The 72,089-nt window shown below is 36.0% G+C and overlaps 6 protein-coding genes and 1 long non-coding RNA gene across 7 annotated transcripts; 3 read left to right on the top strand and 4 right to left on the bottom strand.

Annotated features, from left to right (window-relative positions):
- Window positions 1–27,379: 27,379 nt before the first annotated feature.
- LOC138903396 (uncharacterized mitochondrial protein AtMg00810-like) lies at window positions 27,380–28,030 on the bottom strand. The gene is made up of 2 exons (XM_070191368.1): window positions 27,868–28,030; window positions 27,380–27,735 (listed from the first exon to the last, which is right to left on the bottom strand). Exons 1-2 carry the CDS (start codon window positions 28,028–28,030, stop codon window positions 27,380–27,382), a joined length of 519 nt encoding a protein of 172 aa, XP_070047469.1.
- A 1,668-nt stretch (window positions 28,031–29,698) lies between these two features.
- On the bottom strand, window positions 29,699–32,338 carry LOC138903395 (uncharacterized). Its single transcript, XM_070191367.1, has 2 exons — window positions 31,318–32,338; window positions 29,699–30,291 (listed from the first exon to the last, which is right to left on the bottom strand). Exons 1-2 carry the CDS (start codon window positions 32,336–32,338, stop codon window positions 29,699–29,701), a joined length of 1,614 nt encoding a protein of 537 aa, XP_070047468.1.
- A 1,676-nt stretch (window positions 32,339–34,014) lies between these two features.
- Window positions 34,015–38,157, bottom strand: LOC104116197 (probable pectinesterase 29). The gene is made up of 5 exons (XM_009627009.4): window positions 37,400–38,157; window positions 36,716–36,875; window positions 36,026–36,238; window positions 34,990–35,234; window positions 34,015–34,273 (listed from the first exon to the last, which is right to left on the bottom strand). The coding sequence occupies exons 1-5, from the start codon at window positions 37,630–37,632 to the stop codon at window positions 34,102–34,104; spliced, it is 1,023 nt and encodes a 340-aa protein (XP_009625304.2). The 5' UTR covers window positions 37,633–38,157; the 3' UTR covers window positions 34,015–34,101.
- Window positions 38,158–38,881: 724 nt separating this feature from the next.
- On the bottom strand, window positions 38,882–43,239 carry LOC104116196 (large ribosomal subunit protein uL13w-like). Its single transcript, XM_009627008.4, has 4 exons — window positions 42,880–43,239; window positions 39,808–39,924; window positions 39,635–39,722; window positions 38,882–39,221 (listed from the first exon to the last, which is right to left on the bottom strand). The coding sequence occupies exons 1-4, from the start codon at window positions 43,149–43,151 to the stop codon at window positions 39,078–39,080; spliced, it is 621 nt and encodes a 206-aa protein (XP_009625303.1). The 5' UTR covers window positions 43,152–43,239; the 3' UTR covers window positions 38,882–39,077.
- A 1,377-nt stretch (window positions 43,240–44,616) lies between these two features.
- On the top strand, window positions 44,617–50,642 carry LOC104116195 (cytochrome b5, seed isoform-like). The gene is made up of 3 exons (XM_070192123.1): window positions 44,617–44,774; window positions 49,215–49,281; window positions 50,332–50,642. Exons 1-3 carry the CDS (start codon window positions 44,685–44,687, stop codon window positions 50,496–50,498), a joined length of 324 nt encoding a protein of 107 aa, XP_070048224.1. The 5' UTR covers window positions 44,617–44,684; the 3' UTR covers window positions 50,499–50,642.
- Window positions 50,643–52,037: 1,395 nt separating this feature from the next.
- LOC104116194 (uncharacterized) lies at window positions 52,038–54,714 on the top strand. The gene is made up of 2 exons (XR_690804.4): window positions 52,038–52,867; window positions 54,193–54,714. It is a non-coding gene; the product is annotated as an uncharacterized lncRNA (long non-coding RNA).
- A 14,524-nt stretch (window positions 54,715–69,238) lies between these two features.
- Window positions 69,239–69,712, top strand: LOC104117528 (uncharacterized). The gene has a single exon (XM_009628590.2). It carries the CDS (start codon window positions 69,239–69,241, stop codon window positions 69,710–69,712), a length of 474 nt encoding a protein of 157 aa, XP_009626885.2.
- Window positions 69,713–72,089: the final 2,377 nt, after the last annotated feature.

Raw genomic sequence — 72,089 nt, 5'->3', positions numbered from 1 at the left:
GAGCTAGTTAACATGCTCACTAAAACATTTTAGAGTTCAATTTTCTGAGAGAGGCTTTGCTAAGTTGAATAACACAAGAAGCAGAATAAAGCAATACCTCAAATATTGCTATTTTCCCCAAATATAAATAAATTGCTGTCAAATATATGACAAACTGTCACTGTGTTGTAAATTGTTCATGGCAATTAAGCCACCGGCCAAGAGTACAGAAAAGAATAATTTATTATCATGCATTGCTTAAATTTTAATGATCACTAGCTCTTTATATTAAATATTTACGTACATAGTAACTTTTAGTGAATTATAAGGCAATATAATTAGAAGAAAAAGATTTTTCGGGATATCGGCCTAAGATCGTGTAAGTAAGTAATCTCATATTCTTATATATATTTGCATGACTCATCACATGGAATAATTACTTCACACTTGTTCCTAATTATATGCTCAGAATAAGGATGTTATTGTTAGTTGTCCGGTGGTAAAATGGTTAAAAGAAAATAATCAACCACTTATATTATCCACTAAAAAATGAGTTGGATAATGAATTTTTTAAAAACGGGTCAAATATCGATAAAAATCATATTATCAATTTAGAAAATGGATAACTAACGTGTTTAACTTTTACATTTGTAAAACCTCAAATTGGGGTTCTTTAAAATTCTCCCAAAATGATCAAATTCAAGAAACCATGGATACCATATTATCCGCCGATTAACCCGTTTTTTATCCGTATTAAATATGGGTCAGGTCGATAATTTATCCATTTTCGACCCGTCCCGTATCCAATCCGACCAGTCCGTTTGCCATCCCAGCTAGTCGACTAGTGCAAGAAAATGGTCACTTTATTAACACTATATATAGCTAGCCCAGAGAAGTGCATTCTCCCATATTCTTCACCTGCTTCTTTAATTAACTAACTATTTTCTTACTTCCTCTTCTTCATAATTAGTATTCTTTACTATCGTATAATGGGTACTATCTCAGCTCGTTTTCTTGGAGTTGTTGTGTTGGTTGTTCTTGTCATAAGTGGGGCTATGGCTTTTGCTGACATTGAGCATCCGTCTGGTATGTTGGCCGGTAGGCGGTTGCTCGCTGACGGTGGCTCCGCCGGTGACGGTGTTGTTGGGGGAGGACTGCTGGGTTCGATAGCAGATGCTTTCGGTCTTACTGGAAATTTGTTGGGAGATCTTATTGGAAAGGATGGTGGAAACTAATTTAATTTACATATATAATCCTTGCAAAAGATTTCTTTAATTAGGTTGCTGCTATGCATGCAGTAATTAATAACGTGTGTTTCTTTTTCTTTTGAATAATTGGCTCTTGAGCTTCTTGCTCTTTTCATTTATACTATGTATTTGTGTGGTTTCTTTCTTCTCTCTAAACTTTCGCCGTTTCAATATTGTATCCAAAGTTTATTTAATGACAATAATAGAGAAAGAATTACTACTTTACATTCGTTTTGTTTTCAAGTGTACTCTACCTTTCATCTCCAAATATTACAAGTATGAGCAGCAAAAGGTGAGGAATTCTTTTGCATCAAATTAAAGAACTCAAAAAGAGGTCTTCAATAGTGGATATATAATATTCTCTTGTGTATACAAGCTTGTCACTAAAGTAAAATGAGAAATCTAAAGTTTATTGTTTACTTACAAATATAAAAATGGATATTTTTTTAGGGTAAACCAATAAGAAAATAGTGTTAAACAAATTGCACTAACAGTGTATAATAATTTAGGCTACTTTGGAGAAAATAATGCACGAGCGAGAGTTGCAACTTATGTTTTATACTTCAATGTCACACAAGACGGAGGGTGATTTGTGTGGTATCCAATTTTCGCGTGCATTGATTATAGAAGGACCTGGTTCTTCTACGTGTTCCTTACACTATAGTAGCGGAATAATAAATACAGAAAGTAAAGAACACAAGTATTTTTATGTGAAAAACACTCGGCTCAAAAGGTGAAAAAACCACGACCTACTACCCAATAGGATTTTCTCCAAATACTTTACTACAACTCTGAGCTAACAACAAAGTTTACAAACTCTTGCAAACCTAAGGATTAACCCTAACCCTTATAGAAACCAGCCACATGCTGTTGCGATTGCTTCAAGTTAACTCTAACTTGAACAATGCAACTCGAGTTTACAACCTCTTGCAAACCTAAGGATTAACTGTAACCCTTATAGCAATACGCCACAGGCTGTTGCGACTACTTCAAGTTAACTCTAACTTGAATGATACGACTCAGGTACCTAGTACAGTTGCTTCTAAGAAAACTGAAAGGTACACCTCAAAACGCCTACTACACTTTGAACTAGAAATAAAGAAAGACACATAAAACTCTTTATGGAGCTGGTTCTTCAATCTGGTTCATGTAGCTTCAGGATCTTACTCTTAAATCTCACAGGAATTGCTCACAAAATGCCTTGCTATTTTGCTCTCAATTTGTGATTAACTTCAGTATGTGTGCATCACCTATAAAAGAGAACAACACTGATATTTATAAAATTAGTAAATAAAGATTAACTAGAGTTCTAATGTTTTACTCTTCCTTGGTGGAAGAGTTCTAGTCAACTTCAACTTCTAACTCTTCCCTTATCTTGGATAGAGTTCTCTTCAAGTAAGGAGTCCTACTCCTTTTCAAATATTCAACCTTTTTGTTCAGGGAATATCATATATAACCACTTATACTTATCCCTTTCACGTGCAAGCCTTTTGCTTAATTTTGTCTGTTACCTATGTACACTGTCCATGGATCTGGTTCATGCATGTGTTCCTTTGTCAATCATCAAAACAAACTTACTCAGGCCAACAAATTCCCCCTTTTTGATGATGATAAACTTTGTGCTTTTCATAAGCATGAAACCTGTTTCAACTCAGCTTAACATCAACATACTGTTAGAACATTTTCCATTTTAAAGACACAAATCATCAAGGACCAGGTTCATTAGGTTATAAATATCACAGTCCAAAGCAAAAGTACACCTTATCTTCCCTATTTTGGCAACATCGAAAAGTTGCATAATTAGGTTAAGTAACCAGATTTTAGCAGATATCACTCATGGCCACTAGGGCTACTTGAAATGCAATCATGGATTCAAGTATCATTTATCAACTTAATGATAGTAGCCATCTAAGAAGCATCAACAAATAGTTAGAGCACAAAAACAGTCGATTATCATTGATACTTAGTCATCCACAAGCATAAAGAGAAATAAAAACACTAGATCATGAGCAAAAGAAACAAAAAACAAAAAACAAATCTCATCTGGGTCACTGGTTGATCTAACTATGCTAGGAAGGTCTTAAGACTGGGAAGGACCAGATTCTTGGTTCTTGGCTTGAAACGGTTTCAGCATATCATGAAGAACACCATCATTATTTTCTTTCTCCTTTGCTAGCTCAGCTCTGAGAGCATCTCTCTCAGTTTCCACTTCTGCCAACCTCTTCTTCAGCCTTTCAATTTCAGTATCCTTAGCCCCACTTTCTTGCACCAAGGCTCGCACTTTGATGTTCACAGGTACCTTTTTTGGATAAACCAGGTTCTTTGGGAGTGATGTGGACTTCATAGTCACAAGCAGTCAAGTATTTACCCCAAAGTGATCCTTGCTTGTACCAACTTCTCATTTCTTGATGGGTACCTTGAAGTGTGCAAGTACAACCGTGAGAATAAAACCATAGGGTATGGCATGAGTTTTGGTGCCAGTTAGAACCCTATCAAGAAGATGAATAATAAATCCAGGCCAATTGATTTGCCTCCCACTGTCCAAATATTCCATAAGGACCAGGTCCATAAATGTGGAAATGTGCCTCCTTTCATGTCTAGGTAGGACAACTTTGTTAACAAATTCAAATAACACTTTGTGGGGTGGCTTCATCTCACTTTAATACACATCCTTGGGCTCAAGCTCTTCATCATTGTCACCAAGCTTTCTTGCAATGGCAAGGGCAGTAGGGAGATTCTCTAGACTTGGCCATTTGAGCTTCTTATAATTATTGTACCCTTCAGCAGGTACACCTAAGATCTCTCCCAGTTCTTTATCATCAAAATTCACTGTCACCCCCTTTACCACACTGTTGACCCCACCATATTTGATCTCACAATTTGCCATGAACTCCACAATCTCAGTTCTGGCCAACTTTCCATCCATCTGAAGGACTATGTCCTTCCATCCTTGCAATTGTAACTTCTCCAGCAGCATTACCATACCTTCCTCCTCCAAGTCCCCGAGGAGTCTACCTTTCAAGATGGTTCTCTTCCCAAACTTAACCACCATCTTGTCCTTCTCAGCATCAAATTCTTCTTCTCCTTCTTCTCCACTCCATTCCTTTTCCTCCACTATTTTTACTTTTCTTGGTTTCAATGCAGACCTGGTTCTGGCTCCGTAGTCTTAGTTTTTGAAACAGACTTCTTTGTGGAAGTCTTGTCTTTCTTTGTCTTTGGAGTCACAACTTCCATTTCTTCTGTATCCTCTTCATCCCGAAGGACCAGGTCCATCTCATCAATTTCAACATTCTCAACCACCTTCTTTTTTTCCTTTAGCAGTAACTTTTCTCTTACTTTCTTCTAATGCATTTTTCAGTTCATCCTCACTGTGCCTTTTCTGACTCCTTGTCGATCTTCATCTTTTAGGAGGAATTTCTACAGGGATAGAAGAGGCAACCTTTCTTTTCTTATTTGCCCTAGCAATGCCAGGAACTATGACTCCGGAACTCCTTTTATTTTTGGGATTGTAACTGTTAGTCACCATTTTCAGTAGGTCTGCGAGGGTTTCCTGGTCAAATGGAATAGGTTCTTGAACATCCTTCCCTAATAGAACCAACCCCTCAACAGCTTCTCCAAACCCACTTCCTTTTTTTTTTCTTTTACACTTTCTCCAGCAGATTCCTCACTCCACACTACCATTGCTCTTGTTTCTTTAATCAGACAAGTGGGAGTGGGTAAACCTTCAGCCACTCCTTTTCCCATACCCCTCACAATACCTTGAACACCCTCACTCTATTTTTTTTCCCTTTTTTATCTTTACCTCCTATTCTCCCAGACTTAGTAGTCTCAACCCCAGCCACAATTCCTACCAGAATGAACTTATTCTCCAAATTAGAAGCAACCTCAGAGATGATTTCAGTAGTAGTATTTGGGCCAGATGTTACCTGTTTGTTGTCAGACAAAACAGTTTCTTCCCCCTCAGTAGCAGATTTGAATGATTCGTCAGATTTCTGGGGTTTTTCCTCTCGACTTGCTTTCAAATTTTCATTAATTTTATTGAGTTGTTCTTTACCCGCAACAACCTTACGAGTAAGCATCTTAACTCTGCTTTTCTTAGAGGTGGGCGTGGTTGAAGGCATGATAGATGGTGTGAGTGTGATTTCTTTGGGTGGTGATAGGGATTCTTAGAAGGGTTTGCCATTTTTGTGTTTGGGAATTTGGGAAAAATGGGTTTTTGTGTGTTTGGAAGATGAGAGAAGAGAGAAATTCTTGACGACTTGAGAATTGAGTAGTGAGGAAGCATCTGAGGGCTAATAAATTTAAAGTGGAAGTGTTTGATTGGGTAACGATAGCCTTTTTAGAAGTCTAATCAAACTGGAATTCAGTTTGAAAACGTCGTTGAAGAGTGCCCCTAGAATCTAGGCACTTAATGTGGTTTGGACTCTATTGAATGAAACCGGTCCATTTTGTAACTGATAAGATCGAGTGGTTTAGGATTGAATGGGACTCTCATCTTGATCATAATCCAAATTATTTCAAAATATGCAGAGTGGAGAGTACGTACCAAGTAATCTTGACGAACCAGGTTCTTCACTGAGAAATCTCTTGTGTAAGTCTGAATTTTTCAAGAAAATAGAGATACTATCATTAGAGATTAATGAGTCATTTTAGCACACGGCACAAGAGTATACTGATGAAAGTATGAGATTGAGAAAAACCTAATCCGGTTATTTATATAAATTCACAAGTTTTTTCTAACCAATTTTGAGTTAGAGCTGGTTCCTTTTAGGTGATATTAATCATCCCTAATTCTAACATGTTCCTTTCAAAGTGATCTCTACTTAGATATTTTGTGAAGATGTCGGCTATTTGCTTTTCAGTAGCATGGAATTCCATAGTGATCAAACCTTTTTCATAGCCGTCCCTTAAAAAGTGATGCCTAACATCTATGTGCTTCGTTCTCTTGTGATGAACCGAGTTCTTAGTCATACTAATTGCGCTGGTGTTATCACAAAAGATGGGGATACAACCTATATCAATTCTAAAGTCCATTAATTGTTGTTTGATCCACAACAATTTAGCACATCATGAGGCAACAACAACATACTCAGCTTCAGCAGTAGATAAGACCACATAATTTTGCTTTTTGGTGGCCCAAGATACAAGACATGAGCCAAGAAAGTGTTCCATACCTGAGGTGCTCTTTCTATCCACAAAAAAACCTGCATAATCAGCATCAACATATCCCACTAGATTGAAATTACTACCTTTTGGATACCATAGACAGAGGCCAATGGTGCCTTTTAGGTATCTGAAGATCCTCTTAACAACAGTCAAGTGAGACTCTTTTGGATTTGCCTGAAATCTAGCACAAAGGCATACACTAAAAACAATGCCAGGTCTGCTAGCAGTGAGATACAATAAAGAGCCAATCATTCCCCTATACAACTTCTAATCAACGGATGAACCAGGTTCATCTATATCTAATTTTGTGGCAGTTGCTATAGGAGTGTCAATTTCTTTGGAATCTTTCATTTTCATCCTTTTAAGCAACTCTTTTACATATTTCTACTGATGGATCATAGTTCCATTTGAATTTTGTTTAATTTGTAAGCCTAAAAAAAAATTAAGCTCACCCATCATACTTATTTCAAATTCACTCCCCATTAGTTTAGCAAATTCTTTACTTAACTTATCAGTAGTTACTCCAAAGATTATATCATCAACATATATCTGAACTACCAAGAGATCTTTACCTTTTTCTTTCAAGAATAAAGTATTATTAATTTTTCCTCTCTTGTAGCCATGATCAAGAAAGAATTTTGATAATCTTTCATACCATGCTCTTGGAGCCTGCTTGAGCCCATAAAGTGCCTTGTCAAGCTTGTAAATATGATCAGGACATTCCTGGCTTTCAAAGCCTGGAGGTTTCTTGATTAATACTTCTTCCTTTAGATAGCCATTGAGGAAGGCACTCTTGAAATCCATCTGATAGAGAGTGAATTCTATATAAGCAGCAAAATCTATAAGGAGTCTAATTGCATCCAATCTTGCAACTGGAGCAAAAGTCTTATCATAGTCTATGCCTTCCTCTTGACTATATCCTTGAACCACCAATCTTGCCTTTTTCCTTGTAACTGTTCTATCTTTATCAAGTTTGTTTCTGAAGACCCACTTTGTAAAAATTACTAATATGTCCTTGGGTCTTGGTACCAGATGCCAAACTTGACTTCTCTTAAATTAGTTGAGTTCATCTTGTATTGCATTCACCCAGTCTGCATCCTGCAAAGCCTCAACAACATTTTTAGGTTCAATCAGAGATAAAAAAACATCAAAAGCACAAAGATTCTTCAAAGAAGATCTGATTTTGATTCCAGAGTTTGGATTCGTGATTACGTTCTCAATGGGATGAGAACTTTGATACTTGTAAGGTTTCACAACCAGCTGGTTTCCCTTAGATGTTCCTTCAATGTTTTGTTACTGAGGAACAAGTTCATGGACATGTTCCCTTGAGGTTTGGGGATCACTTCCTCTTTGTTCAGTTCCCCCTATCAAGTTGCCCTGGGTGGAAGGACCTGTTCTATCACCTGTTCCTACTTCTGGTGCAACTTCAGTCTGCGTTGTGGTTTCATTTGAATTTCTCACTAGCCCAATTGCTTCATCATCATGTTCTTGCCTCTCAGAAAGAATATTAATTTCATTAAAAACCACATGTACACTTTCTTCTACACACATAGTTATTTTGTTATAAATCTTATAAGCTTTACTATGTGAAGAATATCCCAAAAATACTCTCTCATCACTTCTGGGATCAAACTTACCTAGGGAGTCTTTATCATTATTGTTCACAAAGCACTTGCATCCAAATTCCCTAAGATGAGATATGTTTGGCTTTCTCCCTTTAAGTAACTCATAGGGAGTCTTCTCAATAAGAGGTCTAGTCATGCACCTATTTATGATGTAGCAAGTAGTGTTCACAGCTTCTGCCTAGAAGCTATGAGGCAGTTTACTAGAAAGAAGCATAGTCCTAGCCATTTCTTCCAATGTCCTATACTTTCTTTCAACTACTCCATTTTGCTGTGGAGTCCTAGGAGCAGAAAATTTATGATTTATGCCATGCTCATCACAAAATTCAGCAAATTTTGCATTCTCAAATTTAGTACCATGATCAGACCTAAGTGATGCAAGTTGAACACCTAGTTATTTCTGAGTTTTTCTAACAAAAGAAGTGAACATGTCAAATGCTTCATCTTTAGATGTTAAAAATAATTTTCAAGTAAACCTAGAGTAATCATCAACAAGCACCATCACATATCTCTTACCACCTCTGCTCAATGTTCTCATTGGTCCACAAAGATTCATATGGACCAGTTCCATTGTCCTGGTGGTGCTTACCACTTTCTTGATTTTGAAAGAGGATCTTAGCTGCTTTCCCCTTGCATAAGCCTCACAAACTTTATCTTCCTTGAACTTAATGTTAGGCAGCCCTATCACCAAGTCCTTGGAGACTAGTTTGTTGAGTTGACTTAGACTGGTATGTCCAAGTCTCTTGTGCCAAAGGACGGGATCATTATCCAACACACTTAAGCAAGTGAGTTCATTATCTGAAAGTGTGGACAGATCTACAACATATATGTTGTTCACTCTTTTTTCCTGCAAACTATCTTGTCAGTGGTAAGATTAATCACAAAGCATTTTGTAGAGGTGAATGCTACCATGTTACCTCTATCATACAATTGCGATACACTTATTAGACTGTAATTCAGTCCATCTATCAAGTAGACGTTCTCAATAGAGTGAGAATCAGTCTTACCTACCTTTCCAACCCCAATTATCTCACCTTTCTTCCCATTTCTAAAAGAGACATTACCTCCTTTAAGGTCCTCAAGTGAAAGGAACTAATTTTTGCTTCCTGTCATATGCTTTGAGCAGCCACTATCCATGTACCATATTTGGCTGCTCCCCTTCACTTAGACCTGCAAAAGGAAATCAAGTGTTAGTCTTAGGAACCCAAACTAGTTTGGGTCTCTTTATATAGGAAAAAAGGATGAATCAAATTCTTTTTAGCCCAACTTGGAAACCTATATTTCCCTAGAACAAATTTTTTGTTCTTTTGATCTGCCTTTTCTTTTGCAGTGCAATCACTTTTGTAGTGACCAGTGTTTTCACAGTGTGTGCAAATCTTATTCTCAGGGAGTGTTAGGTACTTATTTTTGGGATCCCATTTAGGTGCAGAGTTCCCAAAGCTAAGTCACTTTCTGTTGCTACTATGGTGTTCTTGTAGCTATGAAGGTGCATTGGAGGACCTGTTCCATTTACATGTTCTATTATGCCCATATTTAACCTTTGTTAAGTACTCTTTCAAAACTCTTACATTTTCTTCCTTTTTGTATAGCTCATCTTTAATCTTGCTTAAGTCATCCTCTAGGTTGAGTTGTATATCACTTGCTATCTCTTTTCCTATCCCTAGCTTTAACTTTATATTTTCAGATCTAAGTTCTAAGACAGTTGTATCAACTGCATGAACCTGGTTCTTCAAAGCAGTATTTTCCTTTTCGGTTTTACAAACGTTTATTTCAAGGTTTTTGCATTCTAATTTTAAAAAGTTACACTCTTTTGACAACTATTCTTTTTTAAAACTTATATTCTTAGATTCATCAATTAAAGTTAACAACAATTCTGATAATCTATCTTTAGAAAGGAGTTTAATTTTATCTTTAAGGTCCAGAAAACTTATCTCAGATTCTTCATCAGGTTCATTTTCAGATTCTTGAATTTCTATGAGAGCTCGTTTATCATTATCATCAGTGTCCTCATCTGAACTATCTTTCCAAGTAGAAAACATTGCTTTGGATGACCTTTAGTTGTAGTTCTTCTTGTCATGAACCTGTTCCTTCTTTCTGTTCCTTCTTTCAGATTTCTCCTTTTTCAACTCGACTTCCCACGTAGGACGGTTCTTGATCATATGGTTCTTTTTACCACATTTGAAGCACCCATCAGTCATCTGCAAGTGATCTCTTCTCCTCTCCTTCCACAATGAATAGTAGTGATCATTGAATAGTGGTGGCCTAGTGGTGGATTGCTCTTTACAGTTTCCATGTAGTACACTCATCTTGATCTTTTCCTAAGGTATTAGCCTCTTCAAGGATAACCTGCTCTGATATCATTTGATGTTTTATACTTCAATGTCATGCAAGAGGGGGGTGATTTGTGTGGTGTCCAATTTTTGCGCGCACTGATTACAGAAGGGCCTGATTCTTCTACGTGTTCCTTACACTATAGTTGCGGAATAATAAATGCAGAAAGTAAAGTACAGAAGTATTTTTACGTGGAAAACACCCGGCTCAAAAGGTGAAAAAACCATGACCTACTACTAGTAGGATTTTCTCCAAACACTTCACTATAACTCTGAGCTAACAACAAAGTTTACAAACTCTTGAAAACCTAAGGATTAACCCTAACCCTTATAGAAACCATCCACATGATGTTGCGATTGCTTCAAGTTAACTCTAACTTGAACAATACAACTCGAGTTTACAACCTCTTGCAAACCTAAGGAATAACTGTAACCCTTATAGCAACATGCCACAGGCTGTTACGACTATTTCAAGTTAACTCTAACTTGAATGATACGACTCAGGTACCTAGTACAGTTTCTTCTAAGAAAACTGAAAGGTATACCTCAAAACGCCTACTACACTTTGAACTAGAAATAAAGAAAGACACATAAAATTCTTTATGGAGCTGGTTCTTCAATCTGGTTCGTGTAGCTTCAGGATCGCACTCTTAAATCTCACAAGAATTGCTTACAAAATACCTTGATATTTTGCTCTCAATTCGAGCTTAACTTTAATATGTGCGCATCACTTATAAAAGAGAACAATACTGATATTTATAGAATTAGTAAATAAAGATTAACTAGAGTTCTAATGCTTTACTCTTCCTTGGTGGAAAAGTTCTAGTCAACTTCAACTTCTAACTCTTCCCTTATCTTGGATAGAGTTCTCTTCAAGTAAGGAGTCCTACTCCTTTTCAAATATGTAACTTTTCGTTTAGGGAATATCATATATAGCCACTTGTAAGCCTTTTGCTTAGTTTTGTCCGTTACCTGTGTACACTGTCTATGGGCCTGGTTCATATATGTGTTCCTTTGTCAATCATCAAAATAAACTTACTCAGGCCAACACAAACTTTGTACAACGCACGTGGCATGTTCTAATTGGTAGTTTTGTATTAGAAACATTATGAGGAATTATTAAGGGATAATACATAAATACCCCTAGGATTGCCTTCTTTTACCAGTTGCATCCTTATATTTTGTGGGAGTCCTATGACCTCCTTGGCTTTGTTCAAACTATAATTAAGTACCACTTTCTGAGGTGATGTGGCACATTTCTGGTTTGCGCTCACTGGCTGCATGTGAAGGCCTAAAAAACTATTATTTTTTTTTATTTTTGTCTTTCTTTTTTTATTCTTGTATTCTATCCCTCTTTTTCTATTTTCTTTTTATTTTGTTTCTTCTCCTTTTAGATGTTCTTCTTTCTTCATGTCAGCCTCTCACTTCAACTCCCCCATAGCCAAATCTTGAATACCAATTAACTTTACAATGTAATCTATCATATTTGTATTCACAAATATCTTTTTTTTTCCTTTCTCTTTCTTGCTTTCTTTTCTCTATAACTCTATACACCTTTCATCACTATCTCCACACCTCCCTGCAACTTAGATCGGAATCCTCCATTGTCACACGTTGCGCAGCCGAAGGAGCGAAATCCTCCAGGAGCTTTTGTACCGAAGCTTTCAAGCTTTCAGCATCTTTTTTTTTTTCATTTTAAATCTTAACCCATTCTTTTCACATTTTTTCATCGGAAATTTTCAGCTTTGAGTTTTTTTTTTTTGTTTGAATTTTCAGACTCAATCATTCTAACATACAGCCATATACATATATGTTTCGAATCAGGGACTTGAAATTTATTAAATTTTTTAAATTTTATGTTATTTTAGATAAAATTTAAATACGCTTTAAGTAAAGAAATGAAAAAAAAATAAAAGTGAAAAAAGACGACGACGAAGAAGAAGAGAGAAATGAGAGAAATGTAAAAGTGAAAAAAGAACCTGGAAAAATCAGTTGGGGGAAAGGAACTGGAGAAGGAGGCATGAGGAGAAGAATAAAAGAAGAAAAAAGAAAAAGAAAAGATCAAATTAAATAAGTAGCAATAATAAAAAAAAATTATATAGCTTTAAAAAAAAGCAATACATGTGTCAAATTATTGTTGGCATGAGATTGGGCTAAGTAACTGAAGGTATTATTTATTATATTTTTAAAGAATATAAGGGGTCACAGGATCCCCGCAAAATATAAGGATGTATGGTAAAAGACGACAATCCCAGGGGATTAATTGTCAAGATGATGAGAGCTCAAGGTGAGCAATAATGGAGATCTGTGATGAGCTCCATGAGAGTAGATGAGAGTAGGGATGCTTATCGGGCGGATCGGGCGGTTATTTACTCTTAACGGCTCGGCTTATCGGTTATCGACTTTTAAATGTATTAATTCACTATCCACCAGATAAGATATCGAGCGGATTGGTATCAATTTAGCGGTTATTGGGCGGTTATCGGGCCACCCGATAATTAAAAACCTGTTTGAATTAACTACTTTTATTATGAGACCGAATTAAAATTAAATAAAAGGGCTACTGGAAACACCAAGTATACAGTTCAGCTAGCTAGTTTGTTGGTCTTGTTCACAGAATGACAGAATCAGAGTTCATAAAAGTTATGTAGAATATTGTGAATGTTTTAGTTAACTAAGTATAATGTTACACAGACAAATCGAATGAACAAGCAGACTAATCAACTGCAATCTAAATGATATAACTGTTAACGAAGGGTGTAGAACCTTGTGAATGTTCTAAGAAGATAATTACAGTAAAATCACATTAGTTTTGTATCTTAAGTGAGAATACAGCAAAGTGTTGATTAGCATGAAACTAGAGAGTAACATGTGACTGAACCCCAAGAAGGAAATAAAGCATTTGAGTTGCTTTAACTAAGCACTGTCCAAACTTCAAAGTAGTCATAAAGCAAATCACAGAGACACCATAAGTATAAAGAAAATCTCGGTTACAACATCCTTTCACATGCATAATGCATTAATGCTCAGATTTTTATTTTTCCGATGATCCCCTCAATAACAAGGAAGAAACTTGAAATCACTTGCAAGAAACTTAACTAATTTTCCATGTCAAACAACTTCACAACGCTATAAACTGAAAGGCCACCCTTGTACCTGCAAGGCACTATCTTGCTTTTTTAATTTCTTTTGCAGTATATTGGGTCAAAGAAAAGGAATCAGATACTATTTTGCATTCTGCCTAAATACTAGTAGTATATTGTATGAAATTTGAGAAGAATTATCATAGGGAAGGAAGATGACGGATCACTTTGTGAGGACATAAATAGCATAGATAATACCAGGTAGCCATCCAAAGAGAGTCATCAAAACACAAATCCAGTGCTACAGACCGGGGCATGGGAAATGATCAAAAATCAAAATTGCTATAATGAAATAGAACCGATGCAGATCCATAATTTGAATTCTTACCAGATATATTAACACTACACGTCAATTGCGGATGGGTCTTTTCCATCGCTAGCTAAATCTGAAGAAAAAAAATTAAAATAATGAGTCGTGCGATAAATATAAGCATATCCACATTCCACAACACTTATATACAATAAATATAGTAACAATATTATTACCTTGTTCAATCTGTTCGATTTTACCAAGATCTTCCTCAACACTAACAGGTTGTTTTAACTTTTCATTTCGAAGCCAATCTTAAAGACACACTAGAGCTTGCACCAATTTAGGAGTTAATGGTACAGATTAAGGAACTATCTGCAGAAAGACACAAGATCAAATTAAGACAGAAACAATAGTTAGTTTGAGAAAATTCAGTTAAAGATCCTGCTTATATCAACTAAGTAAATGAAAGTTAATGGTATTGAACAAAACGATTGGCAAGGAGCTAAAAGAGATAAAACCCTCAACTAAAAGACTCAAACCAAGCTTTTTTCAGATAGGATAAACATAAATATTCAGAAATATAGAAAAAAATCACTAATAAGTAATGGAAAAGCCAAAAATCAAATATGCAATTCTAATGTAATAAAACTAATACGCAGATTAAGCAACAAGTAAGATTGGAAAAGGTATATTCTTTGCAGTCAAGAATCAGCTAATGATTAACATAAATCTAAAAAAAGCACAATGCCGAGGGCCTGATTATGAGATATTATACTATAGCATGTGAGTTGTCCTTGCGGATCTAGATATTGATACTATAGCACGTGAGTTGCCGTGCGGATTATAGCGCTTGGGCTGTAGGAGCCCCTCCGGAGTCTGTACACCCCTAGTGAGCGCGGGTACCTATTGAGTGTGAGTGCTGAGGGCTGGGAGCCCAGTGAGTGATTGTTGTCCTGAGAGGGTGTACTTGCTTTTCATTTGTTATTGCACTTAGTTGCTATCTGTCATTGTTGTGAAATTTTCTGAAAGATTTTTATATCCGGAATACATGAACTTGAACTGTATAGAATTGATTTGACTTAAAATGCTGGATTTGAAAGCATGTCTATTCCTTGTTGGAATTACTGAAAATGAACTATAACTGTGTAGCTCGTCACTATCTTCAGTTCCTTATTTATTATTGTTACTTACTGAGTTGGTTGTACTCATACTATACCCTGCACTTCGTGTGCAGATCCAGGTGTTCCCGGACATAGCGGGTGTTGATTCTTTTACGCAGTTGAAATTCTGGAGATTCTGAGGTAGTTGTTGTGTTTCGTAGACCTTGTCTCTCCTTCCCTATCTCCTTGTTTACTGTATTTGGTCTCAGACTATCATAGACCGTATTTTCCAGACTTGTAATCATATTAGATGCTCATGTACTCAGTGACACCAGGTTTTGAGAGTATTTATATTTGTACTTGTGAGATTTCTTCTGCTGAATTTAATCATTATCTTTTCAAATTTAAAAGAATACGTGGTTTATTGAGATTGTCGGCTTGCCTAGTATTGAGATAGGCGCCATCGCGACGGGTGGGATTTTGGGTCGTGACAAGTTGGTATTAGAGCTTTAGGTGACACAGGTCTCAAGAGTTATGAGCAGGTTTAGTAGAGTCTTGCGGATCGGTACGGAGACGTCTGTACTTATCTTCGAGAGGTTGCCGTACCCTTAGGAAAATTTCACTTTCTTGTATTCTATCGTGCAGAATTGATTCAGCTTGAAACATAACTCTTTGAATTCCTTCCACGCATTTTGTATGCGCATATGGACGCTCGGTATCAGTTGTGCATCACCAAATTGTGATTCTATGAACGAGGTTCAAGATGTGTATTCTGTGTTTTGGGGATGGGCCAGTCTGGAGGACTTGAGGCCAGGTTTAGACTGCAGCTTAGGCTCGGTAGCTTCAGTTGTAACCTGTACATTTGGACTCATATGTATGGTAATGTCCCTACGAGTAAAAATTGTGGCTCGATGAGCGGTGGAATGGCTTTGTGATGAGTATGATATAACTGCGGGATGTGTTAAGACGATTTGAATGTGACGAGAAGTGTTTCCTTGAAATGTAAAGGAAGACCATTGGGTGCTTTATTTTCTTTTTGATGTGACGTACAGTCTCGAGTTATGAGTGTATTAAAGGATCTTTCACGTTGTTAAATTGTGGGGCAAATTAAATTCTCATGTCTTGTCAATGAGTTTGGACTCAAGAAGAGTAAGTGATTGTGTAGTAATTGTGGTTGCAAATGGGAATTTTCATTGTTGATAGCTCAAGAAAGATGATCTTCGAAGAGGCTTAGAGTCGGTAACATTTTATTGGTTCAGGTGCGGTAGAGATGCATTTTGATTTGATGCAACAGTCGAGCAGCAAAGTATGAGGGAAGACATGACGGGAAGTGTTTCGCGGTGGTTGAAGTACTAGCAGGTCAAGTAGGAGAAGTAGAGGTTGTGAAGTTGCTTAAAGGAGATGGTTTAACCGAAGTAAGAGTGGTAGATTAGCATATGGATTCTATGGTAGGGTAGTCGCACGCCTTGAGAAAGTGTATAACAATTTGGAATCATGATAGAATGTGATTTGGCCTACGGACTTTATTTGGAGTGATGGTTACTGTACGAAGAAAGATTTCATATGGAAGAAAGGAGTTTGTTTGAAATGAAGAGGGATATGAAGACCTATGACTTAAGTTCGGAAGGTATTGTTGAACTTTTAGTTAATGTCAATAGGGAAAGTGCAGACTTATACAAATGGTGGGCGAGCATGAGCTCAGGAGAATTTACTGATTGCGTGGTCATTGCACCCAGTGCAGCATCGTTGGAAGATGTCGGTAAGGAATTCCACATGTGGGTTATCTCTTGTGAGCAGTTAGCGGTGGCATGATGTTGATGAAGCTTCTGCGAGGAATATTACTTGCTACCCGGTAAGAGGTCGAGTGTGTAACTGTGGCTGGCGATTCAGAATGTTCATGAAAAACTTAACAAAAGACTTCGAGAAATTTGGCGGGTTAACAGTGCGAGATCTTGGTAATTGAGAAGGAGAAATCCTTACGGGTTCTAATTTTATATAATTGCAGCTTAAGTCTAAGTGGGGGAGCCTGCTATTGACAATTTGATTTCATGATTATGTGCAAAATTTTAGTTTTGGTACGAGGCATACTTATAGATTAGTTATGACTTGCAGAGGTTGAGATCGAGGATGACTCGAGTAAAGAAATTCCTGGATACGGGTTACATTGCACTTTATGAAAACATGAAAATTATGGAATGATTAAGTTGTTATTTTGAAGGATGTAGTGCACACGAAGTATGAATTTGATTGATCGTGATAAGGCAGGGTTACTTATTTGAGTGTTGATTGTGCTAAAGGAGCACATGTCTTTCGGCCCGTTTGGGGCGGAGTAAATTAGATTTGAGCAGAGTGGATGACTTTCGAGAGGGTTCTAATGGATTCAAAATGTATATGTGGAAATTGAAATTTTTTTTGAATTTGTATATCACTAGAATCAGTTACTTACATTGGACGGTATCAGGACGTGCGGTAATTCTGTTTGACTATGGATTCTATATTTTGGTATAAGAAAGGAAAGAGGAATAATTTTAAATTCGCATAAGGTATTTTCAGAGTGAGTGTTAAGATTGGGGTATTGATGGAGGTGCTTAAGAAGAATACAGTGTCTTATGGGCCTTAGGGCGGTCTAGTTTTATGTTAGAATGTCTTGTAGTGAGCTTTGGGTAAAGTAATGGTGTTCTGACAAGGAAAAATGGCAACTTGAGGATAATCCAGAAGAAACTCGGATAAAATAGGACAAATGGGTAACATGCTGGATCAATATGGTAATGGTATGCTCAGTTCTTTTAGCTCTTATGATGAGGCAAGGCTTTACGGGTGTTTTGTGGCAATACTCTCGGATTTGGCAACCTGTGTGGCTTGGTCGAGTTAGAGGAATTCAGTTCTGATAGCTTGGTTATGTGCAAATGGATTTCATAGTGTTCATGATGGTTTCTACCATGGTTTGAACCGGGTATTTTCTACCGGTGTGGGAAACATGTTGTGTATTGTGATTTTCTCTTATAAAGAAGCAAGAGAGAGGTTTCTAACTAACCGGGTATGTAATTTGTTGTTGACTCAAAGTTGATAATGGGATTCTTGTGCTTGTCACATGATGGCATAATATATGTGGTGTATTGTACGAGATTAGGATTTACATGCACAAGGTGACAGTTCAGTCTTGAAGAGAAGGTAACGAATGTTGGACAGCATGGTCAGTTTCAAATATTTCGATGAATGTTATAACTGCTCGGTAATTCCTAAGAAGGGTGCACATTTCACAAGGCGCGTTGTGTTTTGACTTACAGATGTTCATCGGTATTGCAGTACTCACCTGGTTGATAGACAATTGTTATTCAAATTAATGCTATGTGGCACGGAAGAATTATGAAAGTATTCCTCGTGGGATGATCGTGCATGAAAAATGTGTTAGTCATTCGAGTGCTGGAGTTGGGATCAGTTACGATGATTCATGTGTTAGATGAATTTGGAGACTGGGAGTTCTCAGAAGTATATTATTTCGGGGTTGTGACCTATTTAAGGTGACTATTTTATTTAAAACTCGGTGGAGGCACTAGTTGTGTTAATTATTTGTGATAGCTATGCGCTATGAGTGCGCATATATGTGAGGTTTGAGCCCATGTGCGGGCATTAGAGCAAGTATTCATACTCGGAAGAATGCTTAGGCTATTATATGCCTAAAGTTGACTGTTAAGCGAAAAGTATTCGTACCTTTGTTGAGAACTATTTGGGATATACTTGAGGTTACAAAGAAGATGATTCCCTAAATAAACGGGGTAGTTACTAATTCTACGTTAAAAAAATTGCTGATTTGAAGTGTGATAGCAGACTTTGCACATGCTTACCTTATGGCGTGCTATTTATACCAGTCCAGGAGCATGAGAATATTATTTCATTATCATATACAAGTGTACTTGTTTAGTTGCTCATGTATGATATGATGAGACTGGAGGATTGTGACCATGCCGGGTGATTCTTATTATTGGCACATGAGTTGTCCGTGCCATGTGTGAGAATTTTATTTCTATGATAATTTATCTGATTCATTAATTTCCTTCCTCTACAATTATGCATATGCGCCTACAGTTATCCTCTTCACGAAATTTGAGGAGTTGGTTGTAACATTGCGGTTGTAGTGGCGCTTGTTGAACTTGCAATACGGTTCTCTTTCTTGAGACATCTCCCATATTTGGGTACACAGATTGCGCAGTTGTGGCTTGAGTTATATTGATGTGGCGTGTCTATGGGATAGTTGTGTATAATAATATAAGGTCATTGGACCTAGAATGGATACTATCAGGTTTGATTACGGTATATTCGGGAGGATAATATTGAAAGTCGACTTAGAAAGTGATTATGGTTCTGGTTGGGGCGACAGAGCTCCATGACTTGTTGCTCTGATAAGGGGTCATGGGATTTCTGCATGTTTCTTTTAATAACAGTAGTGTACAAAGGTTTTTGGAACGAGGTTTGGCTTGATATGAGGTTTTATACTAGTACTTGGTTGGTTTTGCGTAGTTACTGTGATCAAAAATGGTATTACGAGTATGCGAGTTGTGTAGTATGTTATGCGATTATATCTGGGATTATGGTTATGGCTGGATACAACTTGTTCAGGCTTATAGAGTATGTAGATGTGAGATTCGGGTCTTGAAAAGAATTATGGATGTTAGAATTTGGCTCCAAGGTTTTTGGGCTAAGGTTAAATTAATGATTTTCAGTTAGGTTGTGTGGTCAGGACTATATAGAATAGGGTGATGTGAGATCACTCTCGGGTATGTGCGTGGTAAGGTGGAATAGAGATTTGAAGGTTAATAACAACTCTTGGAACGTTCGCACGTTCGAGGACGAACGTATGTTTAAGTGGGGGAAATTGTAACGACCCGACCGGTCGTTTTGAGTATTTACGCTCCTTTCAACTATTTGAAGTCTTGAAATAACTTCCTACGAGATATTATGACATGTGTGAATTGTCTATTTTGGTTTTAAAGTATTTCGAAGTTAGCTTGGAAGAATAAATTTTCATGTTGGAAGCTTAAGTTGATATAGTTGACCTGATATTGACTTATGCGTAAACTACCTCGGAATTTAATTCTTATGATTCCAATAGCTCCATATGGTGATTTTGGACTTAGGAGTGTGTCCAAAAAATTATTTGGAGGTCCGTAGTGGAATTAAGCTTGAAATGCTGAAAGTTGAATTTTGAGAAGTTTGACCGGGGGTTGACTTTTTTATATCGAGGTCGGAATCCGATTCCGGAAATTGGAATAGTTTCGTTATGTAATTTATGACTTGTGTGCAAAATTTAAATTCATTCCGGATTTATTTGACATATTTCGGTACAAGATATAGAATTTGAAAGTTCAAAGTTCATTAGACTTGAATTGAGGTGTGATTCGTGGTTTTAGTGTGTTTGATGTGATTCGAGGCTTCGACTAAGTTCGTATGATGTTTTAGGTCTTGTTGGTATATTTGGTTGAGGTCCCGAGGAGTCGGGTGAGTTTCGGGGTGGTTTCGGACCATTTCTAAGCCACTTTTAGTTGCTGGTTTCTCCCTACAAAGGTGAGCATCGCGATCGCGAACATTTGGTTGCGTTCGCGAAGAGCAAACAACAGTTTGGGGCCTTGTGAATCGCAATCGCGGAAGCTCTTTCGCGATCAGGTAGAACAAAATATTTGTTGTACTGACCCGATTTTGGAAGCTTATATCTCGCAATCTATAAGGAATTTGGAGATAATCCAAAAATAAAAGTTGTAGCTCTTGATGTCTAGTTTTCAAAAAGTTAAACTATTTTCAATTTGAAGTTTGTACAAAAAGTTATGACCATTATACTAGAGGCTATCTGGAAGAGTTGGGGAGTTTGTTCTTCGTGATCGCGATTGGTTTTCCGCAATCGCGAAGAGCAATTTTGGGGATGAAAAATTTTGTGCTTCGTGATCGCGAAGAGTAAATACCTGGGCAGTAGCTATGTTTCGAGGTTTCAGCCATTTGTAAAATATTTGGAGCTATGGAGCTCGGATTGAAGAGATATTTTAGGCAATTTTTACCATATAGATTGGGATAAGTGTTCTATATCCGAAAGTGATTATACTTCATGATTATATGGTTATATTCATCATTTATTTCGGATTTAAATGGAAGAAATCAAGATTTTTGCAAAATCTTCCAAAAATAAATATTTAAGATTTGGAGGTCGAGTTGTTATCGAAATTTGATAAAATTGGTATGGTTGAACTCGTATCAGAATGGGTGTTTGGATTTTATAACTTTTATCGGGTTCCGAGACGTGGACCCCACGGGCGATTTTTGAGCCAAATTTTGGATTTTTATGGAAAATTAGCATTTTTATGGAATTAATTCCAATAAATTTTATTGACTGAATTGAATTATTTATGGCCAGATTCGAGGTGTTTGGAGGACAATTCACGAGGAAAAGACATTTGCAGAATAAGAATTTCACGGTTTGAGGTAAGTAACAGTTATAAATCTGGTCCTGAGGGTATGAGACCCCGGATTTTCGTATCATGTGATTACTTTGGAGGTGACGAACATGCTAGGTGACAGGCGTGTGAGCGTGCTCCGAGGAGATTGTGACTTGGTCAGTCCCGTGGAAATTATAAAGTTGAATAACTTGTTGTTAGCTATGTGCTCTCTATGTGTTGTGAAAATTTGACTGTAAGACATGTTAGAAACCATGTTTAGGCTATATGTTGGTACTGTTGGGACCCATAGAGGTCGAATACATATTGAACTATCTGCTTAAATTGTTGTTTTATACTCAGTCACATTTTACTTGATTTATTTTATCCCAGTCTCTATTGTTCATTATTGATGCATCATATTATTGTTGTTTGGGCTATTTTCATGATTGTTGAGAGCCCGAGAGACTGGAGAGATTTATGACTGAGCGAGGCCGAGGGTCTGATTGTGAGATATTATACTATAGCACGTGAGTTGTCCGTGCGGATCCAGATATTGATACTATAGCACGTGAGTTATCCGCGCAGCACGTGAGTTGTCCGTGCGAATTATAGTGCTTGGGTTGTAGGAGCCCCTCCGGAGTCTGTACATTCCCAGTGAGCGCGGGTACGCATTGAGTGTGAGTGCTAAGGGATGGGAGCCCAGTTAGTGATTGTTGTCGTGAGAGGCTGTACTTGCTTTTCATTTGTTGTTGCACTTAGTTGCTATCTGTCATTGTTGTGAAATTTTTTGAAAGATTTTTATATCCGGAATACATGAACTTAAATTGTATAGAATTAATTTGACTTAAAATGCTGGATTTGAAAGCATGTCTATTCCTTGCTGGAATTACTGAAAATAAACTATAATTGTGTAGCTCGTCACTATCTCCAGTTCCTTATTTATTATTGTTACTTACTGAGTTGGTTGTACTCATACTATACCCTGCACTTCGTGTGCAGATCCAGGTGTTCCCGGACATAACGGGTGTTGATTCTTTCGCGCAGTTAATTTTTCGAAGATTCTGAGGTAGTTATTGTGTTTCGCAGACCTTGTCTCTCCTTTCCTATCTCGTTGTGTACTGTATTTGGTCTCAGACTATCATAGACCGTATTTTCCAGACTTGTAATCATATTAGATGCTCATGTACTCAGTGACACCAAGTTTTGAGAGTATTTATATTTGTACTTGTGAGATTTCTTCCGCTGAATTTAATCATTCTCTTTTCAAATTTAAAAGAATATGTGGTTTATTGAGATTGTCGGCTTGCCTAGTATTGAGATAGGCACCATCACGACGGGTGGGATTTTGGGTCGTGACATGCGTGCACTACCTGTCTCGTGCCTATGGTCTAGGAGGTATTAGACCTCTATTTTGGATAGTTCTAGACCTCACTTAGGCTGCTTAGAAATGTTAAAACTAAGCGACATACAAAAACACATTGGACTTCAAATATGGCAATTTAAGGCTCAAGTTTGCCTCCACACTTAAATAACAAATGCACGCGAAACAGGTTTTTCATGTTAGGCAATTCAGAATTAAGGAACTTAACTCCCTATAGGCATAATTTCTAGGTGACAGGCATCAAGGCACGCAAGCAGATTCAGGAACCAACAAGATTCATAGACAGAATTGCATAGGTTATTACACACTAGTTATTGAGAAGGCAAACTCCTCAATTACGAGCCCTATAATTGTTGCGCCTAGGTGAGTTATGTGATAGAGGGAGTGGGAATTCAGAATTACTCATACACTTGATAATGGCCTAAGTGAGTGATGAACAGTGTTTAAAGGGCGTCATTACCAGTTATTAAGGCGAGCAGTGGCGTCCTATAGGCAGGATTTCTAACGATTAACAATTGAGGAGTCTGATTTTAATGTTAGACCTTATAGGCAGATTTCTCTAGGTAAAATATGCAATACCATAACAAATGATATGATTAGAGTCCTATAGGCACGATCCCTAGTAATGCAAATTAACAGAAAATTCAACAATATTTCCTACGGGCAGGTTCTCTAATCAACATATAGCTACAAAGATATTGAGACATTTGAGTTCTGGCTTTACTAATAAACAAGTAGTGCAAGTGTGTGTGTTTCCCTAATGGCACGATTTCTACAGTGTACATAGAGAATGAACAACATAAGGCAAAGTATAATTCAATCCTATAGATATATTTTCTACCCATCATACGTTAATATTAGAATCTACCCCATCCCCATTTACTAACACCCCAATCCTTTATACAAAGATTATTATTACAGACCCAAATTAATAATAAAGTAGTAATATTACATGGCAATAGGCAGCCCTATAGCAGGCCCAAATAGAATAACTAAATACTTAGCCTTACTAGGCCTTCAAAACTTCTGGCATAGCAGACTTAGACCTTCAACAAAGAACCACATGATCACAGGTCCATAGGGGAGTTCAGACCCCTTTCAATGAGCCATAACACCAAATATCGCATCACTTAGAGCAACAAACATAGAATACAGTACATGATAGGGAAGTATGGCATTAGGGATAGTTTGGAGGTTAAGAGGAGTGACTAGGGCCGAGCCCCTAGTGCGTTAGAGTTCACAAGGTCCTCAATTGGACCCTGAGTAGTGCTCGCACTAGGGAGGCCAACAGAGAACCTAGGTAGCCTTGGCTTTTAGCCGGCTAAGAATAGGAATTCAGAATACCAAAGCAACAAGTAAAGAGAGTGGACAAAAATTTCCAGAGTGATCATATAGCATAACTGGTCATGTAGACCAGCAAAATTCAGCAAAGTTCAATAGCAAAGCATCACATAGACAAGCATCATAGGAAAAGAAAAACAAGTTTGTAAACATACCTAGATTGCACTAGTTGACATTTAAGGGCCTAAATTAAGTCAAGTCTAACCTAAGGCCATATAAATACTTGGACATAATAGAGGTATACATATATTGATTATCACAAAAAGGAGAAAGTAGCAAGTAAACCAAGGCATACTGAAAAAGCATGTTGACCTAGGAGCAAGGTCCTAGTCAGTTGAAATAGAATGTTTGCCTTTAGAAAATCAGGGTAGCAAGATACAAGTTTAAAACAAATATTTGGGCAGTATTACAAAAAGTACTCCAACATACACAAGACTTAGTAAAAGTTCATTCAAGTAAAAGTTAGGGCATTATCTAAATATAATAGGCAGAAACAATATACAACCACAATATTGAAGTTCAAAATTAACATGTAAAGATGTTACAGGGTGCAGAACTAGTCTTAGGAGATAGGGAATTACAGAATGCAAATCATAGTGAGTCATGACATGAACAGTACACTACTCTCATGCGTCAATTAACACAGAATGACATCAAGTTGAACACCATCATAGTTGAACCAAAATTCAGATACATGTGTAGAAAGAAGGGAAGAAAGTAAATATTATGAGGGTTTAAATACTAACCAGTAGCAGAATTAAAAAAGTGCAGAGTATAGTAGCAAAAACCCAAAATCCCCGATGCTTCAGAGTTCGCAAGAGCCTCGAAAATGAGCTTCGAGCAGTGCTTGCACCAGAGGAGGTTATTCAATAATTTCAGAGTGTTTTAAGGTAACAGTGAGTGAGTGAGAGAGTAGTGAAAATAGTAGCCGAAATTAGGGTTCAGAAATCTCTCCCTTAAGGTGTTTCATGAGAGGGGTTTATATAGTATAGAAATCAACCAAGTAAACATGGAAAACAAATTATTCAAACACAAATAAGGAAAAATATACTAGAATCAATTAGAATCGGGTTTTAGGGCGTGAAACAAAGGGGTTCAGTAAATAAATAGGGAATAGTAATTATCATGCAAATAATACTAAAAATAAAGGAATACAGAAGATTAAATAGAGAATAATGAAAATATCATATAAAAAATTATTTAGAGTCAGATTTAGGGCAAAATAAAGTAGAAAATAGGGAAACATGGCAGATTAAATAGGAATAAGGAAAAGAATAGTCAAACACGGAAAAGGAAAAGTATCAGTCAAGAATCAGTAAGGAACAAGGGAAAAATTCAAGCCCTAGTTTGAAAGGAAGCATAAATAGTTGAAGATCTCGCTGAATCGGACCATATAGAGTGCATATAGACGAAATATCATCTAAATCTCATAGATTGAAGGCGGTGGAATCCCGTTTGGGTACTGGTACTTGCCAAAATTGGGGCAAGTACCATATAACATCATAGTCTTGCAGACAATAACGAGGTAACATATAAAAGGTAAGTAAATCACATAGGGAGTCCATGATTTACTAGAATTTGGAGAAGATAGGGGAGGCGGCTAGGGTTTCTAAAGGAGGGAGAAGGGATATGGGAGGATACAGAGGCGGCGGGCAAAGGGTTAACGGTGGTTAGGGTTAGGAGTTAGGTTAGTTAAAGGGAGGGTTTAATTGTGGGTCATTGATCTTGATAGATCAACAGCCAGAATTAAAAGAAAGTTGGGGCGGGTCGTGTAAAGTGGGTACCGACCGGATTGGGGTTAGTGGGTTAGCTGTGTTGGGCTTGGGGTAATTGGGCTAAGGTCTCGGTAGTTTTAGGTCCGAAAATTGGCTTGTTTTGGGCCAGCTATTAAATACACAATAATTATTTTAAAAATAATTTATAAAATAACTAATAGATAATAAAATGCTACTTGTGAAATAATATGACTGAAAATAATAACTCAATATTATAAAAATATAAAAATGATACTTCGGCATAAATAACATAATAAACGCAATTATTTGTAGAATATAGGCCATTATTGCAAAATTAGATAAATAGCTTAAAAATGCTAATGCAATTATAAAAAATAGAATAGAAATGTTTGAAACATTTATTATGGGTGAAAATAATAATTTTGGGTAATTAGGTCATCACAAAATAATTTAAAGGATAATTACTGATATTTATATAATAAAAATATAAGAAAATTAATTTAAAGCTCTAAAAATTATGAAAATATGCTTGTATAGGTTTGTAAACTAAATGATGATGAAAATATGCTATTTTGAAAGTATATATGTATTTTTAAAAATATGAGAGAAAAATTGGGTATCAACAGCAGGTTCTTCTCCCATACGCATGAGCTTCCACTGATAGCTAAGCTGCTGAGCTGCCTGTAAGAAATATTGGACATCGGTCCACATAAGTGCTTCATTCATTGTTATAAGCGCCAAACCTATTCAAATAGCTTTAATGAAAACTTACATCTGCTTCTCTGGCTATGGCGAGAGGGAGACGGTGAGTCAGCGAGAGGGAGAGGCTTGTCGACGAGAGGGACATACGAGACGGCGAGAGGGAGAGGCAAGAGGGCTGGCTTCTGGGTTTCTAACGGAAAGTAAGAATAGGGTTTCTAGTCTAATAGAGTAATACAATGGCAGTGGTCAGTGGAAGTGGAATTGTGGAATGTGGAAGGTATTTTTATTACTTTAAGATACATAGTAACATATGGATAAATATATATATAATGGGTTAATGGATTATCCGTTAAGAAAATTGAATAATCCGCCCCCGAACCAATAAGTTGTTAATAAAAAAAAATTAATATGTTCCCCATCCGTTAAATTATTAACCCGATACCAATAAGCTATTAAGCCACTTTTGCGGTTCGATTTTCGGTTTCAGTTCGGTTTTGAACACCCCTAGATGAGAGAGAGAGCTACAAATATTCGAGAGATGGAAAATGTATTGTATATTCTCATTATTGGAAGAAGGTTCCAGATAAGTACATATATATAGAGACACATGTGTGTCTCACCTCATGCCATAGTATTAGTTACAACTAATCACTACTAATACATAAATACATATAGTTCAATACCCATCACCCCTCAAGTTGGAGGTGCGGACTGCACTGGCAACTTGCTGAGAACCCCACAATGTTTAACTTCAGTCAAGGCTTTGGTGAGGATGTCTGCCTATTGAGCATGGGTAGGAACATGAGTCAAATTGATCAATCTTTCTTGAAGTTTGGCTCGTACAAAATGACAATCCACCAATGTGCATGGTCCGTTCATGAAAAATATTATTTTTAGCTATATGGAGAGCTGATTGGCTATCACAAAAGACAGTGACAGGCTTTGGAAATGGAACAGCTAGCTCCTCCAGCGATTTGCACAACCAAGTGAGTTCACCAACAACTTTTCGGAGAGATCTATTGCCCCAGCTAAGGAAAGGGAGACAGTTTCTTGTTTCATGGATTTCCAATTTATGGGGATATCTCCCAAGAGAACTATGTAGCCACTAACTGACCTTTTGGAGTCTGGATAAGCAACCCAGTCGGAGTCACGATATGCCTGGATAGTACAGTTTGGATCATTAGAGAAGAAGATCCCCAGTGTTGGATCACTTCTCAAATATGGTAACAAGTGAAAAAACATCCTTAAGATGAGGTTCCCTGGGGTCCTGCATAAATTGGCTAAGGTGTTGGATTCCATAAGCAATGTGAAACCTGGTATTAGTAAGGAAGTTCAGCTATCCAACAAGCTTCCTATAATATGTAGGGTCATTCAAGACAGCACCAACCTTAACCTGTAACTTAACTGAGGGATCATGGGGGATGACAGTCCACTGTAGGACATACAGTCATATTCTTTGAGTAGATCAATAGCAAATTTTCTTTGTGAGATGAGAACCCCATCAGTTTTATAAAGAACCTCTAAGCCTAGAAAATAGTGTAATTTGCCCAGATCTTTGATTTTGAAAGTGTTATGTAGGAAGCTTTTCAACTGATTGACCTTTTCCATGTCTGTCCCTATGATAAGCACATCATCAACATAGACTTGCAAAATAAGGAATAATCATGGAGGGAATGCACATAGTCTCTGGAGTATAATGCCTCAGCTAGCTTGGCATACCATTGCCTACTAACTTGCTTCAACCCATAGAGAGATTTGTTCAGTCTACAAACAACACCTGGGGTGGGAACCTCAAGGCCTGGGGGAATTTCCATGTAGACTTCCTCATGCAAGTCCCCATAGAGTAACGTTATTGATATCAAGTTGAGAAATGATCCACTTCCTCTTTACTGTAGTGGCAATGAGATCCCTAACTGTATTTAACTTCACAACATGTGAGAAAGTTTCAGAATAGTCCACACCAGCATGTTGTGTGTACCCCTTGACTACTAGTCTTGATTTGAACCTTTAAATGCTCCCATATACTTTGTTTTCCACCTTGTAAAACCACCTACAACCAATGGCCTTCTTTCCTAGAGGTAATGGAACCAAATCCCAGGTATGATTGACATGCAGGGCCTCAAACTCTTAAGCCATAGCAGCCTGCCAAAGTGGGTTAAGTGTTGCCTCCTCATATGAGCATGGCTCATTAATATTGCATACATTCATCACAAATAAATGACTAACATAAACTAGGGATTCAGGTGGAATATAATGGTGCAAAGAAAATAAAGCAACAAGAGAGGAGGATGAGGTAGCAGGAATGTCTGAGCTTAACTTGGGAATGGAGCAAACATAGTCTTGTAAGTGAGAAGACAGGTGATATTATCTCTGAGATCTCCTAAGTGTAGGTGTATGCTCAGGTGGTGGAGATACAGATGGAGAAGCAGGGGAGGATTGTAATTCAGGAGAGTGAGAAGGAAAAGATTCAAGATGAGCAACATGTGGAGTATTGGTGGTGTCAAAAGAATCAAGGAAAGGAGCAGAGGATGGAAAAGGAGCAACATGTGATTGTGGACTAGCAAATGGGAAGACAGTTTCATAGAAAACAACATCTCTGGAAACATGAATTTTGTGAGTGGTGAGATTCAATACTTTATATCCTTTGCTATTAAAAGATTATCCAACAAAAACATGGGGAACACTCCTAGGTCCAAGTTTATCTCTATGTACTTTAGGCACGGTGGGAAAGCATAAGCAGAAAGGATCTTAGATGTAATTACGATGATTTCTTATTGTATAAAAGTTCAAAAAGACACTTGTTTTTTTAGCAGTACAGTGGGCAGCCTGTTTATAAGATAGGTTGCAGTAAGGATACATTCTCCCCGGAACTTCAAATGCAATTTTGATTGAAAAATCAGGGCCCTAGCAGTCTCAAGAAGGTACTTGTATTTTCTTTCTACCACCCCATTTTGTTGTGGGGTGTAAGGATAAGTTTTTTGATGAAGTATACCTTTAGATTGAAAAATATAGTAGCTTCTATGCAAATGAATTCCAGTCCATTATCATACCTTACAGACTGAATGGACTTCTGAAATTGTGTTTCAATTTGAGATACAAAGGTTTGGATGATTTGGAGTGCAATGCTCTTGCAACTTAGTAGGTGAGTCCATATGGCTCTATTATAGTCATCCACCATAGTGAGGAAGTATTTCTGATTTCTATTGGTTGGGACATGATAAGGACCCTACAGATCCACATGTAAGAGATAAAATGGCTTGGTGGAAGTGCTGGATCTTAGAGGAAAGGGCAATCTAGATTGCCTGTCCATGGGACAAATGGGCAAAGGAAAGATTGCTTAGAAGAAAAGGTGACTGTTATAGTAGAAATGCTTTTCATCTTAACAAAAGGGACATGCCCAAGTCTGTTATGCCACAACATATCTACATTATTATCATGAGGTATAGAAGAGCATTGACAAAAATCATAAAAATGCAAAGCAGTAGACTGTGTCTTATTATCAGCGAAACTATTTACAGGTGAAAGAGATTGACATTGTGGAGTATTTACATCACAATGAGGAAGTAGAGTAGAGGTAACAGAAACATTAGAAATTGAGCTACCATTATCCAAGAAGTGAGAACATGGGAGATACAGACCACCTTTGATCTTACCAATCACCAAAGGTATCTTTATTGAAGGGGCCTGCAGTAGACATGAAGAAGCAGTAAAGGCAATAAGAGAGTTTAGATATGCAGTCATAGAGGAGACAGAAATGAGGTTGAACTTGAAAGCAATGACAAAGAGAACTTTATGCAAGGTGATTTGAGATGTAAGTGCAACACCACCAACTTTTGTCACTTTGACCTTATAACCGTTTGGAAGTGCAACTAACAGAGGATAGTACAAAGGTTTAGTTTCAAGGAAAAGAGATCTATTATATGTCATGTGGTGTGAGGCATAAGGCTGTCCAACGGGATGGGTTGTCCCGTCCCATCCTGGTCCCGTCCTGGTCCCGTCCTGGTCCCGATCTCGTCCCGTCTCGTTTATCCCATATTAAACGGTACACGAGATGGGACGGGATGACCATTTCGTCCCGTTTATCCCGTCCCGTCCCGTCCCATCCCGTTTGTCCCGCGTGTTATTTAAAATTTCATTTTCTTTTTGAAATAGAGTCGTTGGCCAACTGCTATAAATGGCTATTAGTGCTTAATTTTTGTATTTATTTTACGTGTTCTATTTTTGTATTTCATTTATGTGTTTAATTTTTATGTTAACTTTTTTAATTTAATTTCGTATTTAAATTATGACTCCTAAAAATATATTTATCATGTTTAAAAAAAGTAGTAAAGGTGATAGTAGTAGTAATTCTAATCCTAGTCCCAATCCTAATCCTTCTCCCAGAATTAGAAAACATATAGATGAAATGACTCATGTTGATGAAACTTCATTTTTTCAACCCCCGCATGTTATAATATTAATTTCGGAGAACAACTAGATCATGAAACTTTACAAAGACAATTTGGCTTGAAATTATATTAAATAAATTACAAATCTATTACAATTACTAAAATATTTCATTACAAGTCTTTTTTTTAAATATTTTATAAATCTTTACTTAGTTTCTTTATAATTTATTAAGTTTTTAGTTTATTAAATAAGTCAAAAAACTAGCCGTTGCAAACTTTAAAAACTTAGTCATTGTCAAAAAACTAGCCGTTGCCAAACTTAATGCTTAAATAATTAATTTTTTTAAAACAAAAAGGCCCACTTAAGGCCTGTGAATCATCCCGTCCCATCTCGTTTTTTAGCGGGATAGGATGGGCCTACCGTTTCATCCCTTTTAGGTCCGTCTCGATACCGTCCCGCCTAAATATCATCCTGTCCCATTTATTTGATCTCGTCTCGTCCCGTACCGTTAGACAGCCTTAGTGAGGCACTAGAATCCATTATCCATGTGTCAAACATAGTTCTGAAACATTTACAATGAGAACTTCCATGACTAACAGAAGAGGAGCAGACCATAATACCTACAAAATTGACTGCTCCGCTGCTTAGGTGAGTGTCAGCAAAGTCCTCTCCATTGGTACTTTGAAGGTGCTGAAGCAGGTTTACTAACTGACCATATTGGTCCTTTGTGATTCCAATAGTTGCCACATTGTGCTGCTTGTCCTGTGAGCTTGAACCATCTTCCTTAACAAACAACTCCTCAGTGGGTGCGCCATGTGCATTAGCCATGATATGTTTCCCTTTGATATTAATTCTAGGACCCTGAGTGTAGTTCTGTGGATAGTCGTGTAGTTTGTAACATCTATCTCTAGTGTGTCTTGTGATTTTGCAATAATCACAAAAAGAGCGTGAAGTTCTGCCTCCAATGGACTGGATATTTGCACGATAGTTTGTTCTGAAGTTAGCATTCCCTTGAGTGTTAGAAATGGTATTTCCTTGTGCATTCATGTGAAGAGAAGTCGACTCAAAAACCAGTTGATTGGAGGGTCGCATCTCTCTCTGTTTCTCATCGTAAATGAGTAAGGAAAAGGCTTGTGCTAATGAAGGAAGATGAATCATTAAAATGCTTCCACGCACTACTGTATACATCTCGTTTAGTCCCATAAGAAATTGGATCAAGTGCCTATCCTGCTCTGCCTTGTATAATTTTTCCTTGGCACCACAATTATACTGGCAATTGCACTGTGCTTTCATACTCATATTACTCAATTCTTCCCAAAGTTTCTTCATTTTGGTGTAGTAGTTCGTGATATCGAGAGCTCCCTGAGTCAGATCATTTATTTCTTTCTGGATCTGATACAGTCTAGCAGCATTAGTTTGCTCGTAATAATCTTTCAATTCTATCCATAATTCAATAGCATCATTTGCATACTCAATACTATCCGCGATGTCCTTCGAAAGGGAATTAAGGATCTGTGAGGTAACCATATCGTCACATCGCACCCACTGGCGATAATCGATAGACTGAGAATTCAGTCGTTTGCACTCCCCACTAATAAAACCAAGCTTAATCCTAACGGATAAGGATCGCATAACACCATGCCGCCATGATCAATATCCAATTCTATTGAAAGGGGAAGAAACCAGCATAGCCCCAGGGTTATCAGAAGGATGAAGGCAAAGAGGGTTGTTAATGTCAACACTGGTGTTAGCAACTCCACCGGCCGCCGCAACTGCACTTGCATGTGTGTTGACATCAGTCGGATCATTTTGATTGAGAATGTCCATCTAAAAACAAGGAGATGAAATTGAATGAGAGAATGTAAAAGGGAAGTGAAATCGAACGAGAGGATGTGGACAATTGAGGGCAAATCGCTGACTTGTGAGATATTTATTCGAAATTAGGGCAAATCGAAATTATCGAATGAAATTAGGGCAAAGACGAAAAAGTAAATATGAAAATCGGGAATGTCGGGGATTTCAAGCTCCCGGGCTCTGATACCATGTCAAGATGATGAAAGCTCAAGGTGAGCAATAATAGAGATCTGTGATGAGCTCCATGAGCACAGATGAGAGAGAGAGAGAGCTACAAATATTTGAGAGATGGAAAATGTACTATATATTCTCATTATTGGAAGAAGGTTCCAGATATGTACATGTATATATAGACACGCGTGTGTCTCACCTCATGCCACACTATTAGTTACAACTAATTACTAAAAAGGTTCCAGATATGTACATGTATATATAGACACGCGTGTGTCTCACCTCATGCCACACTATTAGTTACAACTAATTACTACTAATACATAAATACATATAGTTCAATAGTAAGTATGTATTATCCCAATTATTAACTTATGAAATTACCCAAAATGTGTTGGAAACTTCACATGCACATAAGATGAAATCCTTTTCTACGAGTTTTCTAATGAGTTACGACATTCACATCATGCATTTCCACCATTTTCTCCTTTGAAATATTTTCTCTCAGTTGTTTGTGTTTCTTACGAAAAATTTCTTCTCCAATTTCATCTTTTCTATATTTAAAAGCCTAACTTTTCTTTATGAGGTTTGCAAGTTAAGTCCATTGATATTAAGGGTACAAATAGTATGAGTTGGCCGGTTTTTATATTGGAAATTGAAAAATAACCAGCATTTGTAAAGTTATTTTAAAATAGTCACTATTTTATGCAGAGATAAAATCTAGACAAAAATACTCTAGCTGAAACACGAAAAGTTTCAGTATAATATGTTAGATTATGAAGCTCATGCATTTAAACTTGAAACATATTATGTTGGAACTCCGGTACATAATGAAATTCCAGCATATTATGCTGGAATCGCATAAGTAACAAAGTTCGAACTCCAGCATATTATGCTGGAATTTTTTCGAATTTTTAAGGGTGTTGTTCAAATTTTATTTTTTACATGAAAAAGTGACTAAATTTCGATTGCTTTAGAAAATATGACTAATTTTAAATTAACATTTGTAAATCAGGCTATTTCTTCTGCTCTTTTTTTCCAGATTAAGGCCATCAACATTTCTCATATGGTAAACAATTATGTGCTTATCTTTAATGATAAATGAAATCTTTTCAATATTTTTTGTCAGATTGACGTAATTACAGTTAAAAATTATAGACAATTGAAATTGTAGTTGATTTCTGCTCCTATGTCTTAATAAACTCCAAATACTGTTATATGCCTAAGTAATACTTATATATTTAAGCTAAGCTAATTAATATTTACTATAGAAGTACTTTTAGGGGTTGTTTCGTAATCCAGCCCTCGTTATCAATGAAGGAAAGACTTGTTAACTGTTGTAACTCTTGTTGGCTCAACTTGGCTTCCCATTGCACTCTTTTTGAAGTGCTTGATCCCATTCCTTTGCAACTTTCCTCAGCAAATGTTAATTGTTTCCTATATCATAAACAATAAAAAGAGCATTTTAATATCAATCACGAAAGAACTTGATGAATAAGAAAATAAGAAAATTGTTGGCCACATAGTATTCTAGCCATAGTTTTTTTCCTAAAATTTATGTCTCTGATGAGTTTTATTGGAATAGTAGTTAGTGTTATATTTGGTTGAAAGGTGAAGGTTCTATAGTTGTATGTAAATCATATGATTACATTTTAAATTCAAATAAAGGGGTAGGTGCACAAACAGTCATTCTTAGAGATGCTATTTAGAAATTAGCCAATACTTATTTTGTCCCGAAATTTTGATCTAAAAATCATAACTTCAAGACAATTCAGGATATGTTTGTCCAAAAACATTGAAGTGGAAAACTGAAATTCAGGGCGAAGTGGTTAATTCCTAAATAGCAACCCTTTAGTGTGGCTACGTGGTGTCATTTCTACTTAAATAAATGAGTATATGCTTTCCAAATAACCAAGTCTTTAGTACTAAAAGGTGTGGTGAGATGATTGAGATCTCTATATCCTTAATACCAGAAGCCTTGAATCCGTCGTATTCTTGGGAATGAAGAATCTTCCGATAAGGAGCGTGTTAGCGAATCTAGATTAGTCTTATCAGTGAGTTCAGATAACCGGAGGGTTAAGAGTAAAATAAAAATTATATAACCTAAGTTGTGATAAATAGAACCATTTTACTATAAAGAAAGAAGAACTTACTCTTTGCCAACATAAACTCCAGCAGTCCAACCTTCAGGAGTGATGACATTTGACATATTGCAACCATAGAATATAACTCTTGCATAGTCTCTCCATGGCCTGCCCAAGAATGTTTGTCCACTTCCTATAACATTACAGTTTTTGAAAACAAAACCACTTTCATCTTTAGGGTTTGATCTTCCTTGTGCTGTTATGAACCCTGTCAATCCTTCTAAAGCTCTTGCATTTACTGATATAGTACAACTCTGCACATCAAAATAGAAAAGAATTAAAGATATATGCCTTCATAAGAAGAAATATGGATAAAAAGTGGAGTAGAAAACAATCCATACAACTTTTAAAACTGATATATTAGATTTTATTTTCTAATTATATATCTAAAAGATTGAAGAGATGGTATGGGCTTGGGTTTGAAAGTCAATGTAAGACGGTCTTTAGTGTTTATAACAACAACAACAATAGGGTTTGAGGAAGATAGTCATGTGTACGCAGACGTTACTCCTACTTTGTGATGATAAAGAGTCAGTTTCTGTTTCCGATAAACTTTCGACTATCTTTAGGATTTACAAGAAAGTAGCTTTTAGAAGTCATTTCTCTATCTGAAGTCTATGATTTCAAATCCAATGGTTAATACAAGTCAACAGTGGACTAATTAATTATTATTTTTCTGACGGTAATGTTTTTTAAATAGTTTATGTTCATCTCAATTATATTATTTGATATTATTAATTACCTTCCACCATCACATATACCTAGTACTTCCGCAAAAGTGGATTAATTATTATCATGTGTTGAATAATTCATTCCATTTATATAATTAAAAAAATGTTTAGGGCTCGAGACAGCCATGCTTCTAGGCCACTGCATATGCACCTTTCTTAATATTCTTTTTATTTTATTAAAATGCACCCTTTTTTAGGTAGCTTTTTTCTAATTCCATGAAATAATTGCAATTAATAACATGAAATCAAATCTATTGATTAACAAGTCAAAATCCGAAAAAAAATATTTAAGAAAATGGTAAGTAATTTTTCACCTCATAAAGAGATTGACCATTACCAAAGATGAAATCAACAGCTCCTTCAATGGTGCAAAGCTTGAAATAATGCCTTCCTCGAACATCCCATAATGTGTCTTGTAATCCAAGAAATTCACACCTATAAAACACCGACTTGTCGCCGGAAATCATCGCCGCCACCGCCACCACCCTCGGATTATTGTTGCTTTTCGGAGGATAATTGTAAGAATTCTGATAAGTCAAACATACTTTTGTTAAAAAAATGTAAGAACTTGTGTTAAAGTCAATCATAAATTTGTTTAGAAGTATTAAGAAATTCCAGAGTGTTTGTTATGATGTGGGAAGTCATTTTCCGGGAACTATTTTTTTTTCTAAAAATGACTTAATGTTTAGAAAGCATTTTTCAGAAAAATGTTTTTCGGAAAAAATATCTAGGTTGATTGTAATATTAGCGAACCGAACAGTATTTTATAAATTATTTAAGTATTAAAGAATATTGATAATAACTTTTGAGTATTGGTTAAAGCATATGTATGAAATTAAGTGTTGGAGATAATTATGACTTCCACAAATCCATTGAGCAACCAAAGACCAGAAAATGAGTCATTGTTTGGAAAATATTTTCCAAAAACTGTTTTTCTGTAATACCAAACACTCCCTAAATTTACTCTTGTGAAAATTCTTTCTGTCTTTTTTTTTTTCACTTACTATAAAGGTTATGCTTTCCACAATTGTATTATCAGCTTCTGAAGTGAAAGTAGCATCTGTAGCAATTGAGTCATGAGCATCCCAAGTCACACTTGTTTTTCCTTGATCCCCTCCTTTAAGATAAATATATGGCTTTTCTCTAGGGATTTTCACTTGTTCCCTGCATGCAATATCACAATATCATACTAAAATAGTACATCAAATTTCATTAAAAATTTTGAGTTTAACTTCTATGAACTGATAATATACAATTTTTTTACGCTACCGTTTAGAATTTATCTACAATAACAAGCAATTATACATAACAAGCTTTATGTGGGGTTATAGACTAATAGTGTAAAGATTTTATATATACGCTTTGGAGCAACAGTAAAGTTGTATCTATGTGACGTTCAAGCTTGGGGAGAAGCTATGTATGACTAAAGATGGTCAATTGAACGTCCTTCGCCGAAAAATTTAAACATCCTTATTGAATTTTCTGGCTTCGCCACTGGTTCAAGCTAGTCGTAGAACCAACCACTAATACTAGCACTAAGGTAGGCTGTCTACGTCACACCCCTTTGGGGTGCGGCCCTTCCCCTGTCCCTGCGTGAATGCGGGATGTTTTATGCACCCGCTATATTGTCGGTGCATGTAACTTAAATCTAAAAAGAGTGTATATAAATCAAGATAGTAAAGAGATACCTATATTGTCCAGCTTTGATGTTAATACAGATCCAATTTTGGTTATTTTGAGGGACAGAATCAATGGCTGATTGGATAGTTTTGAACTGGCCATGTCCAGATGGATCCACATACACTGTTGTGTACTTCATCTTTTGCTGTTTCCACTGAAAATCACTAATATATCTTGCATTTCCTAGTTCAACAAACCCCATGAAGAAAAAAACAAGAGTTTTACAGAAAAAAGAAGCCATATTTTCAAGAAAATATCAGTGAAACGGAAAGGAATTAGATACTACTCAAAGCTGAATAACAAGTTAAAATCACCACTTAAATACAACTCTCTATACTAGGGAGTTATATTCCTTTTCTTGGAGAGACTTAGAAGGTAAAAAAATAAAAAGCGACCAAGTAAAGAATTTTTCTCACAGAAAATAATTGAAATGATTTGCAGAATCTGTTACCTTCCATTTTTATTTCATTTTCTTATTTTTTAAAGAATCCATGTTTTATTTCTCAAGTACTTTAATTACTAGAACATTTTTATTGACAATTTAGATTTGACTTTAGAGTCTAACAATGGAAACTTATAAGGAAAAAGTGAAACGTGGAGAAACAATAATGTTAGAAACTAAAAATGAATTTCCTTAAAAATGTATAAAAGTAAAGTATGGGCGTTATAAATGGGTTGTTTGGTCTGGCTATTAACGTGAAAAAAGGTTCTCATGCACTGTAAGTGGCTTTGATCTGAGCTTGCGCACAAGATTAGCCTTTTATCAACTTTTGTTCTCTAATTCTTTTCAGTTTAAATTACATTCAACAATTTAAAAAGATAATCTCCTTCTGTCCCATATATTTTACATTATTATTTGAGAAGTCAGCAATTATTTCACTGACTATGATTATTCAAATAATTCTTAAACATCAACGTTTTGACTCTTAGTAAAGCAGTTTTTAACTATATCAATTTTGTTTTAGAATGAGTAAAGAATAATGGTCAGAAAATTTGATCCTCATATTTCGAGTTCCATCACGTGCAACACTTTATATGCTATTTAGTGTGACAGTATGGTCAGTGTAAATAAACAGAGTATGCCAATATACTTATTACTCCGGATAAAAAAAAATTATTCATCCATATTATCCACTAAAAAATGGATTATATAATGACCCATAAAATGGATAACTAACTAATGGATTTTAACGTTTATATTTGCAAAGACTCAAATTGGGGATTACTTAAGTTTGGAAGACTAAAAACTCCCCCAAAAGTGCTCATATTCAAAAAGCCATGGCTAATATAAATATCCATATTATCCGCTGGTTAACCCATTTTCTATCCGTATTAAATATAGGTTGGGTCGGGTAATTTATCCATTTATGAATTACCCGTTTTCAACCAACCCGTATCCGACCTGACCCGACCCGCATGTTTGCACCCCTATGCACAGCCATTCCAATCAAAGCATAAAAAATCAGAACTTAAATCAAGAGGTACAAACAGAAGAGGAACTAGAGGAGATCTGCATCATTAAAAGCATGAAATTTGATTTCATCACCAAATACAATGAAAGACAGTATACTGCTAAACCGAAAATAAATAAACCACTCAGGAGCAAAATGTAACTAAAAAGAAGGTAAGATTTAAGTAAATTATCAATCTTCAACAAAATTATACTTTAAATGGCTATGTCCCACTTCAATACTTGATAGGAGCAATAACAGCAAGTTGAGGTCCAAGCTTCTCCTCAGCAGCTTTCTCAGCCCTAACTCTAAGTTTTGCCAACTGCTTTCTCCTCTCATATGTTACCTGAGCTCTCTCCTTTCTCTTGTTCTCAAGATCCTGTTGTAATCATATAATTTCAAGGGAGAAGAAATAAGCAACTGTGCGAAGATCATGGAAATGGCCACTGAAGAAAAATTTGATGATGAAACAGAAAACTAAGACTCTTATTCATAAACGGCATACTTCAAGCATGTAAGCTTGACATAAACGAATTGCAGAAACAGTAAACCGACTTTTGAAGCTAGTGCGCTCATAATTATAAGAATAAGGGCTACGCAGAAAAGCCGGAATCATGGAAAAGTTTCTTACTGACTGAAAACGTTAACCTGATGTTGCTACAAGATTCTTAAACGAAATAGTCAACTATTACCACATCTTGCTCCTTTATATGCAAGTAAAATATCTCCAAACTAGCAAGAGAAGACAGGAGGAGGAGGGGGTATGAAAAGGGCTAAGAATAAGAAACTTACCCTGATAGTATCATAATGGTTCCATCCAACCTCTGATGAAAGCTTGCCCAAAAGACAGTACTTATGTCCAGCTTGGAGCCTCAATACCCTAGTAACAAAGAGCGCAAAATTTTCAGTGTCACAAGAATGAAGATACAAGAATATATAAATTATATCTGCAGCTAACAACTCACTTGAGAGCATCAGGAATGACCATCCTCTTAATCTTGTCATATGGGGGTGGGACACCCTCATAAACCTTCAAACGGGCAAGTGCAGCTGCCCCACGCTTGGTCTTGTGAGGAATCATCCTAACGTAAAATAAACAGACATAATCAGGCAAAACGAGATACACGACAAGGGCTTGAAATATGTACCACAACCATTGAATATATATGAATGCAGAAACAATTCATAGTAGTTCTAAAGGGACTACTAAACTATAATACCCATCAATCAAACAGGAAAACAGAAAATAGCATATCAGAGCAAGCGACTCATGTCAATTAAAAATGATATGAAATACATATTGCACCACTTAGACAGACATGCAGATTTAATGCTCAACACACATTCAGTAAATGCTCCTCCAAGTTAATACTACTATATTGTTTCTTTGGGGCTTCGAAACTCAGAGATAATAGGCTCATCCCTCTACCCTTCTCAACATTAATACTCGGATGGCGCAGGGCTTAAGCTATATCACAAGTCTCTCAACCTTTGACACTTGAACTAATAGGCAGATATTCAGTAAATACAGTTGTGATGAAGTCCTTGGGTAAATAACAACAGGAACATTGACTTCATTGTTATACATACACCAGCTAAGATGTTACTACCATGAAATTGATAGGGCCTAGCTCTGTCATGGCAGAAGCGCTTTAGATTATTCAAATATTATGCCCTCCTTTCCACAATAAGTGATATTCTAGCCTTTCAAATTTGATCCAAAATAAGTGATTTTTTTAAAAAACAAAGAAGGCATAACCTTTTCTTAAAATTAATATAGCCTTATCTAGTAAATGATTTGAACAAATTTCTAAAAATTCTTTCAATACTTCTTTACCTTTCCTAGATTGGGGTAATTTGATCAAATAACCCTCATAATTAGTGTTTTTCATTAGTCTTCCGGTCTTATATAAGTGATTATTAAGGGTTTGACACACCCATTAAGAAATCACTTATATTAATGTTATTAAATGATTTCTTAATGAGTATTTCAAACCCATAAAAATCACTTATACAGAAGCGGAGATAGTAATTAATAACATTAATTTTGGTAAAGAGAGTATTGGAAGACTTCTTAGATATTTGTTCAATCATTAAGTTATTTTGGAAAATATTAATACCTTCTTGAATTTTAAAAAAAAATCACATATTCTAGAAAAAATTAAAAAGGCTAAAAATCATTTATGCAGGACCGGAGGGAGTAGTTTCCTAATTCCTTAATGGGTTATGGATGTGCCAAAACCTTAAAAATCACTTATTTGTGGAGTGAAGGGAGGGCTACATTGATAATATAAAAAAGTATATCTACAACTGCAACAAGTATGCCTTAACCCCAAACGAATTGAGGTTAGCTTCTTTTGGCACCTATATTCCAACACTGAATATTCAGCCTTTTAGTATAAACTCAAGGTTCTCTAACACAACACTATACTTCAATATTCCCTGAAATGAACCTCGTACTACAACTAGTAGCTACGACATCACAAAAAGAAGGAATAACATGTACTTCATCTAAAATAAGAATTTAAGTTATATATACTGTGATTGTAAAGATTTTTTTACAATGTTAGTGAAATTTAATCTATGATAGCAAATTTAGTTACCATTTTTACAAAATTACGAATTAATGTTTATCAAGAGATTTACTTTTAATTACCTAATAATTGACCTAATTGCTTAAGTATTATTTAAAATATCATTACATAGAGCTTAAATTCCTAAAATAAAACCATGAAAAACACTATCAGCAAAGGATTTAAGTTATATACACTAATGGTGCAATGATTGACTTTTAATCTTTGATACACGTTTACCGGATTATCACTTAATGTTTATCAAGAGATTTACTGTAATTACCTATGTGTAAATATTTCTAAAACCGTCAATGCATAGAATTTAAAATGGGTACTTTCTAAACAATTTAGCAACATAATAGGCTCTTTTAAAGAAAGGTACAACAAGAACGAAAGAAAGCATACCCAGGATGGTATGCCAAAGGATTTTAGAAGGAGCACAAAAATGATGGGACCATGAGAGGGTTTAGTTTTCATTCTTTTAATATAAGTCCACCAGAGAGGCATATCAACCACAACTCCCTGTCCATTCAACAATTCCTAGCCAATATTGAGGCTAGCCTACTCAGCATGTGGTGCCGCGCATCAACCATTAAGAGGGTTATTTGATTACATTAAATTAATATACTCATAAGAAAATGTAAAGAAGTATCGAAAGACTTCTTAGAAATTTGTTCAAAATATTTACTAGATAAGAGTAAATTTGGAGAATTAACGTTTTCTCCTAAATTTACCCTGGTCTCTAACAATGAACTGAACAAATTTCTAAAAAGTTTTTCAATATTTCTTTACAATTTCCTATGAGTAGATTAGGATAATTTAGTTAAATAGATTTCTTAACTAATACTATTACAACAACTACTACTACTAACTTCTTTCATTAATTAATATATTAATTGATTTTATTAATGGGTGCACCAAAACCTTAAAAATCACTTATTACGGACCAGATGGAGTACTATATTGTTCATATAAAAAAGTATATCTACAACTGTAACATATATGGCTTAAATCCAAGCTAATTGGATCAACTGCAACAGCTATGCCTTAAATCCAAGCTAGCTGGATTCAGTGACATTATGTCAATTAAGCTTCTTTTGTCACCTGCTTCATTCCAATACTCAATATTTGGCCTTTTTAGTATAAATTCAAGGTTCTCTAACACGAGAAATACTACATTATTCCCCTTCAAAAAATCTCTTCTTACAACCAGTAGCATACACATACTTCATCTAAAACAAGGATTTAAGTTATAAATACTAACAATGTAAAGATACTATCTGTTATAATTTTTATCAACTTTATATGACATTAGCTACCATTTTCACCAAATTACGAATCAACACTTATCAAGAGATTGATCATGTAAAAAACTTTTACACTATCAACACATGGAACTTAAAATGGGTACAATCTAAACAATGTATCAACATAATAGCTATTAAAAAAAGGTACAAAGATTACCCACGAATGGTACGCCAAAGGATTTTAGAAGGAGCACGAAAATGGATGGGACCATGAGAGGGTTTAGTGTTCATTCTTTTACGAAGGAACCTAAGGTACTTCATTTTCTGCCTCACAAGTCCACCGGAGAGGCATATCTCTTCGCACCTAACAACCACAACTCTCTGTCCATTGAGTAGCTCTTTGGCTAAGATTGAGGCTAACCTTCCTAGCATATGGTGGCGTGCATCCACCACCGTCCTCTTTGCGCAGATTCCTGAACCTGATACCATCTTCTCTCTCTCTCTCACACACACACACACACAGTCGCCCCCTCTCTCTCTCTGTGTTAAACCTAGGTGCTGCTGTGAAGAAATGGGGGAAAAGCTAGCCTTTTGAGGGGGTGCGGATTGGGTCTAAATGGGCCGTGAGTCAGTTCGTGCTTCGGGTTTTTGTTTCTGGCCCATTAGAATCGGAATTGGATGATCATCAATAGGCTCATAAATTGGGGTAAATTTAACAAATAACCACTTTTCATAGGGGGGAAAAATCAGAAATAGCCATATTTACAACTGGTAATTGAAAAATAGCTATAGTTTCAAAAGTAATCGAAATTTAGCCAATTTTTCATTTACATATATAATCTGAACAAAAACATCCGGAAAAATTCCAGCATAATATACTGGAGTTCGAATTTTTTACATATGAGATTCCAGTATAATATATTAGAATTTTATAATGTGGTGGAGTTCCAACATAATATGCTGGAAGTTTATACGCAGGAGCTCCATAATTCAGCATATTATCTTAGAAGTTTCCGTGTTTCGGCAAAACAGTGACTATTTTTCAATGACTTTACAAATGCTAGCTATTTTTCGATTAGCGATCCGAAAACTGATTAGGCCATGCTATTTTCACCTTTTCAGCTTGTGTAGGTATTGTTGAATTTGGTCTGTCAAATTTAGAACTCTGTGATAGAGACTATATTTTTAAAACAAGACCGAAAAGTGACCAATGGGTGCTATTCCAAACTCCTGTTGAGAATTATATATAGTAAAGATATTTTAGAAGTATTATCTTGTCCCTCATTACTTATAATACCACAATTAAGGACAATATAAATATTTAAAAGTTTTTCTTAATTGTATAAAACATAGTATGAGTTAGTTATAAAATATTTGAAGCGTATATAAATGAAAAGAAGATTGGTGCATTTATACTGATCTTTGGATATGTGCTTCATGTGTGTATCTCGTGTCAATTAAACAAAATTCAAATAAGAACATAATATATCAAAAAAAACTCATATATGCCTAGTATTTATATCAAATTAATAGATACATAATAGTATGTGTTTGTAAATAGACTTCTCTCCCTTAATCATTGTTAATTAATATATATTTTCACCTTATTATTACCATAAACTGATATAGTTTAATATGAATATTTTTATCTACTGCAAGCCACGAAACAGCATCTAAGTTTGCAGATACTCTATTACGAATATAGCCAAACAGTGCAATGCTAATTTTAATACTCAAGACTTAATTATTTCAGCTATTCATTTTGACCCCATTACACATCACCTTTTCTGGTCCATGCATTATGACAAAATAGTAATTATCACTTGAATAGAACATAACATTAAAGTAAATGGACATATCATTTTCACGGTACAAAAAGAAATAATTATTAAATAGTAGTACTAAATAATACTTTTTTATTTGAATAATTATGCCACAGTTTCAGTTTTTCTTTCTATATAGTAATTGAAGAAATAACACTCGAAACAGAAGAGAAAGGAAAGATTGAAGGGAAACGAAGTTATGGGAGCTAATAAGAATGTTTTGAAAACATATCGTGAAGTTTCTTTGCATAATTCTCCAGATGATTGTTGGGTAATTATCAATGCTAAGGTAAGTAGAGAACTTTCACTTTTTTACCCTTTCTAATTCCCCCTTGGGTCTAATAAAAATTTTCCATTTTGTAGCGAAAAAAACTAGGTTAAATTATACTCTCTCTATTTCAAATTATATATCTTATTGGAGCAGCCCGATGTATAAAGTATCACGTATTCACGCAGGATTCGGGGAAGGATCGCACCCCAAGAGGGTGTGATGTAGACAGCCTACCCTAATGCAAATATTAGTGGCTGCTTCTACGGCTCGAACTCGTGACCTATAAGTCACACGGAGACAACTTTGTCGTTGCTCTAAGGCTCCCTTCTATATGGCTTATTATAGCAAAATTCTGATATGATTACATTTTTTATAATAAATTTGTATGTTCGGAAATCACGTAAAAGTGTTATGATATGCAGCTATACATTTTGAAATGTTTTACTATGGATATAACTAAAGTAATTTGATTAGTGGAATAGAAAATTAAATAAGATATCTAGCTTAGAACATAGTGAAATGTATATTTTTATGTATCTTTCTAGGAGAGTTAATTTGTAAGGGGTAGCATGATTTACTTAAAGGAGCCAACCAAAACTAATTGTTGTTTAAAAGGCCAGTTGTGAAACTTGATATGCATAAAAAATTACTCCTAGTACTATTTTACTATACTAGTTTTAGGGTACGCGCATGTACCTTATCTCAATGAGTAACCTCTTTTTTGAATATTAAAGTCTTTCTTTGAGTCATAAAATAAAAGGCATAAATTTTGAGGAGGACGAATATTGATTATATATGAAGAAGATTGATTATATATCACTAACTCAATAAATGAAGAAACTGTATAATAGAACTCCTTAATTATTAGTTATTATCCTACTGTGGTTGTATGATGGTTTTTGTAGGAATATTTTATGAATATTATTGTTATTTATACCTACTGAAAATTAATAACATAAAGATGCTTTTATCATGATTTTTAAAAATTTATGAAGTAATATAAATTGAAAAAATGACTCTATTAGTCTTCTAGAAATTAAAGAATAACGTAGTTAGCCTACGATTCAGGGAAAAAATGGTAAGTGACAACATAAATTCTGAAAAGACTAATATTGAGTTAATATTTTTTAAAAGAAGTAACTTAATTTATATAAAATATAATAAGTTGTCATTAGTTAGAATATATTCTGTCTTCAACTGTTCTATCCTTATTGCTTTAAGTTTTCTCTTGGCCAATTTAAAGTTACTATACTATAAATGATTTTACTTTATTTTTATATCCTAAGAGTTTTGTCTACTTAAAAAAAAATTATTGTGCGATAATTAGTTTAAAAAAGAATTGAATCTTTTGCTATAGTTAATTTTTAGAATGTAATCGTTTTTTCATAATTCTAAAGGAAATAATGTATTTTTCTGCAAATTCTAAGTATTAGTTCATTCCGAGTTTCGATTGTGCAATAAAAATTCTATTCTTAAAGGGTGAAAATTTATCACATTTTACTTTGGATCTTTGTATTTGAAGAATCATTATTATTGACTATTGCTAATCACCTCTATCTCTTATAAGTTTTGCTAGTTTTTTGTTCTAATTCAATATCGTTTTTTAATATTATAAAAATGACAAATAAATAATATTATTTGCGTAGGAAAGTAGTTCAACTATAATAGTATAGAAATTAGAAATTATCATTAAAAATTCATCATTGATTAATACCGCTATGTTTAACTATTTATCTTTAAATTTATCATTAATTAACATTGTGACGTTTAACTATTTATCTTTCTATATTGCACTTATTTAGACTTTAAATAGTAACTGATTTATGATACAAAGAAAATAGCACATTCACAATTCCATCTGCTTTATTTAATTTCAAGAGTATTTTGACAAGTAATACATTGTTTTTTCTAATTTTAAAATACTAAACATTATAAATACTAACATGGAAGGTATTATAGTTATCTAAGGTAAACTCTTAATTATTTAGATTTGTGATAATGAACGAATAATGTTAAAAGGATTCTAAGAGCCCTTAGTATTTAATTTTTACTATTACTCCTAGTTTATAAGGTAAAATCTTAATTGATTTTAAAATTCTTGATGTTAGAACACTATTATTCTAATAAATATAGATTTAGTAAATAAAATTTTATGTGATTAAAAAGTCTTATTTGTTAGGAAAGTAACTGAATAACAATTTTGTTTAGCGTAAAATCCGATTTAATGAATATAAAAGGTGACGATATATTTTAATTGGTAAGAATAATTCTTCAATGCTCAAAAACTTAGTAAAAACAATTCTATGCAGTGTTATTATGATTTATTTGAATAAAATAAAAATTTAAACAAATAGAACACATGAAAAGTTCAAGTTATAATTGATTTTGGCCAAACAAAATCAAATACTCTTGGTAGAAAGGATATTTGAAACGTTAATATATTTTCGACTTCTTTTATTGTTTTTTTTTTGGTATCATAATTACAGTGAATCACTTATATAAGGTAAACTCTCCATTGATTTTTAAATTTCTTTTTTTTTCATAGTTTAAATAAGAAGAGATATAATAAATAGAATTTTAGTTGATGTAAAAGTCCTAAATATTAGGAAGATAAGTAAAATTACAAATTTATTCAATGTAAACTTTATTTTTAAAGGGTAGAAAAGGCAAACGACATTTCGCTAAGCGCCTTCATGATTTTAATATAGTATAGATATATACGCGCTTTGCGCATGTTTTACATGTCAGTGAATAAATAATTTTTAAAAAATAAGATAAATATTAAAAAAAATTAAATTATAAAATAAAATACATATTTAGTGTTTGCAAACTCCGAGGAAATTTTACTAATTTAGAATATATTTTTATTTATATTGTGCATAATTTTTGAAGGTTGAAATAATTATTGACTATAGTCGTCAATATTATACAAACAAATCAATAAATAAAACCTTAATTGGTTTTAAGGCTCTAAATAATAAAGATATTATAATTAAAAAATAGACTACACTTTAATGGCATAAGTATATTTTCAAGAAAATAATTGTATAAGATAATGTATATACAATAGTTTAATTATTTAATTTGAGAAAAAAAATGTATAAGATAATGTATATACAATAGTTTAATTATTTAATTTGAGAAAAAATGTATATTGCATGGAACTTTGAAATGCTTTACAAAAATATGACATGTACATTCCTAATGTGTATGTACTTGCAAAAAATAAAGTATGGAGGAAAAGAGCTGAAAAGAGCAAAACCTCTTTTCCAAAATTATTTGATTTATATAAGATAAATTTTAATTGATTTTTATATCCTCAATATTATGATTTATTTCCTATGTAGTAATTGAAGTAAGAAAAACTTTAATAAGAAATTTTTTATTTAATTTCAAAATGCAAAATATTAGAAAAATAATAAAATGACTATTTTATCCAATATAAACTCTATTTTAAGAGTGTTAAAGAGACGAATAATATTTCTCTAAGGTATTGGATTTTAACTAATTAGTTAATTCACACATTTAATTATTTATTCTCAACATTAAGAAAAATATTTTCTTATTAATTCAAATTTGTAATATTAGTTCATCCCAAATTTTAAATTGTTTAACTACATCTACACTAATGTTTAATTGTAACTATATTTTTATCTAATAAGAATTGTATGTTCAAAAGATAGAAAAATCGGTTTGAGGTTCACTTGAAAATTTTTAGGTTAGTTTAAAGTCCTAATGTTAGAAAGGTAATTATTATATTCTTTTCAATGTAATCTATTTTAAACTACAAAAAATCAACCAACATTTGGTTATATTAAATTCTAAAATTAATTATTTCTTTAACCATTTTATTAGAGTGTAAAAATTCAAAATCTGAATATATTAGAGTAAACACCAAATTGATAAGAATAATACAACGAAAAATAAAAACCTTGAGTCACAATGTCACCATTTATATACGTTTGGGAAACTTTAATTAGGGTGTGATAATAATCCTAAATATTATGATCTCTTACCTAGTTTAATAAGGAAAGATTTAGCAATAAAATATTTAATTTATTTTAAAGTTTTAAATATTAAAAAGATAATATAAATTACAATTATGTCCAATGTGAAATATAGTTTTAAGGGGTAAAAAAGGCGAACGATATTTCGCTAAGGGCCTTCGTGCTTTTAATATAGTATAGATAAGTCAAAGACCGGGCATCAACAGACTATAAAAAGTGGAATATATTTTAGTATCTTGTAAGTTTAAGAAACTAAGAGGCCAAGTTACTACTTAGTGAAAACTATACTTTATAATAATAGTCGCTCCCAAAAATAATAACCGACAAATATATATATATATATATATATATATTGTGTATTATTAATATATAATATATGTATATTAACTAAAAAATATAATTATTTTTTATCGAACGGCCAATTACATAACTTCCCCTATTACCTACGCAGGCATATAATGTGACGAACTTCCTGAATGATCATCCTGGTGGTGATGAAGTCTTGTTGGCAGCAGCAGGTATACACACATTATATATATATATATATATATATATATATATATATATATATATGAGACGGGGCATTTTATTTGATACGGTGTGGGGGGAGGCGTTTTATAAAAACGGTTGTAAAAAGTATTAGGTGGATCAAAACAAGTTACATAAAAATGCATCCGATAAATAACTCGGCTTGTTTAAAGTTTGCTCAAATCATTGAAGTTAAATATATGTTGCATATATAATATCATAACTCAACGTGCACCACTTAATATTCCTTTTTAAACAATTATTGCTACAAATTGGATTACAATTACTCTATGCATTTATTTCAACCTATATTATTGTAAGCTAAAAGAAATGAGTAACTAATTAAGTGCTTTAGTTTAGGATTTCAAATAGTGAGTTGAGATTAATTTGTTTAACTTATTATGGGTAATTATGTATTTATATGTTATATGAGTTGACAATGTGAAATCTTTTACATTATCCAATAACTATAATAATAATATACCCAGTGTGATCTCACAAGTGGGGCATGAGAAGGGTGAAGTGTACACAGATTGTACCCTTGCCTTGTGTAAGATAGAGAGATTATTTTCGCCGGACCTTCGGCATGAAATCTTTTACATTATCCATGTACAAAAATTCAACTATATTCATATATACCCTGACAATCATGTTTCTATATTTTATGCAATTTTCATTTTCTAAGTTATAAATTCATTGTACAATTTTCTCTCTTTTCGCTCCCGTCTGGCCCTAAAATTTGTGAGCTTTTTTTCAAATTTTATATTCAAATATCTGTTGTTTATAAATTTTAACTCCTTTTGGCAGATTTAGAAAACAAAATCTTCAAATCCCAAAAACAGTTCTAGAGTATTTTTTGACATTTTCTACTCACAAAGTTCAAATTCTTTTCAAGTAAAATGTATGTTCAAACACAATTTTAGCGTTCAAAAATTATTTTTAATCCCATCTTTAAAAAAAATATTTTTCAAGTTTCAATGAAATCTATGTCCAAACGCTAGCTTCATGTTTGTTCTTTTCTATAATAAAAATGATTTTAGGCAAGGATGCAAGTGAAGAGTTTGAAGAAGCAGGACATGGCAGTGCAGCCAGATTAATGTTAGATGAGTTCTATGTGGGAGAAATTGATCCTTCTACAAAAACTACTGTTTCTACAACCACCATTTCATCAACATATTTGCTTCCAAAACAACCTAAAATTGATTAGCAAGGCAAGTCATCTAGGCCAAATATTGTAATTCTTCTTCAGTTTTTGGTGCCCATTGTAATTTTGGGGTTGGGCAGTACTCTACTTAGGTTTTGGTATTGAAAATAAGAATGAAATTTAAAGTAAATTTGGCTTTTCACTTCAGAGTTGTATCATTTTATGTGTAATTACCGGGGGCGGATGCACGTTTGATGAAGCGGTGTCACGTGACATCGCTTCGTCGGAAACCCTTACTAAATATATGTATTAATACGGTGATGAAATGGATAAGTAGGAAAAAATAGCCAACTCCGCTAGGTATAGGTAGGGAGTCTTCTACAAGTCGCATTACTGGTCGATGACCTGATTTTGGAAGCAGTCGAGATGCCTTTGCTGGGGAATCCTTCCTGACATCACTTGATGTAAATCATCTCTTAGCATGTTGGTTAAGTGTCTGATTTTGCTCTAGGAGGTCAAAGGTTCGAATCTCAACTAGCACATTTTATTTAGCAAATATTTTAGAGTCTCTCTGTAGTTAAAAAGTGATTAAGTAGAATTGAACTCATGATCTTTTCTAACTTAAGACTCAACAAAATTAATAGACTAAGGCTATTTTTTATCCAAAAATATGATAATTAAAGTTATTATTCATGTTCTTCTATAAATTTCGACAACGCTTACAAAATTTATGTGTACGCCTCACACTCTTGTTCTACGTAATTAGAAAGAGGAATGATAATTTATGAAAACTCTAAGCTATTTAATATGGGAGAGATAACATTTTTCTGATTTCAATTGTTGTTGAGAGATTAACACTATGCTCAAAGATGAAAATATTAAAACAGTATTTCAAATTTAAGTTTGTAGCTCTAGACCAAGAGTTAATTAATCACTATATCTATATGATCGTATGTGTAGGCTATGACCGGTGAAGTACACAAATTGCCCTCAAAGTGGATGTTGTCTTCGTTTGACATGAGCATAACTTCAAGCTTAACAAGTCTTGCTCCTCTTGTCCCATGACCAATATTTTTAACTTTTAATCTTGAAATCATGTCCATAGAATAAGTGGGTAATTCTTTGGGCTATGGCCAGTAACGTCCTATGAAGGGGAGCATTGGGTAAAATAAAGTTATCTCCGTGTGATATGTGAGCACGTAATTTTTGCCCGACTAAAAATACTCTTACAAAATTCTCAAAAATAGATTTGTTTTAATTATTTTAATTTTCATAAAATTTGTTTTTTTAGGAATTTCGTGTTAATTGTTGTTTGCATTTAGTTGCATATTTCACATTTTAAAATTATAAAAAAATATCAAAAAATATCCAAATCTTTATTATATAGCATGTTAGGTCTTAATTATATTTAATATTTAATTACATGAGTTGATTACATTATTAAATAAAATTCACAAAAAATAATGGTCATTTTTACATTTTTAGCTTTTAGTTTTAAATTAGTAATTTTCTTTCATTAGTTTTAAAGTTAATTAATTATTTAAGTGGTAGAAATAGATAATTAGGCTTAATTCTACAAATTAAATTAATTTAAGACTCAATTTAGGTTTTAATTAAATAGGATTTAAAGTCAAAAAAATGAAAAAAAGAAACAAAGAAACAAAGAGAGTAAAAGTTGGGCTGTTATTCGTATTGGGCCAATATTTTTTGCACTTCAGCCGGCCCAATTGCTCTCCACCTGTCCAGCCCAAATCCTTAAAAATCCGGTCCCCCCCACATTAACCCAAACGACTCTGTTTCACCTTGTTTTAATCTCAGCCATTGATCTAATGTGATCCAACGACTCGCAACTGAATCCCCATCCCCTTTATTATTGTCCGAAATAGGACACCCCCCCAAAACCATGGAGACCCCCAAAATTCATCTCCCTCACCCCTCTCTCATCTTCACCGTCTGCCGCCGCCGGAAATCGCCCACGGAGGCGGCCCACCACCAAACCACCCCAAAATTACACCACATAATCCCCATAACTCCCTAATCCCTCATCAATTTCCCCAGAAAACCACCCAAACCTCACCAATTTCAAATCTTAGAACCCCCAGAAACCCTAGTTCGTGCCATATTTGATTTTTTTTAAAAAATTTGGGTCGATCTTGTGCTAGAACTTGCATTAATTGACGGCTTTGGTTGAAAGCTATCAATTGATGTTTGTTTCGTGGCATTTGGGAGTCACCAAGTTGTTGGCAAAATCCTCACTGATGTGCCGAGGTTCCTTCTCCCTCTATCTCTTTATATTCGATTCTCCGGCCGAGCTATGGTCATTATCGTTACGTGCAGCCATTGTTTCTGCCTTTCGAGCTTGAATCAGTGCTAGTGTGACGATATTGACCACTGCCCGGATTGTTTGAAGCCAGCAGTGGTGTCGTTAATAGGTAGTCCTTCCTTCCATTCTTTCATATTCGTTGGCTTAGTTGTACTATTTACTGCTAGATTTTTCTGTTTGTTGTTTTACATATTATAGTTTAGCTTTAGGTTAATTAAGGTATTGTTTTAACTTAGTTTCAATTAGTTGAATTTGCTAAATTATCATTTGAATTGCTTGTTTAATAATGCATCGGCAGTTGACTGATAGTGTGTTCCTTCATATATTTAGCATGTTTAGATTAGTTAGGATTTAAAATTCCGTAATTCTGTGTTAGGATAATAGTCCAGGTGCATAAAATGGGTCAGAGTTCGAATTTTATTTTGCTTTGTTATGATTTTTAGTCCTTTTAAGTTTTTTGTGATAGCTGTTTGTAATTAACAAAAGTTAAAGGGGTCAAAGGAATTTGAAAAATTAAGGAATCTGAGTTGGTTGTTTGGGAAGTCTCTAGAAGGGACTAAAGTGCTTTTAAAAAATCATAAATTAGATCAGGTTTTGGGGTTAAAAGGGTTAATTTCAGAAGATAAAAGGACTGAAAAATATGAGTAAATATCTGAATGGACAGTTGTCCAACAGCTGTCCAATTCAGTTTTAAAAGATGCCTTTCTCCTTATTTTTAGGGACTGCATTCCCCAGAATTATTTCCTCACCTTTGCCTATATAAGAGACTTCACACACGAAATACACTCTGAAAAATTCACACTCCTTTTTCATTTTGGAGACTGTTTTACACAGAAATTGACTACATTTTTTCAGAAATTACATTCCATTCATCTTCATCTCTGAGTAGAAAAACTTTCTGGGGTTCTTGAAGTTAGGTTTTCTTTAGCAGCAGAGCTTCATCTGCTGCTGCTTCTTTATTCTTGTTGGTTTTTCTGCTGCTGCTTTCTTCCCAGTTTTTCAGAGACTTATTTTTTTTTCTTTTCTTTCTTTATTGCTATTAAGGTATGTGCTGACAGCTTCAAATAATGTAGGTGTTATTTGAACATCACATTGCTTTGAGATTTCAGTTGTTTGTTCACTTCATGTATACTGAATGCTCTTTTCTTTCATGTTTGATTGTGAGTTTAAGTTTGGTTTAAAGTATCAGATGTGTTGAATGTCTCAAACCATAATAAAATTTGAGTGACTAAGAAACAAGCATGAAACCAGTTCTGTTTTTCTTAACCTTTGATTGTCAAGGTTTGAACCATTATTGATGGATTTCTTATACATGAAGTTCTGAAATTCCCTGAATGTTTGAGGTTCTAGAAGCTTAGTAGCACATTTTTAGTGTAAAGTTCTGCCCCCCTATGAAATCATTTTGTTTGGTATTGCTGGTATTTGGTAGTGCAGGAGATTATGAGTACTTGGCACAAGGCTCAGATTTACGAATCTAGCCACTAGTTGGTTAGCTTTTGTAAATGATAAGCAGCTTCAAGAATATTGTAAAGTTGTTGATAGTTGATCACGAGCGGATTCAAAAAATCAATTTGATTCTGGCCTATGCAGACTACCTTTCTTAATTTAGTTCAAGGCCTGTAACTATTTGGTAGAGTGTAATTAAGTTACTTATTACTAATGATGTATAAAAAATGTATTCATGCTTAGTTTAAATCCTAGCTGTTTCAGTTTTTCTTTATGATAACGTGTGGAAAGATTGAGCTTCTAACTACTGGGTTCGATGTAGCAGCTCAAATATTTTGTCTAGAGTTTGAAAATTGGACCTATTTCGTTTGAATATATTTGGGCCAGTGCATACTAATTTGAATATGAGAGGCTTTTTGGCAAGCTTAACACCGTTGATGCTCTAGTTTAGTGCATGTTGTTTGTTTATGAGATGTAACTTAAGTAGCTGATATAATGATTTTGAAACTATGATGCATTGATTCAATGTTTGTCTTTTTCTAGAATCTTGACAATCATGCGTTAATCTCCAAATAACTTATAATTACTTTCATTATTCTATGTTGTATCACAACAAGAGACTTAATGTATCATTTCAATTTCCTTAGCAAAATTCATAACAAAAGATAGATTTCATACGTTTTGGACATTTCGTGCTGATCAAAATTTTAGGAAAATAATCATGAACATCATAGTTTGCTTTAGGCACGTTCAATATTAAATCATCGTGACTATGGGTACGGTTCCCGTGACATAGTCATGATACATAATCCCCAATTCAGGTGTGCATTTTATGTGACCCGACCATAACTTCGAATAATAATAAAATTAAACACATTGTAGATTGTGGGTACATTTTACGTGGTATGATTTGCTATGTGTATAAACAACGAGTGTACGACAACGTAACTCGTCTCAGACTAATTCCATAAATAATTAAAAGTGGCTAGAAAGTTAAAAATGCACAATAGTTCTAAACATGTAATTAATCAGATAACTAGGCCAATTATTAATAGTTGAGCGACTGTGCTAAAACCACAGAACTCGGGAATGCCTCACACCTTCTTCCGAGTTAACAGAATTCCTTACCTGATCTTCTGGTTTCGCGAACTTTAAAACAGAGTCAAATTTTTTCGATTTGGGATTCAAAATAAACCGGTGACTTGGGACACCATAAATTATTCCAAGTGGCAACTCTGAAATAATTAAATAATCTCATTTCGAATTATGTCACTTTAATTGGAAAAACTCCCATATCCTCTCGGAAAAAAGGAGGTGTGACAGCTCTGGCGACTCTGTTGGGGATTACGAACCCAGAATCTCTAGTTCAAGGTTCAGAATTCGAGCTTAGAATAACGGTTATAGTTGACTTTTGTTTATTATCTGATTTTTATGTGTCCGAGCCTAATGTGCTAAATACCACTTTTTACCGCTTTGATATTGCTTGAACATTATATAAACTGTTAGGAAACCCTTTTTCTCTCTGTGTCTTCTAAATCTTTTGGGAAGTGCACGCTGACGTGACTTCTTTTCAAGGCCGGATGATCTTTTGGTTACCGGTACGTTGCTCCCCCTCCCTCCCCGGCTCGAGTTGTCCGCTCGGGTAAGCCTATGGGTGTTTAACGGGAGGGCTGGGACGGGCTGGATACAAAAAAAATCAGCCCGTCCGTTTAACATTGCGGGCTGTTAGTGGGCTGTACTTTTTTGGTTTTTTTTTATCCGTACGGGTTCGGGCTTAGCGTGTTGTTAGCGGGCCGTGGATTTTTTTTTCTTTTTAAAGTAAATTTTGTTTTTCTTATTCAATGTTATTGATACTTAAGTGTTTGCAAACTTTTAAGGCTTAGAATTAAACTTTGAAGTTTAAAATTTTAAATTTGAAATTTGAATTTTATAATGTTAAAATTAAAATTTGAAAGTAAGTGGCTACAAAAAATTATTTAATAAGACCTATATGTAAGGATCAAGCTCCGAAGATTTTCATTTGATATTTTTATTGAATAATATATAATACTTCAAATTAAGTTGCAAGTTCTTTTTTGATTTTGTTATTTTTGAACTTGCAAATTAAAAGTTTACAATAATTATAAAAAACAAATGGTACATCACATGCTTTGCATCATTTTTGTAAGTTCATCCATATCAACATGAGGTTTTTGATTTCCGGCATTGGTTGAATCAGAACCATAAACTATTATATCTCCAATTTCTTGGTCCTCCGCTTCATCTACCTCGTCACGCCCTTGATTTCGTCGTTCTGATCTTATCCAGTCTCTGAAGCACACTAGAATTTTCAAAGCGTTGCTACCCAATGAATGACGGGTATCTCCTAGTTGCTGCCTTGCTTGGCTAAATGCGCTCTCTGATGCGACTGTTGAAATCAGCACATTTAGCACGTCTCGAGCCATGGCCGAAAAAACAGGAAATTGATTTGAGTTGCTCCTCCACCAACCCAGTGGTAGAAATTTCTTTGTGCGGGGCTCTGCTGACTTTTGCAAGTAGAATTGAAGTTCATCAATATTCCCGCTACTGGTTTGTTGATGCTCCCTTATTGTAGACCAAATCAAATAATCTTCAACACCATCATTATCATCCAAAGTACTGGTCCCAGATGTTGAAACTGAACTTGAAGGAATATTTGCATCTACAGTAGAAGAAGCATCAACAATGTTAGGATAATAATTATATAACATTTCTAAATATTTGTGTAAATCAGAAATACAAGTGTCAATATCAGGAGTTTCAGTTGGTCCAATATCCATATAAGAATATAAAGCAGTGATTAATTGGCGACAAGTGGCCATTTTGATAGAAGGGTTTAAAATAACACCAATTAGGTAAATAGGGGGAATTGGGTAAAAATATTTTTTAAACTTATCTAGCATAGATTCAACAACAGAAGTATATCCTTCTTTCTTCTTCAAATTATGTAGTAAAAGAGAAATTTCAGCAATATGAACTAAACCATTTGCAATAGTAGGATAATAAGCTCCAGAAAACTCAAGTGTAGCCACATAAAATTTTTGTAAAAACTTTACAACATCTTCAATGACATCCCAAGTTTTAGATGTTAACAAACGGCTAGGATCGGTACAATGAGAATTAGCAACTTCAGTTATAGGCATTCTATATTTATAACAATATTTTAAGAATAAATAAGTATAATTCCACCTAGTAACTATTTCTTCAGGCATGAGTCTTGGTTTTAGTCCATAGTGTAGATATTTTTCTTTAAATGCATTTAATCTAGCACTTCTATTATTTCCTTGAATTACACCAACAGCTCTTCTAACTAAAGTGATATCATCTCTAAATAGTTCAAGGCCACTCTTCACAATCAAATTATAAATATGACATGCACATCTAACATGAAATATTTCAGGAAGTGGTGGGTGTAGATGCAATTTTAATATTGTAATAGCAGCATTGTTGTTAGAAGCATTATCAAATGACACACACAAAACTTTTTCTGCAAGATTATAAAATATAGCAACTTCATGTATAGTATTACTTATAAATGCACCAGTATGACTTTGATCTTCATCATATTTAAAAGCAATAATACGTTTTTGCATACAAAAATTACCATCTATCCAATGGCATATAACAGTCAAATAATCATTACCATTTGCAGCACGACCAATATCAGAAATAAGAGAAATTCTACAAGAAAGACTGGCGAACAAATAACGTATATATGTCTGATATTGTCCAAAAAGCCTAAAGATATCAGCTCTACAAGTGCTTTTAGGAATACCTTTAAACAAAGGGTTATAAATTCTTTGAATATAAGTAACAAGATATGGTGAAGCAGCAAAACTAAAAGGTAAACAAACTAAAATAATTATTTTAGCTAATTCTTCCCGATCTTTCTTAATATCGTATTTACCCATTAACCTTCCAGTACCCGGGTTAAGTTTGTGTTGCCCATCTTCCTTATCTACTCCCCAATCAAGAGGGTGGTTGTCTATCATGTGCCTACAAAGTTGACCCGTTCCCCCCCTTTACCGGTCTCATGTTTATAAATATCCTTACAAATTCTACATCTTATATAATTTTTATCTTCTTCTAGCCTGTCAAAAATATTCCAACACTTACTTCTTAATCTTCGATTCTTCTTAATAGGGAGGGGAGGCCTACTTGTATTACCACGACTTCCACCCCTAATATTTTGAGTTTGACTAGCATTACCAGGTGTAGCTGGTGGTATTTCAAGATTATCAGGTAATGGAAATGGAATATCATCTAAATTATCATCTAAATCATCACCAATACCATAATTTTCTTGAAATCCCTCATAATCTACATTTAAATTTTCACGTGAACTTTCAGAAATATGTGTAAAGCTACTAGAAGAACAAGCACAACCTCTTGATCTTTTGGAAGTTTTCTTACTACCATCTCTACTAGTGCACGCTTTTTTGGCTGCTCTAAATATATCCATTATGTAAATTAAATTAATAATTATAAATAATAAAATAAATGTACACCAAAGAAGAGAAAGATATAGAACGAGTGTACCGGAATTCCGGATGCCGCACTAAATTTGATATCAAAAACCAAACTTCAATTGATAGATCGATACTTGATAGTTGATACCACACTTCACTTGAATACTTGATATTTGATAATAATAATTTTGTAATAGCTAAACTAAATATTTGATGAAACTTGAAATAATAAGTAATTGAGAATTTAAAAATAATAATCAATAATATCAAGAGAGAATTAGAGTAGTAAGAGAGTGAATTGTGAGGAAAAATGAAGAAGAAGGGGGGCTATTTATAGTTTTTAAAAGGTTAAAATTATAATTTATCAAATACCAGGGGTGTGGGGGCTATTTTCTTAAGAGGGTAGGCCGAAATGGCCATTTCTGCAAACAAAAGGCCGTTGGCCAACGGTCATATTTGAATTTGACCGTTGGCAACGTTTTTTTTTAAAAAAAAACGTTAAAAATCGGGCTGAACCGGGCTGTAGCCCGTTAACGAGTTTAGCGGGTTCTGGTGCACTGGTATTAAGAAATTGTTCGTTTGAAACCCGCTCCCCGCCCAACCCGTCCCAGCCCGCCCCCCACGCTACAGTATCGGGCTGAACCGGGTTGTAAACGGGTCAGCCCGACCCGATTAACAGGTATAGGTAAGCCAGGTCTAGAACAATTCACCGAAGTTTTTAACCTAGAATAACATAGCCTCATGTCGGATCCCTAGTAGGAACACTTGTTTGCATCACGTGCATTTGACTTTGGGGACTCAACACAGGGGTTGGGTCCGTCTAGGACAGGTGTACCCGAAATAAAAAAGACCACCCTGATGTATTTTACGTGCTACTTGTGCATTTATTTGCTTTGGCTTGCATGTTGACTGGCTTTTAGAATAGGGAGGAAAAATGAAGAAAAACCAAGATTGAGGTAGGAGAGAGAAAGTCATCCGTTTCTGAAAATTCCGGTATTCAAAATATCCCGAAACTCTGCCGAAATTTAAAAAAAAAAGTTATTTCAAAATAAGTCATATTTTTCTGTTGCGTCAAAACTTACCGAACTACGCGGGTTTGATTCTCACCGGATGTGGGATACGTAGGCAACCTTTATCGGGTCCAGTCGCTCTTTTTGCAAAAAATAACCAAAAATATGAAATGTTGTCATTTTGTCATAAATAAGTTATGTGATGCCGTTTTTGTCCAAATAGCCAAAAATATCCCGACCGGACGCCGGAAGGCCGTTTTTGCAAGAATAGTTGCCTATGATCCTTTTTATAGTTTTTGGCCACTTAGCAAACACAACCCTAAAATCTTCCCTTCTGAAGTGCTGAAGGGCCGAATCTGAAAAAGTAGCCGTGATTTGTTTTAAATTGAATTTTGCAAAAATAATCTTTTCTAATCAGTTTTCAAACAAAACTCACATGTTTTAACCTAGTCACCCTAATTTAAAAATGTGCAAAATGAGCACTGTTCAGAATTTACCGGTGAAGGTTATGGATCAGATTCCATTAGCACTCCACATGTGGTGGGAAGACTTGGGAAAACAAGGGCAAGACAAGGTCAACCGATACCTAGGGGCACTCACTGGACTATTGAAAATTCAACCTAGAAGGGATTTGATAAAGGCAGTGGTGTCGTTCTGGGATCCCGCTCACAATGTTTTGCATTTCTCATATTTTGAGCTTACACCTACCTTGGAAGAAATTGCGGGTTATGCCGGGAGTACGGAGGGATTAAGGCACAAGTATCTGATACCTCCAAGGACCGTTACTCCCCACAAGTTTCTAGACCTACTGAAAATAAACAGGCAGATCAAGACTGAAAGTCTAGTACGTGGAGCTTCCACTTTTCACTTTCTATACCAGCAGTACGAGCACTTAAGGGGATTTGAAGACCCAGAAAATGGACTCTGCAGTAAGGGATACCGATTAAAGTGGGAAACGCATCGATGCTTTGCCTTTATGGTGGCATTTTTAGGCCTTTTAGTGTTCCAGAGGGAGGACGGGCGCATTGATTTACGTGTAGCCGGAGTTGTCTATGTTTTGACTACCCAGGCCAAGAGTACCCTCGTGCCCATGATCGTATCAGATATATTCCGAGCTCTCATATCTTGTAAGGCCGGAGTCAGGGTTTTTGAAGGGTGCAATCTTTTATTGCAAATGTGGATGATCGAGCACCTTAGTCACCATCCCCGATACATGAACTACAGGTCTACGGGAAAAAACCTGCATCGAAAAGTTTGGTACATGAGTAACAGGGTTCAAAATGCCGGAAGGGGGTCAAAGATTTGATATTCCGCCTTCGTTCTATAACCGCGGATCAGATAGAGTGGACATTGGGTTGGCTTCCCTTTGATGAGATTGTTTACATGACCGCCACCGGTCCCTACTTCCTTCTAATGGGTCTCCGAAGCATCCAGCCCTATGCCCCGTAGTGGGTGTTGAGGCAAATTGGAAGATGCCAAACAGTTCCTAGAGATGAAGATCTTAGTACTCATATGGTTGAAATCCGCTCTGAGGCTCAATTTCCTGAAGAAGTGGTTTGCCATATTTGGAACGAATGCCAGTATTTGGGGGCAAACACCCGAGTACGCGATTTGTCCAGGGGCGAGGTTTTACCTGGTTATCTTGCTTGGTATGGAAAGAGAGTTGCGATGAATGATGAATATGAAAGGCCGACTAAAAGGCCTCATATCCAAGAATTTGTCGATGCATCGCAGGAACAATGGTCTTGGTTAGCCAAAGAGAATGACTATCGCACTACCATAAGCAAAATAGAAGATCAAATTAGAAACATCAAATTTGATAGTAGTTTGCAGGCCGTTGTGGATGAAGGGGAAAAGAAAAAGTTGGCTCAGGAAAACGAAGCCCTCCGAGCTCAGATTCAGAAAATGAAAACAGTCGCTGAAAACCCGGTAAGAAGCGAAAAATATGAAAGACTCATAAGCAATCTGAGGCAAAAAGTGCATGATTATGGATTTGATTTGACAAAGGCCGAGGATGAATTGGCAAAAGCTCGGGAAAAATTGGCAAATAATACAGAAGAACGGACAAGGTTTTTTCAGCAGTTAAAGCAAAAGTATGACAGAGGAGTCACGATCTTAAAGAAAAAGCTGACCACTCTTGAAAATGAAATGGTCCGGCAAACAAAAGATTTCAAAACAGGAAGAGAGCATTGCTATATATTGATTTCCCGATTGGAAGAAGACATGCAGCAATTGCAAGACCAAAATCACACGGCCACACAAGTGTTGGAGGCCCGATCTCAGCAAGTTGGATGCATGCTCCAAGAAAAAAGGTGTTATTAGAATGAGGATTAAAGAAATAGCTGATTATATTGTAATGAAGTGCCATGAATCCGAAGAAATGACCAGGTCCATGTTCTTTGCTGTTGTGATGACCTTTGTCCGTCAGGTGATGGCTGATTTAGAGTATCTTCAAGAAGAGATTGCACGCAGACCCGCGTCGAGACCGAGTAATGTCCCGCGGGCCCCCGGAGTAGTATTGGAGGCTCTTATGTATTCCTGATTTCTTTTGGGCTTTGAGTCTGTATTTTACCTTTTCCAGTATGTTTATCTTTTCCAAGTTTGTTTGTTTTTCTGTTTTGAGTATGTATGTTTAATTGTCAGTATTTCCAAAGTCTTTGTAATAGAAAAACCCAAAAAGATTTTATTTAATGAAATATTGAAAAACCCAAAATTTTCTTTTCTTTTATTCTGCATTTATTTCCTGAACTACATAATGATCTGATTCATGAGGCGTCATGATACGTAGGCAATCCCCATCGGATTTGATCATAGCCATAAACAATCTGAGTGAAAAATTAAACCGAAAAAGAATTAAAAAAAAGAGAGGAAAAGAGAAAACTTGAGAAAAAAGTGAAAAATAAAAGAGCAAAAAACAAAAAAAAAGGGAAGGGAAAAGAAATCAGGATTTGAAATTTGAGAAAAGAGACAGCAAAGCCGGGATGAAACACACAGACGTTGCAAAAACATTTAGAAACATTTAACTGTTCAGGTGTATTGCATCCCCAATATGCGATTCTCCATATGTTAAATGTCTCAAACTAACCAGTTTGTTCTCTGTGCAAATAAGACAGGTCCTATTTCAAGTGGTTGGTTTTGTGGTAATCTGGCTTCCCATCCTTACTCTACAAGATCTAAAGGCAGTGTTCCTATGGCCTCCGAAAGTCATCTACCAATTATTGAGCCTGAGGATAGTCCGATATCGGCTATTCCACAGTCAGAGTCTGCAGCCACTGAAGAAAATAGGAGGTTGCGCATCTGCATGTTAGAAATATCGGACGCTTGGTCTAAATGACAAAGAACCACCCAATATAATCCCCGGATTTCCTGAATTGCTTCCCAGGACGAGTAAAACCAGCAACGTCCCCATCCCCGTAACCAACCCATTCATCCTGTTTGGGTACCCCACTATATCAGCCAATTTCACTGGTATGCCTTCTGAGGTTCGCCCCCAGGCACCGTTCTCAGGGGTACCGTCTACATTATTCACTGCACTACCAGTCCCTACTACGGCACAACCAACAGTTCCCAGGCCATGCTTCGAGCCTTCACCTTTCACTTTTTAAGTCCCGCAATTTCAGCTAGACACCGCTCATGTTATCCCAAACTCTTACCCTCAGCATCCGCAATATAAGTCTCCAATGGAACAAGAAAGAACAGTGAGAAACGTTGAGCAAGAGGAAATGGCTCGGAAGATGAAAAGCCTCGAACAAAGTCTGAAGAACATGCAAGGCCTGAGTGGACAAAAGAGTGTCTCGTACTCCGACTGTGCATGTTTCCCCATGTTCACTTGTCTGCTGGCTTTAAGATGCCAAAATTTGAAAAGTACGACGGGCACAGAGACCCGATCGCTCATCTGAAATGATACTGTAACTAGCTGAGGGGTGATGGTGGAAAAGAAGAATTATTGATGGCTTATTTCGGGGAAAGCTTGACGGGAATTGCGTCAGAATGGTACATGCACCAGGACATCTCCCACTGGCATATATGGGATGACTTGGCCCGAGATTTCGTCAGACAATTTCAATACAATGTTGATATAGCTCCAGATAGGAATTCCCTGACCAATTTCAAGAAGAAAATTGTGGAAAGTTTCCGTGAATACGCTATCAAGTGGCGTGAGCAAGCAGCCAGAGTGAAACCACCTATGGATGAGACAGAAATGGTCAATGTTTTCTTGCAGGCCCAAGAGGCCGATTACTTTCAGAACATGATGCCTGCCAGGGGCAAACCTTTTGCAGAGGCCATAAAAATCGGAGCAATGGTAGAAAATGTCCTAAAAACTAGCCGAATCATAAGTCAATCTGCTTTGAGAGCCATCTCCCAAGCCATCCAGAACGGCTCAAGAGGTTTGGCAAATCGAAAGAAGAAGGAAGAAGGAGCCATGATGGCTTCGGGTTCGAGAGGCCCCCGTCGATCCCGTGATCATTCTTACCTGCCTCCCAGAACCCCACAACACTACTACCCCACATCAAGATGCAGCATATGCCATGGAATCGCCTCCATATGCGGTGATGAATGCCCAACCCTATACACAGCCACAACAGCACTACAACTAAAACCGAGCTCCACCTCCTAGAAATAACCATCCTCACCAAGCTCCATATAACCCCGTCCACCACAAAATAACTGCCAACATAATACACGCCCCCGTGAGCCTCCCAGGAGAAATGACTTTACCCCTATTAGTGAGTCCTATCTAGCATGTTTCCAAAATAATCCAGATGGGTCTATTGCAACATGTGCCTCCAAATTAGAAAAATCCGGAATCTCTATCATACCGGCCCAGTACCAGGTGTGCCTATCATTCGGGGGCAGAGGGTCATGATACAGAGGATTATTAGACTCTCAAAAGGACAGTTGAGAATTTGATAAAACAAAAACGAGTGGTGCTGAGGGACGAGAAAGTCCCCAATGTGACTAACAATCCATTACCGGCTCACAACAACGAGCCGGTCATTGGAATTATTTGTGATGATAAAGAGTTTGATCCAGCCTTGAAAGCCATCATCGCCATTGCCGATTTAGAGGCAAGACCCAAGATGCGGCGAAACAAGCCAGAAATGAGAAGAAAATTACTCCAATCCCTCAAGTTGCAGAAAAAGTTGTAGAAACAAAACCGGGGCAGCACCTGCTAAGGACGCAATTCTCTATGTTCCTAAGGCCTCAAGGAAGGAACAACTCATGTTGAACACTCCCAAAAGATTTGAGCAAAGGAAAGTCACGTTGAATGTGCCAAAGTTATATGTGCCAAAAGGGACTTACGTGGCACGGGGGCCGATAATTCCACCAAGGCTGACTGAGCCCGTGGTTATCAGCCACGCACCACAGAGCCCTATGAGAGACTCCGCTGCAGTCCCCTAGAATTACAACAAAACATCAGTTACTTACAAAGGGAAAGAGATTATGGGAGAGTTTAACGAAATGAACCAATCTGGGAAGTACCACAACCCAGAAGAGATAAAGAAGTTAACACTGAACAATGATAAATGATTTGTGCCCAAGAATCCTGTGAGCGCAGAAGAAGTTTTTCGAAAAATAAAAACTTCGGAATATGCCATAGTTGATCAACTCCGGAAGACTCCTTCCCAGGTTTCGCTTTTATCCCTGTTGTTGAGCTCAAATGAACATCAGAAGGTACTCTTGAAAACATTGAACAAGGCATATGTCCCGGTTGAAACTTCAGTTGAACAATTGGAGAGAATGGCTGAACGATTCTTCGAAGTCAACAGGATTTCTTTCAGCCGCGATGATTTGCCCCCGGAGGGAGCCGCCCACAACAAAGCCCTTTACTTGACTGTCAAATGTGTAGGTTATTATGTGAAGAGAGTCATGCTAAATGGTGGGTCCGAGGTCGACATTTGCCCTCTATCTACGCTCCAGAGGATGGAAATTAAAACAGAAAGAATTCGACCAAACAATGTCTGTGTGTGCGCTTTTGATGGTGTCAAGCGAGACACAATAGGGGAAATTAATTTGAGTTTGACCATTGGCTAGGGGTGGGCATATTTTGATTAGAACCGAAGAAACCGACCGAACCAAAAATATTTTTATTTCGGTTATTTGGTTTTTTCGGTCGGTTTCGATTTAAAATTTTAAAATTTTAGTTTTTCGGTTCAGTTTTCGGTTATTAATTAATTTAGTTCGGTTAATCGAAAAATCGAATTATTAGCATATAAATTCTTTAAGTTATATATAGGCTAAGCCCATAGGTAATACATTAATACTATTAGGTCCAATCCATCAAATACCCAAACCAATTAAGTAAGTCCATCAGCTTCCCAATCTTAAAGACTTTCACTCTATTAAAACTTCCATAGCATATATGATAGTATACTAGGAGGATTTCACACATAGTTTTAATTTATACTATGTTTGAATTTTATGATCCATAATAGTGTGCAAAGTTTAGTCTATTTTTTAATAAACACACTATTTCCAAGAAGTCCGAAGTTTTGAAAAAAAACAACAATTCGCCAGTCCTGTTATTACATAGAAGGAGCCCAATATGATAATGTTCAAACCGAAAATCGATTCGAAATAAACCGAACCGAAATTAGAAAACCAAACTGAACCGAACTTATTTCAGTTCAGTTTCGGTTACTATTTTTACAAAACCGAAAACCAAATAACCGAACTGAATTTCTTCAAACCGAATCGAACCGACCGAACGCCCACCCTACCATTGGACCTGTGGATTTCGAAGTGATTTTTCAGGTTCTGGACATGGATACTTCATATAATTTTCTCCTAGGAAGACCATGGATTCATGCTGCAGGGGCTGTGCCTTCCACTCTCCATCAAATGGTCAAATTTGAGTATGAAAACAAAGAAATTGTTGTACATGGGGAGGATTAATAGTCCATTTACAGGGACCCTTCAGTCCCGTGTCTCGAAGCTAGAGAAGGAAGTAAGCACATTGTCTATCAAGCATTCGAAATTGTGGTCGCCAACCAATGTGAAGAAGGGGCCCCGTTCCCTCAACCTTGCTTATCTAATGCATCGGTCATGGTCGCCAGTGAAATGATTAAACATGGGTACAAGCCCAAAAAGGGGTTCGGGGTATCTCTACAAGGCATCACAGAGCCCATCACTTCGACAGCTGATGAGAAGTTCTTCGGCGTAGGTTTCCAAGCTACAAATGCCGATATAAGATAGGCTGATGAGCACAAGAAAAATGGATGGGTCCTGCCCCAGACCGTTCCGCATCTCGCCAAGTAATTTGTTAAACACAAGTATGTAGAAGAAGAAAAAGAAGAAGAGGCCTTCATGACCAAAGAGATTGAGGATATTTGTGAAGCCATGAAACAAATGATGTATGAATCCCACATGGTCTAGCCGGGGGAAGGCACTAGCACTGCTGAGGTGATGTACATGGGACTAAATGCTAAGCTTCAGAATTAGAAGGCTACCCCATTCCCTGTCAGGCGGGAATCCCGGTAGTCCAGTCTTGCCATCTTTTCTACATTACGAGTTATTCCAGGGTGTAACTCGAATGTTTTACTTTATTGTTTTTTGATTTCGATGTAAACCCTCATATCTTCAATTCAATGAAATGAAATCAATATTTCATCGTCAATGGATGTCTCTTTTTTGCTTATTCTGATTTTTCTATTTTTCTTATCTTTTTCTTTTCAGTTCTAATAATGCGGACTTAAATAATATGACATGCTTGCGGATTTCATACCCAGATCCTAAAACGATGTCTAACTGTGAAATAATGAATCGAGAATCAGAATATTATAAAGATGAGGCTTTTAGGGAAATAAATCAAGAACTGGAACAATTTAAGAATAAGCCTAAGCCAAACTTAAATAAAACCGAGCCAGTTAATTTGGGCAGTTCAGAAGAGGTTCGGGAAACCATGATAAGCATTCACGCTGATGAAAGAACTAGAGATGCATTAATCCAACTTTTGTTTAAATTCAAAGACGTGTTTGCATGGTCCTATGATGATATGCCAGGGCTGAGTGTCGATTTGGTGGTACATAAATTGCCAACTTATCCCGGTTACCCACCCGTCCAACAAAAGCAAAGAAAGTTTAAAACGGACATCAGTGATAAGATTAAAGAAGAAGTCACCAAACAATTAAAAGTTATTGTGATTAGGGTGGTCCGATATACCACGTGGTTGGCTAATATGGTCCCAGTGCCGAAGAAAGATGTGAAAACCCGAGTGTGTGTTGATTATCGGGATTTGAACAAAGCAAGTCCCAAGGACAACTTTCCACTACCAAACATTCATATTCTTGAGATACAGTCTTTTGTGGATTGTTATGCTGGGTACCACCAGGTTCTGATGGATGAGGACGACGCAGAAAATACGACTTTCACCACGTCGTGGGGCACTTATTGTTACAGAGTCATGCCATTCGGTTTGAAAAATGTCGGGGCAACCAACATGAGAGCCATGACTGCCATCTTCCACGATATGATGCACCAGAAAATTGAGGTATATATGGATGATGTGATCATTAAATCCAGAACACAAGAAGGCCATGTGTGAGATCTAAGAAAGTTCTTTGAGCGTCTACTCAGGTATGACTTGAAATTGAATCCAGACAAATGTGCATTCGGAGTTCCATCTGGGAAACTTCTGGGGTTTATAGTCAGCCAGAAGGGTATTGAGTTAGATCAGACAAAGATAAAGTCTATTCGGGATTTGCCACCTCTGAAAATCAAGAAAGAGGTCATGAGTCTGCTAGGGAGATTGAATTACATCAGCAGATTCATTGCTCAGCTTACTACCACGTGTGAGCCCATATTTAAGTTGCTGAAGAAAGATGCGGCGATCAAATAGACAGACGAATGTCAAGAGACTTTTGATAAGATCAAAAAATATCTCTCAAATCCGTCAGTGTTGGTTCCACCCGAGCCAGGAAGACCTTTCTTCTTGTATCTGACAGTCTTGGAAAATTCCTTTGGCTGTGTCCTGGGACAACATGATATGACCGAGAAGAGAGAGAAAGCCATATACTACTTGAGCAAGAAGTTTATCAGTTATGAAGCCAAGTATATTTTGTTGGAAAGAACTTGTTGCGCCCTAACTTGGGTCGCCCAGAAGCTCAGACATTATCTTTTGGCCTACACCACATATCTCATAACCAGAATGGATCCTCTGAAGTACATATTCCAAAAACCAATGCCCACGGGAAGGCTAGTAAAATGGCAAATTCTGTTCACTGAGTTCGACATTGTTTATGTCACCGCACGACAATGAAAGCTCAAGCCTTGGCGGATCATCTAGCTGAGAACCCGATTGATGATGAATACCAACCTCTAAGTACTTACTTCCTGGATGAGGAAGTAAATTCAGTTGAAGTAATTCCAGAAGACACCAATGCTTGGAAAATGTTCTTTGATGGAGCTGTAAATGCAAAAGGTGTCGGGATTGGGGCAATTTTGGTTTCGCTCACTGGTCGGCACTATCCGGCCACAACCCGACTTCGGTTCTTCTGTACGAACAATACCGACAAGTATGAAACTTGAATCATAGGCATGGACATGGCAGTTGATCTGGACGTGGAAGAATTATTAATCATGGGGGATTCTGATTTGATCATTCGGCAAGCCCAATGTGAATGGGAAACCCGAGATATCAAGCTTATTCCATATAGGCAATATGTGGAAGATCTTAGCAAACGGTTCAAGTCCATCGAGTTCAGGTATATCCCTCGATTCCACAATGAGTTAGCTGACGTACTGGATACTTTGGCCTCAATGCTGCCATATCCAAGCAATGTCCATATTGACCCGCTGGAAATCCAAATTCGAGAAAGGCATGGTTATTGTAATGCAATTGAAATAGAACCAGATATTCAGCCATGGTATCATGATATCAACAGGTTTTTGAAAACAAAGGAATATCCCGAGCAGGCCAGTGGATATCAAAAGAGAACTATCAGAAGGCTTGCCAGCAGTTTCTTTTTGAGCGGAGAAGTCTTGTACAAAAGAACTCCAATTTTAGCATGAAATTCGAAGGTCTACTAAAATACTTTCCGTTTTTTAATCCAATACTATTTTTGATTACATGAACGGGAGGGAGAAATTCATTAATTTACTCAACTGATAAATGGACCATTTTCAATAAGATTTAACAACAATGGAAACATAATTTTATTTGATGCATCTTGCAACATAAACAAGTACATACACTTATTACAACTACATTACAAAACCCAGTTACTACGTATATCCTTGATAGTTGGGCACATTAGAAGAACTCCCACCAGGAGCTGGATTACCACCACCACCCAAACAAGCCGAAGGACATTTTCGACGGTCATGTCCTGTTTTCGAGCATATACCACATTTGTGCACATAAACGGTATCACTAACATCCATTTGGTTCCGTATACGCGTTCTCTTCTGCACCTGTATTCGACGCAAAAACTCCTTGTTACACACCATTTTAAATGGTTCCGGCGGCCAATAATGCTCAGCACCCACTGGCTGCAACTGCCCACTATAGGTGTTTCAGTATGCAGCAACACTATATTATTTATCAACATAGTTGGTTGGCCCTAAACCAACATGTTGAAAGCACCTGATGGCATGTGAGCACGACATGTGATCGATGGACCATTTTCTACAAGAGCATAACCTTGTAGATTTATTTATGGTATGTACATAATTCCCTCGGTTTTGATGGATAACGGTGCGAACTTCAAAAATATTTATGTCCTGATCATACTATAAAAATGAATGCCAATGTGCTCGCCGCCTGTATTTTTCAAATCTCTTCATCGGCAGTGGCATAAATTCAACACCCCTTTCCATCAATGAAGTTGCAGTTGTAGCCCTTTCAACAAACCTCTCCGCCATCTGCTTGAACGACATGTGCACCATGGCAGTGACAAATAATCCTTTTGCCGACTTCAATAACCCGTTGAAAGACTCTGACACATTTGTAGTCAGAATTCCCCATCTTCTTCCACCATCCACATGCAAAGTCCACTTGTCAAGCTCATGTCGCATCAACCAACGATAGGCTCTCTCGTCTTCCTGCCTGATAGATTCCATGTGCCTCCGGAATTTATGCTCTTGGTGGTCTGTTGCTGCCATCCATATCAAATCATGTAGATCCTTGTTGGGATGTGCCTTCTGGAATTGGCCTTCAGGTGCCTCACACAGTAACGGTGGTAGGCATAAGGTTCTTGCCATGCAGGCAAATTCTCTACAGAACTTAAGATACCACCATGTCGATCATATATTAGACAAATACCGGAACGCTGTTTGACAACGCGCTCTTTCAAATAGTTCAAAAACATCGTCCACATCTCTTGGCTTTTATTGGCACAAATAGCAAAAGCTAGAGGAAATATTCGTCCATTAGTATCTACTGCAACAGCGATCAACAACTTGATATCATACTTTCCATAGACATGAGTGTCGTCTATAGATATTACCGGCCGGCAATGCGGAAAACCATCAATTACTGGTTTAAATGCCTAGAACACGTAATTGAATATATATATTCTGGTCTTCCCGGACTCCGCTCAAGCTTCCATTCAACAACCGTCCCGGGGTTAAAGTGTTGCAGTGCGGCCATGTACCTGGGTAGAGCTGCAAATGACTTATCCCAATTACCATAAATAATTTCAAATGCACGTTTGCACCCGAGAAATGCCTTTCTTTTGGTAATGGTATGGCCATATTCCCGGTGGACTGATATAATGCACTCTTTGATTTTATACCTTATGGACGCTTCAAGGTGTGGAATAAGGACAAGAGAAATCAAGTCAATATCCAAGTTGTAGTGATTCCCATTGAATGTGTCCATTTCACATCTGTGGGTGGAAATATATTTACCCACTTTCCACAGACCTGTATTCTTCTTGCTCGCACCCAGCTTCCAATGACAACCCGTAAACCATCTGCGGCAAACAACCTTGTATACATCCAGACTTAACTCCCATACCGTCATCTCACGACACTCTTTTACGCTGTACATTTTTGCCGCCCTGCTTAGGCGTGCTTTATCAGGAAAAAGCATGACCTTTGCCAGCACCGTTGGTCTAGAATCATCCCACATTGCTGTCTGAATTTCATCAAAATCCCTTGTGAGAGCATCCACATCCGGCATACTTGGCAAATGATCAAGGTAGAGAATCTTCCTTGAATGAAACGACACTTGGGACTCGTACACTCTTAGTCTAACGGGGGGTGGAGCATACTCCCTCGTCAAATCAGGTCCTTCATTCTCTTCCTCCTCATCACCATCCTCACGAGGGAATGGTGTGTCATCTCCGGAATCATCGACATTCTTGTCATAATCACTGTTCTCTTCCTCACTCTGTGCATCTGCTAGATCCCGATTTAATATGTCGTCTTCGGGCAATTAAGTCAG

Source organism: Nicotiana tomentosiformis, chromosome 12 (assembly GCF_000390325.3).
Source record: "Nicotiana tomentosiformis chromosome 12, ASM39032v3, whole genome shotgun sequence".
Classification (NCBI taxonomy): Eukaryota; Viridiplantae; Streptophyta; class Magnoliopsida; order Solanales; family Solanaceae; genus Nicotiana; species Nicotiana tomentosiformis.
This window is presented reverse-complemented; position numbering and strand designations above follow the sequence as displayed.

Coding starts and splice junctions, on each gene's coding strand:
- LOC138903396 (XM_070191368.1), bottom strand. CDS start 28,030: ATGGAAAAGGTCAATCAGTTGAAAAGCTTCCTACATAACACTTTCAAA. Junction 27,736..27,867: donor TCTACTCAAAGAATATGACT/GTATGTCCTACA, acceptor TACTAATACCAG/GTTTCACATTGCTTATGGAA.
- LOC138903395 (XM_070191367.1), bottom strand. CDS start 32,338: ATGGTTACCTCACAGATCCTTAATTCCCTTTCGAAGGACATCGCGGAT. Junction 30,292..31,317: donor CTCACTAAGGCTGTCTAACG/GTACGGGACGAG, acceptor ATCCTCTGTTAG/TTGCACTTCCAAACGGTTAT.
- LOC104116197 (XM_009627009.4), bottom strand. CDS start 37,632: ATGGCTTCTTTTTTCTGTAAAACTCTTGTTTTTTTCTTCATGGGGTTT. Junction 36,876..37,399: donor ATCAAAGCTGGACAATATAG/GTATCTCTTTAC, acceptor TATTGCATGCAG/GGAACAAGTGAAAATCCCTA. Junction 35,235..36,025: donor ATGGTCAATCTCTTTATGAG/GTGAAAAATTAC, acceptor TTTGATGTGCAG/AGTTGTACTATATCAGTAAA.
- LOC104116196 (XM_009627008.4), bottom strand. CDS start 43,151: ATGGTATCAGGTTCAGGAATCTGCGCAAAGAGGACGGTGGTGGATGCA. Junction 39,723..39,807: donor GTCATTCCTGATGCTCTCAA/GTGAGTTGTTAG, acceptor CTTTGTTACTAG/GGTATTGAGGCTCCAAGCTG. Junction 39,222..39,634: donor ACCATTATGATACTATCAGG/GTAAGTTTCTTA, acceptor TGATTACAACAG/GATCTTGAGAACAAGAGAAA.
- LOC104116195 (XM_070192123.1), top strand. CDS start 44,685: ATGGGAGCTAATAAGAATGTTTTGAAAACATATCGTGAAGTTTCTTTG. Junction 44,775..49,214: donor GGGTAATTATCAATGCTAAG/GTAAGTAGAGAA, acceptor TTACCTACGCAG/GCATATAATGTGACGAACTT. Junction 49,282..50,331: donor AGTCTTGTTGGCAGCAGCAG/GTATACACACAT, acceptor AAATGATTTTAG/GCAAGGATGCAAGTGAAGAG.
- LOC104117528 (XM_009628590.2), top strand. CDS start 69,239: ATGGACATGGCAGTTGATCTGGACGTGGAAGAATTATTAATCATGGGG.